The sequence below is a fragment of the Quercus lobata genome, chromosome 2, assembly GCF_001633185.2.
Source record: "Quercus lobata isolate SW786 chromosome 2, ValleyOak3.0 Primary Assembly, whole genome shotgun sequence".
NCBI lineage: Eukaryota > Viridiplantae > Streptophyta > Magnoliopsida > Fagales > Fagaceae > Quercus > Quercus lobata.
In genome coordinates this window covers 81,302,903-81,374,991 of record NC_044905.1, presented here as the reverse complement: position 1 = coordinate 81,374,991, position 72,089 = coordinate 81,302,903, and the positions used below count along the sequence as shown (strand labels likewise).

Here is a 72,089-nt window from a genome sequence, read left to right as displayed (position 1 = left end):
TTTTTTTAAGTAATTGGTTTCCCCACAGGTTTGAGTCCGAGGACCATACAAGGCCTTAGTTCTGTCCAAAACTTGTATTTTTTTTTTTCTTTTAAGTAGTTGGTTTCTCCATAGGCTTGAGTCCGAGGACCATACAAGACCTTTGTTCTGTCCAAAACTTGTATTTTTTCTTTTAAGTAGTTGGTTTCCCCATAGGCTTGAATCCGAGGACCATACAAGGCCTTGGTTCTGTCCAAAACTTGTATTTTTTCTTTTAAGTAGTTGGCTTCCCCATAGGCTTGAGTCCGAGGACCATACAAGGCCTCTGTCGAAAACTTGTATTTTTTCTTTTAAGTAGTTGGCTTCCCCATAGGCTTGAGTCCGAGGACCATACAAGGCCTTGGTTCTCTCCAAAACTTGTATTTTTTCTTTCTTCTTAAGTAGTTGGTTTCCCCATAGGCTTGAGTCCGAGGACCATACAAGGCCTTAGTTCTGTCCAAAACTTGTATTTTTTCTTTTAAGTAGTTGGCTTCCCCATAGGCTTGAGTCCGAAGACCATACAAGGCCTTGATTCTGTCCAAAACTTGTATTTTTTCTTTTAAGTAGTTGGCTTCCCCATAGGCTTGAGTCCGAGGACCATACAAGGCCTTGGTTCTGTCCAAAACTTGTATTTTTTCTTTTAAGTAGTTGGTTTCCCCATAGGCTTGAGTCCGAGGACCATACAAGACCTTAGTTCTGTCCAAAACTTGTATTATTATTATTATTTTTTTTTAAGTAGTTGGTTTCCCCACAGGTTTGAGTCCGAGGACCATACAAGGCCTTAGTTCTGTCCAAAACTTGTATTTTTTTTTTCTTTTAAGTAGTTGGTTTCTCCATAGGCTTGAGTCTGAGGACCATACAAGACCTTTGTTTGTCCAAACTTGTATTTTTTTTAAGTAGTTGGTTTCCCCATAGGCTTGAATCCGAGGACCATACAAGGCCTTGGTTCCGTCCAAAACTTGTATTTTTTCTTTTAAGTAGTTGGCTTCCCCATAGGCTTGAGTCCGAGGACCATATAAGGCCTCTGTCGAAAACTTGTATTTTTTCTTTTAAGTAGTTGGCTTCCCCATAGGCTTGAGTCCGAGGACCATACAAGGCCTTAGTTCTGTCCAAAACTTGTATTTTTTCTTTTAAGTAGTTGGCTTCCCCATAGGTTTGAGTCTGAGGACCATACAAGGCCTTGGTTCTGTCCAAAACTTGTATTTTTTCTTTTAAGTAGTTGGCTTCCCCATAGGCTTGAGTCCAAGGACCATACAAGGCCTTGGTTCTGTCCAAAACTTGTATTTTTTCTTTTAAGTAGTTGGTTTCCCCACAGGTTTGAGTCCGAGGACCATACAAGGCCTTAGTTCTGTCCAAAACATGTATTTTTTTTTTCTTTTAAGTAGTTGGTTTCCCCATAGGCTTGAGTCCGAAGACCATACAAGGCCTTTGTTCTGTCCAAAACTTGTATTTTTTATATTTAAGTAGTTGGTTTCTCCATAGGCTTGAATCCGAGGACCATACAAGGCCTTAATTCTGTCCAAAACTTGTATTTTTTCTTTTAAGTAGTTGGTTTCCCCATAGGCTTGAGTCCGAGGACCATACAAGGCCTTGGTTCTGTCCAAAACTTGTATTTTTTCTTTTAAGTAGTTAGTTTCCCCATAGGCTTGAGTCCGAGGATCATACAAGGCCTTAGTTCTGTCCAAAACTTGTATTTTTTTTTTCTTTTAAGTAGTTGGTTTCCCCATAGGCTTGATTCCGAGGACCATACAAGGCCTTGGTTCTGTCCAAAACTTGTATTTTTTCTTTTTAAGTAGTTGGCTTCCCCATAGGTTTGAGTCCGAGGACCATACAAGGCCTTGGTTCTGTCCAAAACTTGTATTTTTTCTTTTAAGTAGTTAGTTTCCCCATAGGCTTGAGTCCGAGGACCATACAAGACCTTGGTTCTGTCCAAAACTTGTATTATTATTATTATTATTTTTTTTAAGTAATTGGTTTCCCCACAGGTTTGAGTCCGAGGACCATACAAGGCCTTAGTTCTGTCCAAAACTTGTATTTTTTTTTTCTTTTAAGTAGTTGGTTTCTCCATAGGCTTGAGTCCGAGGACCATACAAGACCTTTGTTCTGTCCAAAACTTGTATTTTTTCTTTTAAATAGTTGGTTTCCCCATAGGCTTGAATCCGAGGACCATACAAGGCCTTGGTTCTGTCCAAAACTTGTATTTTTTCTTTTAAGTAGTTGGCTTCCCCATAGGCTTGAGTCCGAGGACCATATAAGGCCTCTGTCGAAAACTTGTATTTTTTCTTTTAAGTAGTTGGCTTCCCCATAGGCTTGAGTCCGAGGACCATACAAGGCCTTGGTTCTCTCCAAAACTTGTATTTTTTCTTTTAAGTAGTTGGCTTCCCCATAGGCTTGAGTCTGAGGACCATACAAGGCCTTGGTTCTGTCCAAAACTTGTATTTTTTCTTTTAAGTAGTTGGCTTCCCCATAGGCTTGAGTCCGAGGACCATACAAGGCCTTGGTTCTGTCCAAAACTTGAATTTTTCTTTTAAGTAGTTGGTTTCCCCACAGGTTTAAGTCCGAGGACCATATAAGGCCCTAGTTCTGTCCAAAACTTGTATTTTTTTTTTCTTTTAAGTAGTTGGTTTCCCCATAGGCTTGAGTCCGAAGACCATACAAGGCCTTTGTTCTGTCCAAAACTTGTATTTTTTATATTTAAGTAGTTGGTTTCTCCATAGGCTTGAGTCCGAGGACCATACAAGGCCTTGGTTCTGTCCAAAACTTGTATTTTTTCTTTTAAGTAGTTGGTTTCCCCATAGGCTTGAGTCCGAGGACCATACAAGGCCTTGGTTCTGTCCAAAACTTGTATTTTTTCTTTTAAGTAGTTGGTTTCCCCATAGGCTTGAGTCCGAGGACCATACAAGGCCTTGGTTCTGTCCAAAACTTGTATTTTTTCTTTTAAGTAGTTGGTTTCCCCATAGGCTTGAGTCCGAGGACCATACAAGGCCTTGGTTCTGTCCAAAACTTGTATTTTTTCTTTTAAGTAGTTGGTTTCCCCATAGGCTTGAGTCCGAGGACCATACAAGGTCTTGGTTCTGTCCAAAACTTGTATTTTTTCTTTTAAGTAGTTGGTTTCCCCATAGACTTGAGTCCGAGGACCATACAAGGTCTTGGTTCTGTCCAAAACTTGTATTTTTTCTTTTAAGTAGTTGGTTTCTCCATAGGCTTGAGTCCGAGGACCATACAAGGCCTTAGTTCTGTCCAAAACTTGTATTTTTTCTTTTAAATAGTTGGTTTCCCCATAGGTTTGAGGCCGTGGACCATACAAGGCCTTGGTTCTGTCCAAAACTTGTATTTTTTCTTTTAAGTAGTTGGTTTCCTCATAGGCTTGAGTCTGAGGACCATACAAGGCCTTGTTTCTGTCCAAAACTTGTGTTGATTTATTTATTTATTTACTTCTGGAAGGTTAGCCCCTCGACCAAAGTGGGGAGAGTTAACTTGATGTTGGAAGCCCCTAGATCTGCCCGTGCCATCGGCACTGCGAGGCGTAGCCCCTAGCGAAAATTTTTTTCGGAGCAACAACTGCATGTCGCTGGAAATGGAGGAACCTTCGCAGACCTCTGCTTGACTGAGGCTTGACTCCATCGCCACCTGCGCCAACGTGCAAGCCTTCCCACAGACGGCACCAATTGTAGGGACATGATTTTTAACGACCCAAGAATGACATTGGGCTCACATGCAAAGGGCCTGAACAATATAATTCACAGAGAATGGGCGAGAAAGGCTGGGCCTTGGTCGTTGGACAGCGGTCTAGTCGTGATTTTTATGGAAGCTCATACGGAGGTAGGTTTGGCTTGAATAGCTAAGCCTTACATCAATGTAGCTTGAAGGGTTTGAGTCCTCGGATTTAGTCTGAGGAGCATCACATTCTTCCCATTCTTCTTTTTGTAGGATTTTTTGTCCCCCCCCCCCTGGCTCTCTTTCCCTTTTATACCAGTGTTTACTTCCCGTTTTGCATCTACGTGTTAGTTTTACCTTTTTGGGGTATTGAATCGTCCTATCAATCCATACATCAGAGTGGTTGGGGGTGGTTGGAAAAAGTTGAATAGCATGGTCTGGAGTATGGGCTTGTCAGATGCAGGGCTCCACATTACGGTGTTGGCAGCTTTCTCCCTTGTACTGCCCTTGTACTGAGTTTGTCTTTTTCTTTAGGTGTTTTGTGAGGTGTTGAGCATGAGGTCGTCCTCGGCCACATCCTTGGGCTTTTTTGGGGATTTCATCATGCGTCCTCGGCAATTAGGCTCTTCAGCCTGGGTCTTGGGCCCTGAATGTAAAGTGGGCTGGGACCTCAAATTTTCCAGCCCCACAGTTATATTTTATGCATAATTTTAAATTACAAAAATTTGCAATTTAAACAATTTGTTGATGACATAACTATTGGTATTTAATTTTCTAGAAATTTTGCAAGCATAGAAAATATAAAAAGAATATGTTATCCAATGGTGGATTTGTCAAAATTCACGTCTAATAAAAAGATATTGAGTAAGTTTGTAACTTACAATCAATTTTGTATCTAAACTTTGTCCTTTTTAGAACCCATATCTCCAATTTTTTCTACCTATGTTATTTATATTTTTTAGCCCAAAACTAAAAAGTTTGGTCTAAATAGAATAAATTTTCATAATTTTCAACCCAATAATTAAGAAATAAAAAATAAAAATTTTGACCCAAAAATTGAAATAGGCAACTTACAAAAAAAAGTATCAATTTAAGGCTTAATTAGTCCAAAATGGACTGAAATAGAAAGAATGAATCAAATTGGACCAAAATAGATTGAAATAACAGAAATGGACCGAAAAAGACTGAATTGGACCGAAATGGAATGAACCAAATTAGACTAAATGAACTAAAGTGGACCAAATGCACCGAAGTTGACTAAAATAGACCGAATTGGACCACATGGACTGAATTGGACTGAAATGGACTTAAGTTGACTAAAATGGACCGAAATGTGCTTCAAAAAGAGCATAATAACAATAAACACTACACTTCAACTTTTATATATAACTAGTTGCATACCCACGCGATGCAGGAGAATATACAATTATTTTATAATGTGGTATAATGTATAATTTATTCTCTAAAACATACCAGTGATATTATTTCTAAAATTATTTTTCATCTCTCTATCTCTACAAATATATCATTATATTATTTTGAGTTTTTTTTTTTTTTTTTTGGGGAAAAACTTAGGTGCATTTGATTGATATTGTGGGGGCAAGTGATTTGAGGACATTTAAGGTCCATGGGCCCTGCCCGGGGGTGAACGAAGGCCCATTCATGTGTCAACCCAAGTCAGGCACATGGGCTAGGATCGAGGAAGGAAGACATCAAGACCACTCAGAACCAGACTAAATTTAGAAAAAGAGGTTCGAGAAGAAGAGGCCAACAGGCCCATTGTCCGAAGAGCCTGAGGAGTAAATGCACCTCGGAAGAGCCGTACTTAGCTCCTTGCACCAAAGAGTGAAGCACTATGGAAGAGGTTAAAGTCGTGCAAGTAACAGAAAAGGGAAATATCTAGGAAGGTGACCATCACCTCCGCATTCAATACTTTGCACCAACTGAGCTAGTCGCATTTATGAGAAAAAGACACCTGAATAGTGACTCAATAGCTCACAACTCTTTTTACCACCTCTAGAAGGGTCTTGATGGAACAAACATCTAAATTATCCCCCTAAGATGTACAGATGGAGGGCTGAGATGTAATGGGAAAGGCTATATAAGGAAAGGAACACGTCTAGAAAAAGGGATGAACATTCTACAAACGAAGTGAGAGAGAAAACTAAAATTGACTGTAAAAGAATCAACTTTGACTGTTAATGAACAACCTCTCCTCGGACTTGCCCAAGGAATAATTTAGGCTGAATTTGCATCTCTTTCATTCATATTAATTGTGTTAGTCCTATTGTCCTCCAGCTTGCAATTACTTGGCATTGCAATTGACTAAACGAACCCATCTCTTACAAATTTATTGTATTGCGCTTAAAGTATTGGGTTCCACTGTTCTAACTAAGTGAGCTTGGGCCACTTTTCTAGTCGCTACATATATTATTCCATTATTTTTTTTGAGATAAAAGATAGAAATACAATTCTTTTTTCAAGTGATCTATATTATTCAAAATTTTGTATAGTGTGTTATGATTTTTTTTTTCTACAGCTAAAATTTTTAAGTTCCAAAATTAATTACTCGAATTTTCATTCTCTTAAGAAGATTATCATGAAAATTAAACCTCATCACAAATTTACAATTGATATTACTCAAATAATTTATAGAGACATTCAAATACATAATCATCTTACTTCTAAAATATCTAAAAATTAACTCAAACCAAAACTATACAAGGAATAGAGAGTACATATAATAAATAACTCAAAAAACACACCACCAAAGTATATCATCCAAAAGTAGAGACACTAAAAACAAAAAAAAAAACAAAAATCATCTATCTAAAACAGAGTTGCAAGAAATAATTAATGTGAGAGAGAGAGAGAGAGAGAGAGAGAGAGAGAGAGAGAGAGAGAGAGAGAGCAATCACCTTCTTTGGAAGAGAATGTGAGACAAAAAACAAAATTATATAAAAGAAGATGAGTAGAAGAATATTCAAAAGAAAATATATAATTATAAACACCAAATTATTCAAGTTATGTTATGCAATAGAATAACATTAAATCATTCTGTAATTTCATAGGATAACATGTAACCAACAAAGAAAATAAAATAAAAAGATAAAAAAAATTAAAATATAACCAAATCATATGAACTTAAAGTAGAGTTAAATATAAAAATTCATCAATCTAAAGAATTAAATATCCACAGAAAGAGGAGAGAGAGAGAGAGAGAGAGAGAGTATTCTCCTTCTTGTGTGAGCAAAATATGGATTGAATGGAAGAGAAAATAAAAAAAAATTTATGGTAAAAGAAATGGGGAGAAGAATAGTCAAAATAAAAGGAAGATGAAAGGATGGAGAAATTGTAAGGTTAAGGTATAAAATAGTGGGGGGGATTAAAAGGTAAAAGTAAGTCAATGTTGGAAAATGTGTAATTGTAAAGTGGCAAATTAATAAGGAAAAAAATAATTAAAAAGGAGAGAAAAAAACACTGAAAATATGTTGATGATGTGGTGTTGATATGGCTCAACAAAATGCAACAACATTAAACTTTACTCTCCAGCTTTTAGATATATATATAAATTTAAAATTGAAATGTAGTAAAATTTGTACCAACTAAAGTATCACTAAAAAATAATTAGGAATTTTTATTATTATGTTGTTGGTGTGAAACTAACCAATTATGTCACTTTGTAAATTCTTTAGTTAGTAAACAATATCCTTTAAATATCTTTTTATACTAAAATTTTAAATGAACACATTCATAAGATGAATTATTTAAAATATCTTTATTGTTTGATTTATATTAATTTAAAAAACACATAAATAACTTCATATACTAATAAATTTAGAGAAAATAATTAAATTAACTTATTTACTCATTTACTAATAGATCTTACAATTGAAATGGATCAAAGTGATCTAAATAAACCGAAATGCCATACCAATATGGCTCAACATAAGTATAATAACAATAAATGACACACTTCAGCATTTGATATTATAAAGAATATAGATATTTTTTTTCTTTGAGGGAAAAGAATATAGATTATAGAAGAAAGAAAACCCACTTTTTTAAAAAGTTAAAATTCCTCACCTCATAAGTTGATAATGGGAAGTGGGATGGAAGTAAGATATTTCGCAAGAAAATGTCTTGAATTAGGGGTCATTTGGACCCTGTGCTCTCAAGAAGAAGCCTTACAGAGAGAAGTCAACTTGAAGACATGGGTAAGGCCCGTAAGGTTATTGTGCAGACGGCTCACGATAGACTTCAATCTGAACTTCTGGCCCAAATCAACATTGTATGACTTATTATATTAGGCCCAGTTTGGCAAAAGCTTCACTAATAATATTTCTTTTGATATTTATTTAAATAATTGACGAAAATCACTTGTTTCGAAACGAATTGATATAAATTTAAGAATTTCATTGTGGAGTTATCCTAAAAACTTTAGAAGTTCCAAATCCCAACAATAAAATTGAGCAAGCGATTGTATTGTCACCCCAAAAAAAAAAAAAAAATTTAATTCAAAATTTTCGTCCTAAAACTGAGGTAGTTTACAAATCAACAATGTAACTGAAATGAGCATTTAATTTACATCACTTTTAGTAACATGATTTATTTAATAATTATTTGACTTTTTAAGTGACTAATCATTTGAATCAACATGTAAATGTAATTGGTTGGAAGAGATCCTTTCAACTTGATTTAGAGGAAATTTTGTCCTTTACAAATTGTATGCATTATTGCATTAGTGACAAAACAAAACAAAGGCAACACTCTTCTTTAAATGCCTTTTTTGTGGCTCAAGAAAGGTGGACTCAAATTTGAAAAAAGATGGATTAAAACTTTAGGCTTATAAAAATGTGGTTTGAAATTTAAAGGTTATATATATGAGAATTAAATAATTGAAGGGGGTTTAGGTTTGAAAATTCTCATATATATTTTAGAATAGCTCAAAATTGATGGAAGACATTCTGGTCCATTTCCTACAAATTGTTACAAGCCTTATTGGTCTGATACTCTGTGGACAAAAAACTTTTAAGGGAAAAAAAAATTTAAAAGCTGTTTCAATAAAGGCATCTCAGTTTTGATTTGATAATACTACGTGAGTGTAGGGTCACTGGGTCAGAAGGAAGAAAAAAAAAAGTTGAAGTGGAGGTCCAAGCAGTGACCACTGACCACAACATTGAAATGGTGGGGTTTGGGTTATTTGTAATGAGCATATATAGCCAGGGCTGAGCATGTAGAATCTTCGGAAACCATTCGAACCAGCCCACGAGAATAAGTTCTTCAGCTCAGCTTGAACTAGAAAAGGGGCTGGACAAAATGTCGTCTTTCTGTCAATTTTTTTTTTCATCTTCACTTGTGCGTGTGCCTTTTAGCAATGACGGTAAATGAATTAAGCTACTCGGGAACAGAATTTGAGAAAAAGTTTGTTTATGGTCGTTTGTTTAAAAAATAAGTCAAATTTGAACACAAGTTTAAACTAACTATTAAACAAGTCAAGTTCAAACATAATAATATATTTGTAAATAAACTCATGAATATGCAGGTTTGATTTTAACTATGTATAATCTTATATTTTTATATGTATATTTGTCGAAAAACATATTTATATAGACTTGTGAATGGATTGTATAAGTTTGTAACTAAGTTCAAATAATATTAAATTCATATTTATATTTGATATTTTATTGGTAATATGCACATGCAATTCATTCATAGTAAATTTCATAGATTATACTTCAAGATGCTTTAGGAATCCTTTTTCTTCACATGGTTTACTATTCCACTTGTAAATTGGTTTTGTGTGAGCTATAAAGAACCAAAAAAGCTTCATCTAAGTCAACAACGTTCTTTCTTAAAGATTAGTCTTATCTTTGTTTCATCCAAAAAAAAAAAAGTCTGATCTTTTGGACATTCTTACTCTGATTCCTTGGTTCTCCCTTGTCAAAAGATAAAATATTCTTGAAACTATTTGTTCGATGTTTATTAAACCTTCTTTCAAGAGGCTCAACAATCTCTAGTGAAAGGAGAATACTCCCCTACCCAAGACCATTTAAACCTTTTACCCTATCCTTATCATTTGTAGTTAGCTTGACATCTCCACATTCTTTATTAGACATTGCTCCCCATTTGTAGCACTGTTAAATAGAGAAAATTTATGCTATTAGTGTCTGTTTGGCATGATTAATTTTACCAACTTATTTTACTATTTAGCTTATTTTTGCTATTATTCATAGTTTCCACTGCACTTTTTTGTACTATTCATGGGTTTCACTGTACTATTTCAGCTAACTTTTACTTTTATTTACAGTACTTATAGCAAAAAAATTTCAGTTTCAGTAAAATAAACAGATCCCAAACAGACCTTTAGTAGACACATTATTAACCTCAAAATCTTTTTTTTTTATAAGATAGAATTTCTACTCTAGCATAATCTAAGTGTATATGTGTGTAAAATTATCTCCTGGAAACTTGAATCCCGACCTTTGCCCCCCATACTCCACAAGCACTTATACTCAAAATCTTAATTCTAAACTCTTTGAAAATCTTTGAGTGCATTAAACCCTTTCTTAGTACTCTTGTACCTATCGCAACAAGCATTCCCCCTACAATAACCAAAAATCTTCTGTAAATTTCCATTTTTCATTGCCAAAGATCTTTTGTAATTCCAATTATATTTAGCCAAAAAAAAAAAAAAACCAATTATTCTCAACAACCTTATAACCCACTTAATTCATAACACATAGAAAAAAAATTTAAGTATAAATCTAAAATATGTCACGTATCCATTAACATAATTGTGTAGTCAACTTTGGTTTTGATGCATACAAAACCAGTTAACACAATATAATTTATAACAAATTTCATAATTGCTTGTGGTGCTAAGTTGTTAATGGTGGTTAATAAAGTAGTATATATAAGTGATATGATAAAATGAGAATCAATAATAACTTATCAAATGTTAATTACTTGATAGTTATAAAATTTATTATGAAAATTGTTGTGTCAATAACATTACTTTGTTAATAAAAGGCTTGCAGTTGCTCTACACATTTTTTTTTTTTTTTTTTAATAACAAACCAAGTGCCTCTTATTTTCTTCACGTGGTTTACTAAGCCACTAACTTATAAACTTGTATTATGTGGTTTGGATTTTGTGTAGGTGCTCCTTGCAGTAGAGTTACTAAATAAGATGTTAGTTATTTAGGAACGTGACAAAATTATCATTACATATTATCCTGTTAGGCTGTTTCTAATAAAAACATTATACCAAAAATAGTATATGTACGGATATTGTAGAATTTTTCTTTCATATATGAAATAAAAGAGGTCCCTCAAAAAAAAAAAAAAAGTAATAAAAGAAATTAAAACGAAACAATTTTAGACCACGGAAGTATGTATTGTGAATGATTAATCATTTTGTAGTGGATTTCAATTGATTCAAACTAGTAAAGTTTTTGTCGTAAAAATTTGGAATTTAAATCTCGTTTACAAAAAGAAATTGATTAGTGTCTTAACTTATTGATAAAGAATAATTATCATGAAATAGACACTATAAATTTCATTATATCTAAAAAGAAAAAAAGAAAAATCCTTTCTATATGTAGTTCCTTCCTCCGTGGAGTACTATACCTTATTGGGTTCAAACTCAATTATATGCCCTGGGATTTAATTGTAGGACTCAAAGAAGCATAGAATACTTCTTGACCACAGAAAGAATTTACTGTTCACATAGAGACATATTTCTATATGGGCCGGATATTTCTTTGGAATTAAGGAAGTAGGAACCGTGGAAGTTTTGTTTCTTTGTATTGTTTATTAGTAAGCACTAATTAATAAGGACAATCCTCATATCAGTGAAAAATAAATATTTTTTTCATCCCCCAAAAAAAAAAAAAAATCAATTCATAAAAGGGCAAAAAAAAAAAAAAAAAAAAAAAAGAGAGAGAAGAAAACAAGATCGAGACGTAAATGAGACACTACTGGTTTTATCATGTGGGGGTGAATCTTAATTGTTGTTGCAGCTTGCATAATCCAATTCTGACATTTCTTTGTATCTAATTAAGGTACGACTAGTTATTATTTATGGAGTATATATGGAGGCAGTTTTCAATTTGCCACTTTGTATCACATAGTTGATAGTACCTAAACTCTTCACCTTATTTTTTGTTCAATAATATGGTTATAAATTGGGAAAATATCTTCATAAGTGCATTTTAGAAAGAAAGTAGAAACAAACAGTTCTGGGAAGTTCAAACTATACACTGTTACTAATGACAGAGTTTAAACTCATGCTAATTAAGAAGATACAGTGCTGAATCTCATCCAATAGTAGATGTTTAGCCCATAATGATGTCGATATCCCAGCACTCTTGTACAATAACTTGTTTTTGTAAACATTAATGCATGTCACTAGTTCTCCAACCAACTTTATGCACATTAAAATTTTGGGTTTTATTTTGAATCCCTTTTCAAAGTGCCTACAAACTCTACAACTATGATTAGGGGGAAAAGTCGGTAGATTAGCTAGTGAACAAGATATTTGGTGGATTATTTATGGCCCACATAGATGCTTATCCAATGATGTGCCTTGTATTTCATTGGTTACAAGGACATAATTAGTATTGCTTGAAATCCCTAAGAAAAATACCTAGGATAGCTAGCTGAATCAACTCATTGGTCTATAAAGGAAAAGGAAAAGCAATAAGTCCCATATATTAACAAGTTGATAAGGTGTAACAAAACTAGCTAACATGAACATTGTAGAACAGAAGAACCACTTGATATTAAAGAAGTCTAGCTAGCAAAAACATGTATAACAATAAAGAACTATATGTTTTAGATGATCCCCAAAAGAGAGAGAGAGAGAGAGAGAGAGAGGGAGAAGGATAAAGCAAAGGCACATGGGAACAGGAGGGCATGTGGAGAAGATTCAGAGCACTTAGTTTAATTAAAATTTTGAGGTGATGAGCAACAAGGAATAACATGGATCCACCCTATTCCAAAGGGTACCCCTCTAAACTTCTAATAAAGGCATGTGGGGAGCTTTGTTGTGGACAGGCTAAGCTTAAGGCAGTACATTGTAGGACCACACCTTAAAACATCTCATCACACACCTTCTCCACCACAAATATATATATATGTGAATCAGTGAATAGGGGAAGGTGGGTCTCTTAGTTCCCTCAGATACACTTAGCACTAGAAAAGTGATAGCAACAAATGATTTCTCCATCAATGGATAAATGACACACACCCATCCCATACTTATTCCCACATAAGGGCCAATCTGCTACTCTATCAAAAGGTGAAAGGAAAGGACATTGTAAGGAATTGGGAGAAAGATGCCACCCTATTTTGATAGACTTGGAATCTCATCATGTTTTGCAATTCACCACTCAATTATATATCCTTGCACATTATTTGGGATGATTGGCTAATGGCTTGGATAAACATGATCAATGAATTGTAACTAACAAATATATTTTAATTTTAAATTTGATCATAATAAGGTCTTAAAAAAAATCAATATTAGATCACAAAAAACAAAACAAAACAAACAATTTTATGCCTTTTCTTTCTAATGGTACGCCTACACCTAGGAGGACATGTTGGTTTTCATTCATGAAAATGATATTTAGTTTATTGTCCTTGCCATGCTCTCCAATCCCTGACAATGATTTTTTTTTTTTTTTTTCAAAACACAAGGTGACACACAGAATAGGTATATTGTGAATAGAAAATTAACATAATTCTACAGCCAGTTCCAGACTCAAGATTATGATTAATTGATAATACAAGGTCTACCATGCAGAGATGTAATTTTCTAGAAAGAATATGAGAAATCTAAAGCAATTGTTTATTATATTTTCTCCTTGGATTCTGGATATTCATGTTCCCAAGTTTCCTCGTCACACATGGCCTTTGATTGTGGAAACACTTGATGGGCGTTTTAGGATTGTTGGAAAGGATTTCTTTCCTAGTAGTCTTCTATATCATTATTTTACTCCTTTTTTTTTTCTTTTTTTTTTTCTTTTTCTCCTTTAATCTTTTACAATTTTACCAGGGAGTCAGGAGTCAGTTTCTCCACCCCAAAAAAAAAAATTGAGATTAATTAAGACAGTTTACCATTATAGGAAAACTTTTCTTTTTTTACAGTTTTACTGGAGATGGTTTTCAACTGGAGCTTAGAGCATTTTTCTCGAGGTTTTTTTTTTTTTTTTTTGGATAACCCTAGTGGCATTCATTTCTGCTCTGGTGGTGGCCACTGGCCAGGAAAACTTAATTTGTTGGCTGCAGGCTCATTGATGGAGACGAATGTCTTATGTGAAAGGACTACTTACGAGACAGCCAGCATGAGCAGGATGTTCCTGTACAAGAATAAATAAAATCACTGTTTCCTATTGGTTAATTTTTTTAAATGATTATTTACTTATGGTCGAGGCTACAATTTAATGTACCTCAATCACATCTGTTTTTAATAGTCAATTTAAACATTATTTTTTTAGTTTCATTTAAAAGAAACAAATTCTGCACAAATGTCTCTTTGTTTCAGTGGAATGAAAACACTTTCTATTTTTCGCATCTTTTGCTATTTGGTAAAATGAAAAATGAATCAAAGATTAAAAGTAGAAAACGTTTTTTTTTTTTTTTTACTGTGCCCTCACACCCTCCATTTCTTTGTGGTGCCACTATTATTTTTGCCATCACTACAGTCCTCACCATCACCTCACATGCCTTTTTAGTCATCGCCACCATCGTCACCATCTCTAATGCCATCACCAAATTCACCACACAACTCTAGAGTTACCACTTGAGACCTCTATTGCTGCCGCGACCACCACCTGCATCAAGTTTGTGCCTATATGCAATATTAGTGATTTTGTTTGGATTCAAAAGCATAAAATGCTTTTGAAGAGCATTTTTGTAGTTGCAATAAATTTTAAAGTGTCATCTTTTCAGAGATTGTTTTCATAGACAAACGGAGTGAAAATATATATATATATATATATATATATAAAGGATAAATTAGTGACAGAGGACAGAATAGAACAATGGAATAATAATTTTTTTTATAAAAAATTCTATATCTATTTTGAGTACTACACTTTAAATCCCATTACCACTAAAAAAATTGCAAATTAACACATTATTTTTCTCTTTTCTTATCAAGTAAGCAAAGTTTAAAATGAAAAAAAATGACACATAATATATTGTAATTGGTGAATATGAAGTGGAAAACTAAAATTAGAATAGAGAAATTTTATTCAAGGAACATAAATATATAGTAGGCTGTAATTAATTTGCTGAAGATCTATAGCCAGCCTGAAAGAAGACAATCTTATCAATTTCACTTGAAATAGAAAGAGTCCATTTCATAATTATGATTTTTTTTTCTTGAATCTAATAATTCCCATAAAGTCACATCATATAACTTGGATATACTATTTGTAAATATTTGATTTTGAAGCATAAAATAGAAATGTTTTAAATAAATGGGATTATTTTCCAAGCTTTGAGGATGAAGCTTAGTTATTGTTGGTGTCATCCCATAACTACCGTGTAAGTCACTAAATCATCAAATTCATTATTATTTTTCTTATTAATGCTAGGGATACTAAATATTTTAGAATATAACATTTTGTAAACTAATGTGACACCATCGGGGCAGGTTATTGCATAGAAAGTCCGTCTCCCACAGTCTTCAGATGAGGTGGAAGCCTTGGCAACTCTCAAAGCCATTTCCTTTGCTTTGGAGTTGGGTCTTCATTCAGTCATTATTGAAGGGGACTCCAAAGTCACATAAAAGTCTTGAAGAGTGAAGAGGTCTCCTTTGCTACCTTTGGTTATCGGATTTCAGTGGCTAAACTTTCTCTGGTTGCTTTTAGCTCAGTCTCTTTTCTCATACTCATAGATTAGGTAATTATGTATCTCATAACGTAGTTAAACATACGATACATGTTAGTAATTATTTTATATAAATGAAAGATGTTCTTTCACATTTAACTAATGTCTTCTAAGTTGATTTTGACTAATTTTTCTTATAAATTAATGTCAACTTTCTTTATTTTCAAAAAAAAAAAAAATACAAACAAATAATTATGACTTTTATTTATTATATTTTTAACATCAAATAATCACATTCATTAGCATGTTAATTTTTAAAGATTATCTTAGAGGTTCATAGAATTTTTGATGAAATTTCTGAGGCCATCAATTGAAATTTCTAACCATTAACTTTGATTTTCTGGCTAGAAGTAAAACTTCAGGTCATTTAACCTAAAGCCTATATCCTTCATGCTAGTCATATGAGAGAGAGAGAGAGAGTCCCAAATCACTATCAGAGGATGGGTCCACGAAAGCTCACTTCTGTGATATACTATTTCACAATTTGGACCTCTCGTTCACAGTTCACACTGCTCTTTCTCTCTCTCAACCTAAATATCGCTGTCCAATTCAGTCTCCGCACCCATCACCTCATCTTTCTAAAGACCTGTCATAACCATGAGAGTAAGAGCCAGACCATAACCCACACCCCCATAAATTGGTGCAAAAGGATCCTCAAACCCAAAATGCATGCATGATACAATTTTTACAACTCCAAAACCATGGCCTTCCCATCTTCTCATGGTTTCATGTTCCAAACTCATGAAGATCAAGATCACCTCCCTTCCTCTAACACCTTTCCTTCATGTCCTCCTCAACACTACCATGGTCTCTCTCTCTCTCTCTCTCTCTCTCTCTCTCTTATGCTTAATAAGTTGATGGTTTATTAAATTTAATTATTTACAATTATTTTTTATTAATTGATTTATTTTGGGGTGCTATTGTTTCAGGTGCTGTGCCATTCTTGATGAAGAGATCTATGTCATTTTCAGGTGTAGACAATAATAAGTGTGAAGAAGTAGTGCATGGAGATGATGAGCTTTCTGATGACGGATCACAGCTTGGAGAGAAGAAGAAGAGGCTGAATTTAGAACAAGTGAAGGCACTTGAGAAGAGCTTTGAGATTGGAAACAAGCTTGAGCCTGAGAGGAAAATGCAACTGGCTAAGGCTTTGGGGCTGCAACCAAGACAGATTGCCATTTGGTTCCAAAACAGGAGGGCAAGGTGGAAGACCAAGCAATTGGAGAAAGACTATGAGGTCTTGAAGAAACAGTTTGAAGCACTCAAGGCTGACAATGATAGCCTTCAGTCCCAGAACAAGAAACTTACTGCTGAGGTAATAGTTTCAATCCCCACTGGACCAAATGGATTTAGTTTAGCTAGCTTGTTCATATATTTGGTTTTGTATATGAAAGAGAAATAAACTTGGAAATTCATGGTCTGGGCATGTTTAATTTTTGCAAATATATAGCTTTTTGGGTTCTCAAAAGAATTAAATAAGGAAATTTATGATCTTGGCATGTTTAGATTTTGCATATATATAGCTTTTCGGTTCTTGTTCCTCTTTATCTTGACTTTCCAATTTTGTGTTATTCTACAGTTGAGAGTCTACAAGTAATAAATGAAAGTGGAAAACTTGCTCCTCCTTGTATGCTTCTTAGGCACCAGTATATATGTTTGTCTTCTAAGAATGAAGTTGAAGAAGTCTAGGTAGATAGAATTTTGGAGCATCGTTTATCAAGGAGAACGCCTTAATTTTATTGCCTGGTTCTTGATCTACCATTAACAATGACTTCTAAAAGTGAACGACTCCTTTTTCTTAACACTATTTCTTGATTATTAGTTGATCATCACTATTCTTAAGTGTCAGTGTCAGAACTGTGCATCTTAGGAACAAAAATTATATTAATCACAAATCACAATGGTACCTTTCAAGTAGCCCTAGTTGCAATTAAGTATTTTATATGTTTGATTTAGAACAGGATGTTAATTAAGTATTCTCATTCTGACTTACTATTGCTTCGTCTTGATTTAATTGCTTTTATTGTAATGCTGCAGTTGTTGGCTCTAAAAAATAGAGACAAAAATGAAGTTGGGGTTAAATGCATCAAGAAAGAAGCTGAGGGTTCTTGGAGCAATGGAAGTGAGAATAGTTGTGATATCAATTTGGATATTTCAAGAACACCAGTAATGAACAGTCCAGTATCTTCACAGTTAAGCAGTCACCACCTATTCCCTTCATCCCTTAGGCCTACAAGCATGACCCAACTCCTCCAAGGCTCATCAAGACCAGATCTCCAATCCTTAAAAATTGACCACATGGCTCAAGATGAAAGCTTCTGCAACATGTTTACTGGCATTGAAGAACAACATAACTTTTGGCCATGGCCCTAGAAAGCTAGTAGCACTATTTCCATTGAAGTAAAATTCAATTCTCAAACAAAGTAATACACAATTTACTTGTTCATCTATGAGTTGGGTGTTTGAATTCATATTTTGGCACAGTAAATTGGTGTATAGATTTAAACATATCTAGCTAGCTGCTCAGTTGGGCTAGAAATCAGTATGGGAAATTGATTATACTGTGGAAATTACATACTTTCTTGCCCATCAGTCGGTGAAATGTGATATATATGCTAGGCTGAATCATACTCTCTTTTGTTTAATTATTAATTCTTAGTTAAGGAACATGTGCTACTGAGTGGGTTTCCAGCTCTGGCATGTAACATGGGCTATGAAATAAAATTGGATTCTCTCTTTGCAATTTCCAATTTTTTAATAGTTTGGTGCTTTGGAATCATGACCTTGCAGATTGTACTACAAAAAGAAAAAAATTGAATAAAAATGCTTTGGAGAAAGAACCAAAGATGAGGAAGGGGGTGACCTCATGCATCAGTCATTGCGGATTAAAAGGATGAAACAAAATCTAGGTGGGAGTTAATGAAAGAACTTGTACAGAAATGGGGTGGTCAGATTTTATGCACTCATTCCAAGAGGAAAGAAGCGAATGAGATATGTGCAGAAAACAACAAGGGAAGGGTTTAGCAGGGGGTGGTCTTTGTTTGGTTTGATTAGTTTTGAAGGGGGTGTTTGTAATTTTCATCTGACAAGTATCTGTGTGTACTCCTCCTGTAGAGGATCCATGTGACCTACTGCCACCATTTCCTTATCATTCAACAAAATAGCAGACTTCTCTCTCTCTCTCTCTCTCTCTCTCTCTCTCAGGCACACAGACTCACAGAGTTCTTGCTATCCAGTTCCAGCAGAAAAATAAAGATTATTATATGCAGGAGCAGAGTGGACTTTCAATTAAACAAGCATTATTGGAGAGGAGTGCTAATTATAATAACCTCTCAAGTAAAAGATCAAATTTACTAACAAGTTTGTTTTGGAGCAACATCTCCTTCATTTTACTTAAAAGGAATGCAGAGAATCTATTTTGTGATTAAGATTCTATTTCTACCTGATCATAAATTAATACAGTACAAAACTTTACCAGTCAACTACTAACCCAATTAATGAGTCAAGCATATGAACAATGAGCATATTTTAGAAGGTATGATTCAGGAAAAGTACTTGAGCCCATGTCCACATTCCCAAATGGATATGTAAGCTTTTGCCTCACCAATTTTGGACAGAAGAATCTGATCCCAATGCATAAGGATAGATTAATTTAAAGCACCCCCTAAAAATTTTTGAGATTAAAATATAGGTATATATGGAAAGGACATGAATGGTAATAAGAAGAACGCAGTTGGTAGCATGTTTACAACAAACTCTCTTTTACAAGCTACCAGCCTTCTTTGTTGCCTTAGTGGTTGCATGTGTTGTTATCCCAAGGTATAAGATTAAAAGGCTGGTAGAGAGAAGAAGAATATATAACAAAAACAGCTCTCTTGCAGGCTTTTATGCCATTGTACAAGCGTTTTACATAAACTACTGCAAAGCTACGTGCGCAGAGTTTGTTTTGCTGTAAAATGTATCTTTCGTTTGTTTGGTTGTAAAATTTAGCGTCGGTTTGGATTGGGCGTATTGCTCAATCTATGTATTTTGTGTTTTTTTAGTGGATCTTATGGATATTATTCACGGGCCATCAAAAATTGAAAAACGTGAATATCCATGCATTTTTTAGTCTCACAACACTATTTATTCTTCTAAAAATTATTTTACAATAGTATTTTTTTCAGCAAAAAAACAGTATTCAAATAGACCCTTAGCATCCGTTTGGATACCAATGAAAAATGAAAATTATTTCACTATTCAACTTATTTTTACTACTATTCATGAACCTTACTACACTTTTTGGTACTATTCATAAGCTCCACTGTATTATTTCAGTTAACTTTTACCTTTATTTACAGTACTTTCAGGAATAAATTTTTAGTTTTAGTAAAATAAGTGGTATCCAAACAGATCCTTAGTCAAATTAAAAAAAAAAAAAATTTTGTTTTGTTGTCAAATTTAATTAAATTTGAAAATAATTTTTAACTGTAAAATTGTTTGTAAAATGTTTTCACATTAAAAACTTGGTAAAACATTTTATAAAAACACACCATGGCTCTCTCCCTTCCAACTTATGGTGGGGTCGCTGCTTAGGCGGGTTGGGGTGCCATGTAGTTAGAGCCTCCAGTTTTGATAGTTTGTGCTTAAAAATTATTACATATTACACTAAACACCTAAAAATATTTTATTAAAAATAATTTCAAATAACAAAATAGAAAAGTTTAGTTGTTTCACAAGGCAGCGTGGTGACGGTGGGATTAATCAACGGCAATGAGGTAACAACAGTGGCTTCGAGGATATATGATCAACGGTGCTGGAGACACTCTGTTGCAGTGCCTGTTATGAGTAACGAGATGAAGGTTGTTGTTGTGGCAGATTCATTTTGGAATTTCTCTCTTTTTTTTTTCTTTTTTTTGGGGGAACGGATTTGGTGGGGCTGAATAGATATGACATGTAAGTTTTGGGGCCAAGAATATTTAGCTATGATACCGTGTTAAAGTAGTGTGATTGTGTGTAATTGAACAATAAACAAAAACATGAAAGAAAAAGTAAATACGAAGGTTTACGAGGTTTAACTTAAAAAGCCATTGGTGTTTGCATATGTCTATTAAGCTACTGGGCTACAAATTACTAGCCCGTTTGGTTCCACTTTTTCAGCCCAAAACGGGCGTTTTCAAAAAACCTAAGCCTAGATCTGCGTTTGGTAAGTTCAAAACGCAACTTTTTTATAAAAGTTGCGTTTTGAACTTTTAGAAAAACTGAAGACAAAACGCGCAACGAAAATGGACCCTCAGCGGTCCATAAATCAAAACGCGCTGTGCGCGTTTTGTTATATTACCGTTGCAATCATTGAAAGACCAAAATACCCACACGTTTGACGCCCCTCATCTCTCATCTCTGCTCTCCCTTCGCATTTGACGCCTCCATCCGTTCTCTCTGCCTTGCTCTGCCTTCGTAAGTCTCTCTACTCTCTGTCTTTTTTCTTTTCCTTTTCTTCTTCCGCTTCGTCTTCCTCTTCTTCTTCTTTCTTTCTTTCTTTCTGGTTCTTCCTCTCCGTAAGTCTTTCTGTAGTTTTGGGGTACAAAGATCTAATCATGTGTGTTCTTCCTCTCCGTTGCAAATGATTTTTCTGTGTTCTTTGGGTTGATTTGTCATGGGTATGGGTTGTTTTGATTTGGACCGAACCGGGGTTGATTCTCATGGGTCTGATTTGGGTTTTTTTGGTTTTGATTTCTCTGTTCTTTGGTTGATTTCTCATGGATCTGGGTTTGATTTCTCTGTTCTTTGGTTGATTTCTCACTTTTGGTGTGTGGGTTTTGATTTCTCAGGTACCAAAAACACTGATCTGATACAATGAACTTAGTGTATGTATTATATACTGGGGAATGTTTGATTAATCCTAAGCTAATCATAAAATAACCTAATATTAATTTGTTTGTTCTATAATTAGATGAGTCTACAATTGGTTTGGGTCATTTGGCCCTAATATAACTCACACAATTTGTGTTTGACAGCATAGATTTCCTAATGAGAAGCAGGAAATGTCTAACTAGATTTCACACCAGAAGCCTAGTGTGCTGCACTTCACTCACTATATTTACAATGAGGCATATGATATGTTTTATCTACCAAATAAAATCTCAACTGATGTTACATGATTGCATCAATCCTGTGGAGCGGTCAATCTGAAGTATTTTATCATTGTATTGACTTATAAAAATTTAAGGGAAATGTTAAAATATTATAAATTTTACTAAATAAAACACTTATATACTTATGTGAATGTAATCGTGCCATTTCTACAAAATATAAATGTCTAAATTACCTTCTTGAGACTGATAATACATAGTAAAATTTATCATATTTTTCCCATTACTCAAAATTTAAATTAACATGCATTCCCGCCATCTTTGTGATTATATGGTATTATAACAATACCATGAGAGGCAGATATTCGAGATTATCATAAATACAATGTTTTAGATTTTCTTTAGCGGAAGATTAAGGCAGAGCACATGCTTTTGAGATTTGTCAACTGTAAAAATTATTAAAGAAAAACAAAAGCTTGTACCATCTTGATTAATCAATTGGCACTGTCTGATGGGGAATCTCTTTGTTTCCACATTCATAACTAAGAATATACACATTTCCATGTCATTACAATTCTTTTTCCTGAATTTGTCCTACAATTTAAAATTAGTTTTCTTAAATTTAAAAATACTAATAAAAAAAAATTCACAACCCTTTGTGTTCTACAATTACAATTTTAAATGGCAACCCTTTGTATTTCATGGTTACAATTTTAAATAGCAACCATTTGTGTTCCACGGTTACAATCTCAAACGGCAACCCTTCAGCTTCCTAATGCCAGACTTTGGCTTTCTAAATCCTTCATCTCTTCCTTTACTCACACTTTATTAATACTAAAAAGCTGGATGATTCAGTTTAGGTATCTCTAAATTCTAGTTGCTCTTGACCTCTATTCTTCTAGCTGTCTGCATAATAGTTCAATGTAAGGATTAGATTAATAATATTGTTCTTTTTTATTGCTGTTTTTTTCTTTTTTTTTCTTTTTTTTTTTTTTACTACCTATTTTGTATTGTGGGTGATATATGAGTTTTTATGTATTTAGGTTGGGTATTTGTATTGATATATGATTGTTTGTTTCTATGTTTAAAATTGATGTTACAGAAGTCTAAAGAAAGCACACGCGATGCTCTCTTGATGGAACAAAAACTAAACTGTTAATTCCTGGTAGTAAACCTCGAATCCACGAGGGTTTTCCCTGAATCCACAAGGAAAATAAAACTGAAATCCACTAGAAGAAAATTTGACAAAACGTCTGTGTTTATTGATAATGGTCTATTTGCCACTGACGGCTACAAAACATATAAATACTAAGAAAAACATCTAAAAACCCTAATTCGCACTAATTACGCGATTAGGTCACAAAAATACTGAATTTTACCAAAAATGGCAAAATTGAGTTAAATGCTAAATCATAAACTACTGACCTTAAGGGTCATCCCAAAACAGACGAGACCTTATTCTAACTTTTAAGCTAAAAGTTATTAAGGAAAAACAAATATTACTATAAATAGCAAAAACACTGTTTTCGAGGCCTTAATGAAGGAATTTGCCTAAATTTTGGCGACGTTTATGAATCTAGATCAGAACACCGTTTCCCTTCAAACTGTTAAATTTCATACAATTCTGACACTGTTACCCCGATGGCCCTTACTGGCACCCCCCTTTGATCTTGCGTTGTGACTTCTTATGCCCCTACTGCTCCATGAAGGCATGTGCTGTCTGTTCTACATCAAAAATTGATTTTTTTATTTTTTTATTTTTATGTTTTAGACGGTAACATTATTGGTTTATATTGTGTAATCCATGAGATAGAGTTTTAGTGGTTAGAAAATTGAATGATAGAGTTTTAGTAGTATCCGTGCCTACAGAAATTCAATTGAATGATATAATCTGTGCTTGCAAAAATTCAATTTGTTAAGATATTTTAGTAGTTAACAAATTGAATTATAGAGTTTAAAATTCAATACTACACTCAAAACATGATACTTCTCTTTTTTTCTTGGTCTCCTCATTTAAGTGAATCCCTCCTTCATCATTGAAATTGATTTATAATTCATTCTATTAGCTTTGATTGTACTCTTGGCTATATATAAAAAAAGACTGTTTTTTGATATAATCTTTTTATGGTAATTATTGTCATTTTTGTTGTAGATCTGCATAATTATGCTAGATTTGCATAATTAGTAGTTGTTGCATCTTCATCATTATCACGAGTTTAAGATAGAGATTTCCCTCATCAATAGCTGCTACGTCTTCTTCATTGCCAAACTTGATCATCTTGACAAACCTTTTATTTATCTCATCAATAGCTGCTGTGTCTTCTTCATTGCCAAACTTGATCATCTTGACAAACCTTTTATTTATCTAATTGTACCACATGTATTTATTTACTTATGGATTCTATTTAATTGTAAGATTTTTATGTCTTTTGATAAAAATTAACTAGTTGGTATGCTAGCCAAACCGCTTGCTTCTTTAGTTTTTTAATCTTTTACTTTGCCTCCAACACTATCGTAATTGGTTGTCTCTTTAATGGCATGTTCTGTCTCCATCACTATATATATATATATATATATATATATATATATATTGTTTTGTAGGATCCAAGCAAGAAAGAGATTAAGATGCTTGTTATGTTATTCTCTCAATTTTTTTATAGCATGAACAACTTGCAGTATTAAAGTAATTGCTGAATATTTTATATCAATAGTTATTTGTTAGTAGGTGCTTGACAACTTTAGAATATGAAAAGTTTTAGGTTAAATGGGTAACAACTTTAATTTTGTTAATTTTTGTTTTCTAAATTACTAATAGTGATTTATCATGTAAAATTGGTCGTTTATTTGTATATTAATCAGCTACAATGTTGTAATGTTATTTATTTTTTCTTTTTAGTTTGTGAGGTTTAATTCAAATAATTTTGAATAAATCCTTTGAAATCAAATTCAATACAAAAGAAATTTTGTTAGTGACTCTATAAGGCTAAGGGGAGCTTGAAGATAACATAAGTTTTGGCCTCATATAATATACTTATATTGTGAGCTTCAGTTGCTACAAGTAGTATTGTAGTAACTTAGATATGAAACTCTAGATGTAACACAAAAAGCTAAGGATAACGACATTCACTAATATTTGTTTTTTAATTTAAATGGTATTTTGCATAATTGCTTTGCATTCATTAGATTTCATTTTCAGTAATTTTCCCGTGCATTGCACGATTTAGCGACTAGTGAATAAAAATGCAAAAATTTTATTTGTAACAATGCTTGTTGGGTACCCAAAAAAAAAAAAGGCTTGCAGTTGCCTTTCACTAGAGTTTTTCTAACTCTCAAATTGATCACATTTGGCTACTTTGAAGTTTGAATACTTTATTTCATACTAACATGAATGCCCCTCACACCCTTTTTAGGGAATTATTCTTTCACATTGGGTAATTATTCTTCCACGTTTTAAGACGTAAAATGTTTTACATAATATCTACACTTTCATATTAGATATTCACGTTTTACACGCAATATGAAGGAACGTAAACATAATATAAAAGAGTGTGAACATTTTTAAATGTAAAACATTCAAATCTTTTTTAATAGCTGGATATGAACTCTAAATACAGAGAATAGTTGTCTGTAATACCCTTAAGTGAATTAACCATGGTAAATTTGTGACAAATCATTATTACAAACTTTGAAAAAGAATTTTACAATTAACAGAAAACATTTTCAGGTTTGATTAAATTTTACAATGAAACAAACATAATAAAATGCTGAAAATATTTTTCGTAAAACATTTTAAGGCGAAACAAATGGAATATAAAATACAAAGATGATATTCGTAAAATTCTCTTAAATTTAATTCGAATAGAAAATTTTCTTCGGAGGTCATGAAGTGGCTGCCTGGCCAAAAGACAATATTATTATAAGAACTTTGCCAATTTCAGAGAGTCGGTGCTGACATCAAATTTAAGTGGCAGAAGAAAAGGGGGAAAAATAAGCAGAAGAATATGAAGAAAGAGAAGCAGTCTCTAATTCAATCTATATTGGGACGACTCCAAAGCAAGACGTGGGGCCATGAGCCCGTGGATTTTTAATTCTTAAGAATATTATATATATATATATATATATATATATAATATAATATAATTTTTACATTAAAATATAAAATAATTATACTTGCTTGCTTCCCCTAAAAAGTAATAGTTTGTATTTGAACTTCAAAACATATTTGTTAATTATTTACCTTTCTGAAATTCAATTGACTTATATTAATTATGTTATTTGACTTTGGTTGTTTGTTTTTTAGACCCCAAGACAGTTAAAAATTTGGTTTTTTTCCTCCGCTTTTTCTTGGTAACATTGATTAGTTTTTTATTTTTTGTTTCAAAAATTACTTGGCATATAATTAGATGATAAATATGATTTTTATTTAATTTGTAATTTTGGGAAACTTAGCAACAATATTTTATTTTTTTAAAATGAAATTGCAAATAATTCGAAAATAAATATTTTTTCTTCTCTTCTATTAATTGGTCAAAGGAATTTATCTAGAATTATGACACTAGTACAAATTTTATTATATAGGACATACAAATTAATGCATCATTTCTGAAAAACAAAAAAAAAGGTAATTACAATTGTGGGGCCCAAGTGATTTATGGGCCAGGCCCATTCACCCATGGGGAATCCAAAGGTCCAAGCCGAGGAGGGCTATGGCCCAAGCTCGATAATATAGAACACAAGGTAGCCTTGGAATACAACCGAGGACAATTCAGCCCTCGGCAGACTCAAAATCCCACCGGAGAGAAGGGGTAAAAACGGTATAGGACTAAAACTTGAAAGAAAAATCTAAGAAATATCCAGGGAAAACTGCCCTTACTGCCATTCAATACTCTGAACCTGACAGAGCCGTATTTTATGGCTTTTACAACCACCCCCAACGACTTTGGGTATGGGTTGATGGGACAAGTATCGGTCTTGGAAAGGTTGACCCTATACGTGGACGAAGGACAATGAACGCAGGTGGATATAAAAGGAAAAATAAATAACCTAGAGAAAGGGCTGGGAAAAATTGCCAAAAACCAGAACCTCCCAGCCCACCTTCAGGAGAAAGACTCCAGGGGTGAAGAAAACCGAACCATGTATGAACACCACGAAAAACCCACCGTTTGGTGACCAAGGCCTAGCCTTTCAAACCCACGCTCTACAAATGATATTGTCTGGGTCTTTTTACGTGCGAACCCAACACTGTTACGGTTCGTTACGAATCGAGTCCTTACAACAATTTTTATTTATCATTTTGTTGAGGTGGTGTTAATCATATTTATTATTACATAAATTTGTCTCTTTTTTTATATATAAAAAACTGATAATTGGTATGGCATATTTTTTTTATTTATTGTTAAGTATTGATGTGGCACTAATCAAATTCATTGTTGCATCAAATTCTAAAATCAATTTTTTAGTAAAATTATACTTTGGGCCTTGTAATTTAAAATTCTAGTTTTTCCGTTGTATAAATACCAAGGAAAAATAAAATCCATTTCTATTCAACTTTACATGATCATTCTTTCTCAAAAAAGAATAAAAAACTTTACATGACCATTTATGTCAAATAGTTATTGTTTCATACTTTTGGATGTGAAATACTTCACACAATTTATGTCAAATAGTTATTGTTTCATACTTTTGGATGTGAAATACTTCACACAATGTCTACTTTTTAATAATAGATGTCCTATATTTTATGTACCCAAGATATGAAAATAAAAAAAATGTGAATGTAGTGTGAGATGGTGTGAAGCGTGAACACTATTATATGTGAAATAATCATATATCTCATTTATGCCACCACAGTCAGCAGCCCTTAAACCTTTAATTTTGAAAATTAATTTTCACAGTTGTAATTAAGGATTTTGTTCATGGACGTCCTGTATTTGTTTAGAAACTTTTTATGGAAAAAGAAAAAAATAATTAATTTTTTTTAATAAATTTTTATATTTTTCATAAAAATAATATTAATACTTTTTTTTAAATAGTTCATTAACTAATAGTCCGGCCTACGATGACAAATTATGGAATCCGTTTGTATCCAATTAGCTTTTCCCATTTGCTGGACGACTCCTCTTTCTCTCGTGAACTTGGTCGTTTTATGGGCCATGCCTATGGGTTGAATTATGTGGGCCTAACTTAGACCAATTTGAAGTGTTAATTTGGTTAGTCATGCGGATAGAATCCATGGGTTGTGGACTATATTAACGGGCCTTGGTCTGACTTCATGGGTTCAAGTTTAGCCGATTTTGCTTGCCGACTTGAAGCTCTGTGTGGGCCAAGTTTATGGGCTATGGGCTTAAACAATTACTGTGGTTTGGGATTCCATACATACAAATCTTGGTATTCACAATTGAAAACCCAGTTACTATTTTTTTTTGAGAAAAAAGTCATCTATAGTATTATTTGTGTGCTAAGAAATTAGCAGAAACTATATTATCCATATTAGGTGGAACAGACTCCTTCTAAACAAATAAAGTAAAATAAATTTTTGCTCTCAAATTTAAGGCACGTGCAATCGCATTTTCTTGCCTCAAAACAACTATGTTGTGGTGGCGAAAATCTCAGATACCTATTAACCCACCCAAAAAAAAATCCAATCCCCACACCGACTTTATAGCTTCACATTCCCATAAAGCATGCATGACATCTTCAGCTAGACAGCCACAGAGATGGCATGTAGGGTCCGAGAGTATTTTTCTTTTGAGCAAGTTTATTTTTTGTTGGCAAACTATTAGTACATGTACATGCCTTCCACAGGAAATGCTTAACTTTGCCTGGAAAACCCAGTTACTTTTGATGCAATATTGATGACCAAAAAACAAAGGAGAAAGTAATAACTTTTTCTTTAAATAACATAGTTACAAGCCAATAAGTTTAGCCTAATGTCAGTGCATGTGATTATGCGAAAGTGTTGAGTTTCACATAAAGTAAAGAAATTAAATAATTGATATACATAATTGAATCTAAACTTAAACTGATAAACCTTTTTCTTTTTATAAGAAAACTGACAAACCTTTGAATCAGAATAGAATCCCATGTGGAGATCAATGGGCTGTTGGTGAACTTCTTGAGCTTGAGCTTATGAATTGATCCACAGCACAAGTCCTTACCGTTTTAGACCATCCTTAATTGGCTATGGGCTTCGACGGTTTTGTTAGTTCTAAACTTCTAATAGTTACAAGTTCCCTTTGGGCCCAAATGGACTCTCTCTCTCTCTCTCTCTCTCTCTCTCTCTCTCTTATTTTCCAGAACAATTGCAAAACACACAAATTTTAGTATTTTACAACAATTGAGTTGGTAGGCTTTATTGATTCTCAGTTAGGTCTACCACTAATTACTTTTTTATCTATCACTAATAATCTATCATATCAGTAGTTGTGAAATTTTTGTCTGTAAACTTTTTAAAAAAGTTTAAGTACCTTGAATCATTGGAAGTACTATATAAGAATGTGACAAATGTTTTTTCTTTGCACCCAAAAAAAAAAAAAAAAAAAACAATTATCTAAGAGAAAAATTTTTCCTTAAGAACAAAAAATAACTATTAATTTTTTGTCAAATGGACCATGAGTGTGTTAGGAGATTAACATCTTAAAAGAGTTTCCAATTGAGACCACGACATAACGTATAAGAATTCTATTTAACTCAAAATTTTAAACTTATGAGTTTTGGTCTAGTTATGCTATATTAATTTTTATTTATTTATTTTTAAACATTTTTTCTATGTGGAACTTTTTCTTATATGTAAAATGTAAGAACTCAATTTGTAACGATCCAAAATGATGCTGGGTTTGCACGTAAAAATACCCAAACAATATCATTTGTAGAGCGTGGGTTTGAAAGGCTGGGCCTCGGTCACCGGACAGTGGTTAGTCGAGGTGTTTATACAGAATTAAACCGTGTTCGCTCGAGAAGTCTTTCTCCTCGAGGCGGTCTGGGAGGCTCTGGTTCTTGGCCTTTTTTCCCAGCCCCCTTTTTTTTGGCGCATCAACCTTCACATTATATAGCCCTTCTTGGTTGATCTTAGCCCTCCATTTGTTGATCAGACAGATGCCTACTTCAGTACCCATCCCATCAGCTGCCTCCCCTTACTTTTTGTTGGTTGTGATGATCGAAGTCACCCTGTTCAGGTGTCTTTTCTCATTAATATGGTTAGGACGTTGGCGGGTGCATTTAATGTGGAGGGGACATATTTACTTTGAGCCAGTTTTGCACCGTACCCCCACGTGGGTCCTATTCTACTCGCCTTTTCTTCAGGGGGCTTTTTGGGGGCAGCCTTTCAATGAGATGTTGCTCTTCCCTTTGAAGTCTTGGAGTGCCGAGGACAGAGTCATCCTTGGCTGTGCCCCCGGCACTTCGGCCTTTCCCTATTCGTCCTCGGCAAATACCGTTCTCAGCACGGGCCCTGGGCCCTAGTAGAGCGTGGGTCGGATCATAAGTTCCCTGGCCCCACAATAGCCCCTCAAAATCCTGCTATTTGGCTCCTCGGACGGATAGGAGGGTTTTGATAACATCAGACATCTGTCAATGTCTGTCAATCCTTATCACCTATCAGTTCCCGAGACTTTTCGTCTGCCCGAGACACGTTCCTGGAGACTTTGGAAGGTGAAACGTGGCCTCATTAAATGTAGGCGGCTCTGTGTTTCCCACGTTCTACGGCATGATGGAGATCTAACGGTGGGGCTTCTTTGGCCTTTATGGACGGGAAAATTCGTGCAGTTACTCTCAATAGGAAGCATAAATGATTTTTGGAACAGATTTGTCTCTTTAGTTTTGCACTTAAGAGTTCTAGCGCGTATACCTTGGGTTCATCTGAACTTTTGTCCAAACTCAAGTCTATCTCCAGCACAAAATGCCTGTCCGAAGCGTCTTTCCTCTTTTCTGTAAGTTCCCTGCCTCCATTAACTCGTGCTTTTTCTTTTCTGGATTTATTTTTCTCTGGTTCCCTTTCTTCTCCCGTCACTGGTTGAGTTTGTTTAGTAACTCATAGAGATGGTTAAATTGAGACTGAGGAAATTAGTTGATACTGAGGAGACGATGGAAATGTTCATCGCCGATTACAGGATTCCTCCCAACGTAAGTCTGAGGCATTGTAAGATGGGGGAGTGGTACTACCTGAGGGGAACGGGCGAGGTGGTAATTCCTGTCCTCGCCTTCGTAGAGGGGGGTATGAGAATCCCCATGGGGTCGGTAACGAAGGGTTACCTCAGGCATTTCCGACTAGCCCCCACCTAGTGCACCGACAACATGTTTAGGATTCTGGGTTGTATGGATGCCTTAAACGAAAAGATGTGGCTAAGATTGACCCACCACGACGTGAATTGGTACTATAATCTCCAAAATTTGAAGGGGAAATCCTACTATATGAAGACGAGAGATGAGAGGGTTCGACTAATTCAATGCCTCCCTGATTCCAACAAGGGATTAAACAAGGATTTCCTTATCGTTTCCGGTGAATGGCATGATGGCGATCCGTGCCCCACGATAGAAGGAGAACCAGGTGGGGTATAGGGAATGGAAGGGCGCCGACCCTTTGTGCCATTCTAATTTGATGTGGTTCAGTAACTAACCATGCACATGTTTTCTTTTTTGCAGATCCACACGCTTTTCACCGGCACTTTCACCTAGTTAACCGGGTGGACTTGGAGACTGTTCTTCAAGCGGCAGTTTTCGTAAATGACAGAGAGGGTCAAGTCCAAGCCGCTCACAAAATCTTAGGGTACGTTCCCCTTCAGAAGTCATTTGCCGACCCCAGGCACGTGATCAGCGCCAGCCGTCCTCAGCTCCCAAAAATCACCGTGGTCGAATCAGGATTTTTAATTTCCGAAGGATCATCTGCCCTAGAGGGCATCCCATTGGTGGACCTCTCCTCCTCTCACCCAGCAGCGGAGGACGAAGGCGAGTTAGATCGATCCGAGGAGGGATTTGGGGTATTTGACCTAGCCGACCAATCCGAGGATCCTTCTGGTGATATAGGTGACCCGGCCTTATCTAAGGCGGAATTGTCATTAGTAGGCACATCTTCCCAAACCGAGATGGGACTTAAGAGAAAGCCTCCGACCAGCTTATTTGACCTCCTCGAGGGTCAACCGGGGAAGGATGCGCAAGGAACACCACAGTCCAGCACTCCGTCTCCACCACCTCAGCCCCAGACCATCCAGACTAGGTCATCCTCCACAAAGTCGTAGCCATAATCTCCCAGCCTTAAACTTCCTGCTCCTCCCCAACCAGTTCTACCTCCTCGGCCGGGGCCCACTGACTCAAAGAGAAAGAGGAGTCCCAAGGGTAAGGAAGCCATGGATGGGGGAAAATCCCAATCTTCCAAGGAGAGGGATGAAGCCCCGCGTGTGAAACAATTGAAGATTGGGATCCAAAGCAAGGGTAAAGAGACTAAAGCCCAATCCGCCCAAAGCAAGGGAAAGGGGATCGAAGCCCAATCCTTGCCAAGCGCTTGGCTTCCCGCCCCAATGCTCCACAGGGGGTCACTGCTGGAAACCGCGTCCATGAGGGACCTTGGAGATGGCAAAGGGGGTTATGTGGCCGACGCATTAGGAAGAACTATGCTGCTTTCCAATGACATGGATGAGTTGAAGAAAATGAGGATGCAGAAGGTTTTCCTCAGTACGAAGAGGTACTTGGGAATGGTAAGGCTCTTGAAACCTAAAACTTTATTAACTCTTGCTCCCTGTTTTGTCATTCACAATGTATTTTCCTCACTTAAAAGGCTTTCCAGGCCATATATAGAATGGAGGAGGAAGTTAACAAGCAGAGTAAGACCGTCGAGAATGAACCCTCCAAACGCCTAGACGCCTCACGGACTCTCAAAGCTTCCGAGGACGACCTCGCAAAGGCTAAGGACGCCTTAAAGGAGGCTATCCGAGAAAGAGATAGTGCCTCGGCGGGTTTAGATGGTGCTCAAAAACAGGCCGAGGAACAGACAAAACGTCTACTCGAAACCGAGGATCAGTTGCGAATAGCCAAAGAGCAGATCAGTGATTTAAAGAAGAGACTGATCTTGGCAGAGAATGATAAAGGCGTGGCGGAGTATGCCCGGGACGAAGTCATAAGGGCTAAGCGGGAGGTTGAGTTTGCCAGAAACGAGGCTAAGGCTGCCAAGGAAACGGCTGAGGATGAGGGTTACAACGCGGGGGTAGCTGAAACCCAAGCTTCCCTTAAAGCCCAAATTTCCAGAGTATGCAGGCTATACTGCTCCCAGGTTTGGGAAGAGGCCTTAAACCAAGCTGGGGTGGATGCTTCGTTTGACTTGTGGAAAGCGGAGAGCATATTTTACCCTATAGCCATCCGTGAGGCCGCCTCCACCAGCTCCGAGGCTGTGAGCGATCAACATGAGGGAGGGCTCACTCAGTCGGAAGCTGCACAGGTCGACGTCCCTCCTGGCGAGTCGCTTAAAGGGGGAGAGTTTCATGATGTAATAGAAGCACCTGAACATATGGATCCCGAGGTACCCAAAGAGGATGTTGAGCCTATGGTCAGCGCTCAGATCCCTGATATCGAAGAGCCAGCCATACTTGCCCAGCCCCTGCAGGCAATTCCCCTCGCTGTGGTCCCCAAGAGTACCAATACTGAACCTGCTCAGTCTTCCCCAGAAGGGACTATTCTCCAGGGCGTTGAAGCTGGTCCTATTCTGCCTTTCTAGGATGTGGCCGACACAGAATTGAAGAAGTAGAAACCCCGGCCAGCCTTCGTATTTGTTTCTAGTTTAATGATTAACTAGTTTTTTTTTTTTTTTTTTGAAAACTTTGTAGTCTGTTGGTAGTTTGAACCTGTTGAACACATATATGAAATTCTTTTCTTCCTCTCTCCTTTTAATTACTTGTTAGTTGCCCTCGTCAATACTTACTATTATTTATGATTTTTGAACTAATTATCTTAACATGTATGAATGATTGTACATGCGATATATTTAGAATCATATTTCGGAACGTTAGCTTACCCGCACCTATAGAGCTTTGAACTCATGTCTGAACCTCCTTCAATTGGGATGTAGGCATCATCCGAGACGTCCTGTGTATTGTTAGGTCCAACTTAGTGTCCAGATTTCCCTTAAGTAGTTGGTTTCCCCATAGGTTTGAGTCCGAGGACCATGCAATACCTTGGTTCTATCCAAAACTTGATTTTTAAGTAGTTGGTTTCCCCATAGGTTTGAGTCTGAGGACCATGCAATACATTAGTTCTGTCCAAAACTTGATTTTTAAGTAGTTGGTTTCCCTATAGGTTTGAGTCCGAGGACCATGCAATACCTTGGTTCTGTCCAAAACTTGATTTTTAAGTAGTTGGTTTCTCCATAGGTTTAAGTCCGAGGACCATGCAATACCTTGGTTTTGTCCAAAACTTGATTTTTAAGTAGTTGGTTTCCCCATAGGTTTAAGTCCGAGGACCATGCAATACCTTGGTTCTGTCGAAAACTTGATTTTTAAGTAGTTGGGGGAATTAACCCCTCGACTATGGCGTGGGACCTTGGTTTAGGGGGATGAGCTCCTCGACCAAGCCCCTAGAACCATCCGTGCTGCTGACACTATGAAGCGCAGCCCCTAGTGAAGAAACGTAGCCCCTAGTGGAACTTTACGCCCACCACCTGTGCCAACACACAAGCCTTTCCCACAGACGGTGCCAATTATAAGGACTCAATTTGTAACGACCCAAAATGATGTTGGGTTCGCATGTAAAAAGGCCCAAACAATATCATTTGTAGAGCGTGGGTTTGAAAGGCTAGATCTCGGTCACCGGACAGTGGTTAGTCGAGGTGTTTATACAGAATTAAACCGTGTTCGCTCGAGGAGTCTTTCTCCTCGAGGTGATCTGGAAGGCTTTGGTTCTTGGCCTTTTTTCCCAGCCCCCTTTTTTTTGGCGCATCAACCTTCACATTATATAGCCCTTCTTGGTTGATCTTAGCCCTCCATTTGTTGATCAGGCAGGTGTCTACTTCAGTACCCGTCCCATCAGCTGCCTCCCCTTACTTTTTGTTGGTTGCGATGATCGAAGTCACCCTGTTCAGGAGTCTTTTCTCATTAATATGGTTAGGACGTTGGCGGGTGCATTTAATGTGGAGGGGACGTATTTACTTTGAGCCAGTTTTGCACTGTACCCCCACGTGGGTCCCATTCTACTCGCCTCTTCTTCAGGGGGCTTTTTAGGGGCAGCCTTTCAATGAGATGTTGCTCTTCCCTTTGAAGTCTTGGATTGCCGAGGACAGGGTCATCCTCGGCTGTGCCCCCGGCATTTCGGCCTTTCCCTATTCGTCCTCGGCAAATACTCTTCTCGGCGCGGGCCCTGGGCCCTAGTAGAGCATGGGCCGGATCATAAGTTCGCTAGCCCCACATAAAATATACCCAATAATGTATATTGTATGTGTGAGTTATTACTTTTTTGTGGGCTAATAAACCTCATATTTTTCAGCCACAAATAAATCCTACTAACTTCTATTTGCCTATTGTGTTTTTTTCCTTAACCATGCATCATCCATAAACTTTCTAAACCATCCACAAGAATCATATGTCAATCTTGCTCACTCATCTATGAAAATCTTGCATGTCCATGTACATTGAATTTGGATGACGTGTCATTTTTCTTTGATCTAGTACCATGAGAAATACTACTTTGTTGAGCCTTTTTCCAATTTCATTTGTGTAGGTCGTATGAACTTGCTTTATATGACGCAAATCATATTATATATATATAGAGATGGGTTCAAGTTACACCTGATGTAACTCTTGTAAAGTTACACATTTTTTACATCATAGATTTTTAAGAGATCTAACGGTTAAAAAAGACATCATTAAATGTTATTACTTTCCACTTTTGTCTCTCTCCTTATTTATTGTTTTTTACTTGATAAAGGGCACTTGTCATTTTCAACAACCTATTCATCCTAAAAGAGAAATTAAATAGATATTTGATCCCATCAAAAAAAAAAAAGAAAAAAAAAAAAGAAAGATATTTGATGATAAAATTAAATTTTTTTAAATAAAATTTATACAATTATATATACAATTGAATTTAAAAGTAATCTGCTGCTTTTTATTTCAAAAAGAAAGATTTACAATTGAATTATATATACAATTGCTTCACACTCCATCGTTGTCTTCTTCTTCTATCTCTCTCTCTCATATGCTAGGACCTCCGTGAAGGCTCTTATTAGGTGTTCGATGAAAAGAAAAACTGAGAGCTTTACAATATGTGCTTTTGAGATTGAGTCTTGACATGAGTTGGTTGGAGACAACACACCTGTACAAGTGAATTGATGTAAGGTTTTTTATATACAAATTTTATTGAATAAAATTAGATGTCTTTTATAAGGATTTCCATGCCACTAGAAATTTAGGGGAAAGAAAATATTTTGAAAGACAAGTATAGTAAAAAGAGAAATACTGGGATGTTCAAGTCCAACTACAATTGCAATTAACATCCATAATCCATCCAAATAGTCACTTCCAGTCTGAGTTAATGGCTATGCAAATGGGCAGTCCTGTCTAGTGGCTTGTTGTGGATTCGAAGTTGTCTTCGTCTTCTTCTTCTGCAAATTTTTTTTCCTTGCTTTATCTCTCGCTATAATGGTTTAAAAGTTCTAAAATATCCAAACTTTTAATGAATAAAGGGAGAGAGAAAATAAAATGACAATATTAAATAAATGAGCTGACTTTTTCATAGCATTAAATATTTAATAATAACATAATTATTAGTGAATTTTTAACCGATAGATTTTTTTGTAAATCAATGGTTTAAAAAAAGGTGTAACTATTACAAAGTTACACTAGGGATAAGTTAAACTCATCTCATATATATATATATATATATAGAGAGAGAGAGGTGTAACTATTACAAAGTTACACTAGGGATAAGTTAAACTCATCTCATATATATATATATATATATATATATATATATATAGAGAGAGAGAGAGAGAGAGAGAGAGAGAGAGAGAGAGAGAGAGAGAGAGAGAGAGAGAGAGAGAGAGAGATTCAAATACATATACCTCGTCCCTGCTCTAACTACAAAAGGTACTTTGAAAACTTTGTCACTCCATTCTCACTTCAACTACAAGAGAGACCTTAATAACTTTGCCGCACACCATCATAACCTTTGATAACACTTGTTTGGGAGATGACACATTAAGAAAATTTGATTGAGCCTTGAGGCCATGAACTAACAATATTGACACCACTTAACCCAGCCACATACTGCCCGACGTTGCAGCTCTCCCAGTCCCAACACTACTCGTTGACATTAATGGTGAATCTGGTTCTTGGGGTACTGCATATGCATTTGGTATAAGTTTATCTTGGTTTTTTCTAATCGTTTTTTTTTAGTTGAAAATGTGCTAAGGTGTATTAGTAGTTTAAAAAAACAAGAAAAAATAAGGTTTAAAAAAATTGTACATAAAAGTTGATCGAATAAGTTGTAGGCAAATGGATGGGAAAGGAGTCCCTTGATGGGATCCTCTTCTTTCTTCTTTTCCTTTTCAGTCAAGCAATCATTGGTATTCAACTTTTCAATCCTAATTTGTACAGTTAATTATCAAATATGATGATGACAACGATAGCGAAAACCATGAAGCTGGAATGAGAGGGCATGACCCGCTTGATGATTTAGAATTCTTTTTGAAATAAAGTTCACTGAAGATCTTGGTGAACGAAGACTGTTCAATAGGTTTTACGGGTTTAATCTGATTCCATGATGCGAGTACCGTTAGTGGCTTCCACAAGCATCCCTAAATTTGGCTCTGTATTTTGTAGGATGCTTGAGAGACAACAGAAAATTTAATTTCAGTGTGGAACTATTTTATTTGCCATCTCCATTGTTCATCAATTTTCATCTTATATATGTTCAGTGTGGAAATATCTTAATCAATCTAAAAATTTATGTGTGCTATGTTACTCTGCGGACATATGACATGCTTACTTAAATTTACTGTGATTAATCGTATGGAATTTGTTGTGCCTTGTTTTATGTGATCGAATGAACATTACATCCATGTATGCTAGACTTTGCAACCGAGTTAAGAATCTGAATTTTGCTCAGTATTCTTACCTTCAATCAAATCTGGGTTATGCCAATAATTTGAAAAGGAAAAAAAAAAAAAACCCAAATATTTCCAGTGTTAACTTTCTTCTTTTTCTCTTTTATGGTTCACGTTAACTTAACAATGTTACAATAATTTGACTATAGGGTTTAGTTCGTTGTTTGGGGTTTAATTTGTTATTTTTAAATGTTTAGATTTTAATTTGTTACAACTAATGAAGTATAGAGATTAAAGTGAAATTTAACTTTACATCAATAATTAGTACAACACAAATAGATAATTAATACATAAAAAATATAATTAATACATAGAAATAAATACATTTCCGTTAAAAAAAAGGAAATGAATGCACATTTACCAAGTAGTGCATGACAATTAATTAATGCTATTACATATGTGCTTTGTTTGGAACGATAATTATGATGTGAGATGTCTTCTTTTACAAAATAATAGGTCACATTAAAAAGAAAAATGATATGTTCACAATATTTTTACAATAAATTCTAAGTGGCAGGTTATTACTGATTGCTATTGTTGGGGCAAAAAAGTAATCTTAGTGTTAGGTTCAAATTTGAACTAATAACAACTAACCAAATGTGATTTGTTGTAAAAATATTGTAAAAATGTTGTGGACGTAGCATCTCTTGGGAAATTATTGTGTACTCTCAAAGTATCATAAATGCATACTCCCTCCTTTTACATGAATGGTGGGTCCCACCAAGTGAGAGGGGAGACTTTGCATTTATAATACTTCAGAAGTATCTAATAATTTTCCAGTCACATTAATAAAATTCATAATAAGACCCACAATTCAATTAAGAAAAAGAATATTGCACCTTCAGTATTGAGTAAATTTCCTATTTTGGGTGAAATAAATGCATTTACTCCTTCCAAGATGGCAATGAATTAATTTTACATTTATTTTTAAAGAAGAATTAATTTCACATAAAATCAAAACTATGCTTAGGTGGAAGAATGAATGAAGAATATTCCTTTTTTTTGAAAAATTATTTAATACTCTAGTAATTATGTTCACTCCTCTTATATGAATAATGAGTTATACTATAAATTTAATTAATGAAACTCATTATTACGTGAGAGAAATGAACAATACTCTTGGAGTATTGAAAAATTACTCATTTTGTTTTTGGAAAATGGTTTAGTATTGTAGAAGTATAGGTACAACGTTGTGATATTGCCCCCCTTTTTTTGACATAAATAATGGATTCTAGTAATCATATGTAATATATTAAAGTCAAAGTATAATTGTAATTCAAATTAATTTTTAATTTTAGCATAATTTTGCTCCAAGTGTTCATTTTAATTTTAGTGCTAAATGACATATTTCATAATCCATAGTGCTTGACACGAAAACTAAAACAACTAATTTATTTACCTAGGTGAGATCATTTCATCATTGATATTGTTGAATGTTTCCGTACATAAACTCGACTTACAATTTAATTAAATTTATAATGAAACTTACTATTCATATGTAGCACATTGCACCTTTTTTAAGGGAAAAATAAAAGTTGAAATATACACCCCCTCCCTTAAAATTTGGCTTAAATTTCATTACTTTTTTTCAAATTTAAAAAGTAACAATTTGTTCTTTAAAATATTTAAAATGTATTGATTTCTTCTTCCATAGTTCTATTAAATTTATTCCTATGCCGCGTCAACTTTTTTATGTGTCACGCTAGCACTCTATACATGTGATAAATATAAATTTTTAATAACAGCCGGCTAGAACTCAAAATTGCAACATTCTTTATCATTATTATTTTTTAAAGATTAAATTGTATTTTTATAAGTAAAAAAAAATCGAATTTAAACTAATTTTGAGAATTCAAGATTATATTTTAATATATTAAAATTAAAATTTTTATACTTTTTAATATTTTCAATAAAGAAATGTTAATGATTCTAAATACTCTATAAATTATTAAAAAAGAATTTATTTTTGGTAAATTGTTTGAACACTGGCCATTGCTGTGTCTCTTGGGAATTGGGTCAGTTCGAGGAGCTGACCAGTAATCAAAGTCCAGCTGCCACTCTCACACACACGGTCACAGTCTTACTGCCTGTAGTTTTACACTTTCTCTTCTGTCTCACTCTCCAACAAACATACTTACCATGTATACCAATGCCACTTCACTCTCTTCCTCTCTCTCTCTCTCTCTCTCTCTCTCTCCTTTTCACGCAAAATGAGCGTTTCTCTATCTCTGTGCTCTTCCATTGCCTTTAAAAGCTTTTGTCTTGCTCTCCCTAGAAACCACAATCACAATGCTTGTTTTTGGTACTGGTAGCTTAGTCTTGCTGCTATTGTAGTATGTCTGTCTGTCCACTGTGGGAGTGAGTGAAGCATATGTGTGTGTGTCTGTTTGGTTTAGCTAAAATTTCGGAGTAAAAAAAGTACTACATTGTTTTGGTCTAAGCTGTTCAGCTTTTGTTTGTTCGATTTTTAAGGTTCTTAACAGCACTAAATTTTGAAACTTTCATCTCTGTTATAGCTACTGATTACTCAAGGTGATGCTTTTTTTTTCAGTTTGCATGTACATTTTTGTGATCTGGGTGTTGCCCATATGGAGCATTCAAGCATATTCCAAAACCCATTTGGGGTTGAGTGATTTTGGGTTTATATGATCAAGGGTTGGGTATGCACTAATGGGTGTTTTTGAATTTTGATTATTTAATCGGTTTTTGTGTTTCTGGGTTGTTTTATTTTTGTTTTGGTGGTTTTTGATTGCTAAGGTTATATGCTGCTGCATTTTGATGTTTTTGGGTTTGGGGAGGTTGTGTTAAAATAGACTGGAATGGTGGTGATTGCTGAAATGGGATGCTTTTGAGATATGAGAGTTAGTTTAGGGATTTGAGAGATGGGGTTAGGTCCTGATGCTTTTAATGTTGGGGCTTGGGATGTGGAAAAATCAAAGGGAAGGAAAAAGAAAGATGAAGAAAATGAGATGACAGGATGTTGGTTTAAGTTTAGGTTCATTGGAAGTTGCATGTCTTCAAAGTCCAAAGTGGATGGCTCTATGAGTGGCACTAGCACTCAATATGGTATACTTTTATTCTACTTTTAAACAAATGTTCTATGTCTACTTCGTTTCCTTAATATGATCAATCTTGTTATATGGTTTTATGTAGTTGTAGATATTGATTGATTCTTTGTGTTAGTCTGTTTATGATCATATTACATTTGTACCTGTTTGGTGCCTGTTGATATTGAAGTGTATGTTATATCTGACTTTGTTCTTTGCTTTGATGTGGATATTACTTACAGCACATTTTGGAATATTGATCTCCATTTTTACTGAATTTATTTCTTTTACATTGTGAATCTATTTTCTTTCTAAGATTTTCCATCAGTGCAGGTTATGGATATTGACTTTAATAAGTACTTAGTTAGTTCTGTCCATTAATAACGTTAGTCCGTTAATACTGTTAATTGACTACCGGTAATATAGTTGGTTCATAATTATTAGATTGCTCCTTTCTAGGAAATTACAAAATATGACCATGTGGCAATCTTCTCATTTATTTTTTTGGTCTCCCTGAGATATGATTTGTTGCCGGTTGTTAGTTTGTTGTTTCTTAATCAGAAAGGGTTAGGAACTTGCGAAGATGCAATACCTGCCAATAAGCTCTTGCTCAAATGGCACTTCCTCCTCCCACGTGGAGGCTGAGATTGTAGGTTTAGAACCCATTGAGTACGTGTGTAACTTGCCAATAATAATAAGACAAATTCAAATCACAGGGAGTTGTCCCTGTTTATAAATTTTATTGCAAAGTTGCAATCCCTTTTAGAAGGGAATAATTGGACATAATATAATGGCTTCCAGAAATGTTTGATAGGATCAATTAATGCAGTATAAGTTCCTTATATATAGGTCATTGGCTAACACTGCTGTGAAACATATTTCTAGATGCCCGAGCTTGCAATAGTATCCTGGCATGGTTAACCATGATTTCACGCTATAATCTTAGTTTAGGTTCAACTTCCACGTTATGGTGGTGGATGCTCCCTAGAAATACACACACACTGCAGCATGCTTGTTTTGAATATGCTTTATGGAAACTCTCTCTTGTTAAATTTTTGTCGAATGATTTTCAAGAGTTATTATGAGTAGTGAAGTAGAAGAGTGATGCCCTTGTAATGAATTGTAGATCGTGTTGATGAAGCATTAATTTATTTACATAATTAGACATTGAAGAAAGTAATGACTTTTTAACCAAACACGTATATCGTTCTTATGTATCCCCATATCAATGTGTACACGTTTCTAGTGTTGGCAAGTGCTCAACATGCTTCCGTGAAATTTAAAACTTTTAATGAATTATGTTATACACTCTTATGTATTGGCAGACCCATGTGGACTTTTTGAACCTAATATTTTTCATCATGTTACTAGTCATGCTTTGGAGCATTGTTTAGACTATAAATTGTTTCGTATTTCATCAGGTTACTAGTCATGCTAAATCACAGTTTCAGTTATTCTTTGGAGCTTCCTTTAGGCTTCAAGGATTTCTTATATCACAGCACAACATTGGTGCTTTACCTTAAATTCAATACATGTTCTATTTACAGTAACAAACTACCTATGTGTATGCATCTACATGCATTTAGAGGCTTGTCTGCTTGTACATGTATATTGTACGTCTTCCAGTCTATCTGAGCTCAGGATTAGCAGATTCTTTTATTTATAGCTTAGCTGGTTATGGTTGAATTAGATCCAAATGATTGTGTCATTTCTGTTTGTGAATCAGCGGAGAGTAAATCTACAAATGATACCAGCCAAGACCAGCCAGTTGCTCCTGTTGTGTCATCCTCGACAACTAGCATAGCAGAAAGTACTCCATCAACTCCCAACTTGGTTGAGGAATTGAAAGTTGCTTCACAACTTCGAAAATTCAGTTTTAATGAGCTTAAGTCATCAACGAGGAGTTTTAGACCTGAGAGTCTTCTTGGGGAGGGTGGGTTTGGTTGCGTATTCAAGGGTTGGATCAATGAGAATGGAACTGCTCCGGTGAAACCTGGAACAGGGGTTGCAGTTGCAGTAAAGACCCTCAACCATGATGGACTACAAGGTCATAAAGAATGGCTGGTAAGAGAATTCATTATCAACTTTTTTATTTCTTTTCTTTGCACTAATATCAGGTTGGAGATTTGGGTAGCTTGTTACCTTCACTTCTATGACTTAAAAGGTAATTTTGTTTCTTTTCCATATGGCAGGCTGAAGTTAATTATCTCGGTGACCTTCTCCACCCTAATTTGGTTAAATTAATTGGTTATTGCATTGAGGATGATCAGAGGCTACTTGTCTATGAGTTTATGCCTCGAGGAAGCTTGGAGAATCACCTTTTTCGAAGTATGAATTTGCACTCACTTTTCTCAAATTTCCTCTCCATCTTGCATGTGTTTAATATTGGGTTAGCCGTGAATCCTCAACAAATTATTCGGTGTTGGCTATGAAAGAGATATCCATGAATTTTATTCTATCATTTAAAATTGGCTAATTATTTAATGCTGCTCTCCTTAAAATAGGATATTTACTCTCCACTTATGTTCTTTCGGATCTTGTAATAACCTGATTTATTTATTTATTTATTTTTAACTTTTCCTTTTTCCCTTTTCATTGCTCCCTATTAAGTGGCCCTGGAGAGTTAATGTTGTTCAATGCTATCTCAACCCTTTTAATTTTTCCCAATTATCTTTTTTTGCTATAGGGTTTCCTTATAAAACTGGTTCTAATTATATTCATAAATAATATAAGTTGAAGAAAAGAAAATATTAGCTAAAGCTTCAGGTTTTACTGGCTTTTTGTGGGAAGAAAAAATTATTACAGATTTAAGTGCGTATGAAAGGCAATGAAGATTTGACGTATGCAATTTTAAGCCATAAACTACACACACGTACACACACAGAAATGTAATTTTAAGGCATATATTTGGTTTATGTGTGTGTCTGAGTTCTTTCTCTGAGAAATCCCTGGGATAGATTATTGTTGTTAAATTACCAATTATCCCAAAAGTTTAAGCTATTGAGATATGATAAATTTAATCATTTAACCACATATTTCAAACACCCCCCTCACGTGTGGGCTCTTTTTGGTCTTCAATGGGTTATGCCGCATGGTGTCTCTGATTTATTTTCGAGTTGGCAAGGTTCCTTCGGTGGGCATTGGAGCATTGATTTATGGAGGGCTGTCCCCTATTGTGTCCTATGGTGTATTTGGCGAGAGCGGAACTCAAGATGTTTTGAAGGGAAGGAGGGGTCTTCTTCAGATCTTAAATCTCTTCTTCTTCATACCTTGCTAGAGTGGAGTTCTTCCTTTAATCTTTTCCCTTGTTCTAATTTTTTAGAAATGCTTGATCTTTGTAATTTATGTGTTTGATGTACTGTTTTCCATGTTCACCCCCACTGTACCTGGGCTTCTTTTTAATACATTTCTGTTATTTATCAAAAAAAAAAAAAAAAATCATTTAACCACATATTTCTAACAATTGTTACCATTGATTTGTCTTCAAGGGTTCAACAAATGAACACTGATAAAAAAAGTACTCAACAAGTGACCATTTGGAAACAATACTATATTTTCTGTGCATTGTATTAGATTGCATTTCTTATGTAATGGCATGAAAAATTCTTTAGACCACCTAATTATTACGACTGAGTGGATAATGTCTTTTAGTACCAAATGAAAATGTTCTAGGAGGCAATTTAATTTGCTGTCTATGGTAATAATTATGTTACATGGAGCAGGGTCCCTGCCTCTTCCTTGGTCCATCAGAATGAAAGTTGCCCTTGGTGCTGCAAAGGGCCTTGCCTTTCTTCATGAGGAAGCTGAAAAGCCAGTTATATATCGAGATTTTAAAACATCTAATATCCTGTTGGATGCGGTGTGTAATTATTTTATTTTCTTTCCTTATTTAAGAAGTTCCATTTGTGATTCAAATTATGTGAACAACATCTATATTTGTCTTTGCTCATTGGGAAGAACTTTCTATTCCAGGATTACAATGCAAAACTTTCTGATTTTGGACTTGCCAAAGATGGTCCAGAAGATGGGAAAACTCATGTATCTACCCGAGTGATGGGAACTTATGGTTATGCTGCCCCGGAGTATGTGATGACAGGTTAGTGTGGTTGGACTGTTTGTATCATCATTCTGCATTATGTTTTATAGGTTTGTGTGTGTGTGTGTGTGTTTGTGTCTAATATAATTCAATGCTGCTATCAAATTAGCACTCCTTGATCCTGGTTTATTTTTTTAGCACTATCTGTTACTTCATAAAAATTGTTGTGTTTTCCTTGCACATATCTTCTTTTCGCACCATGTATGTTACCTTTACAAATACCAAAGCTGAAACTAAACCATGGCTCCAGCTTGCAACTGACATGGTCACCATCACTGATACCACTACCATCCTCACCTCTTTGATGTTGCTAGTTGCAACACCTTCATTGCTAAACTTATGCTATTGTGACCTCATCCCTCTTTATTTTCAGCTAACCTTCAAGTTGTTTCACGTGACTTCCTCTTCCACTAGTTGCACCTATAACCTTTGCTGGGGCAAATGGATGACATAGAGGATAGAAAGTATGTGAAGTATAGAAAGATTTGGTTCTCTTAAAAAAGAAAAAGTGAAACAATAAAATTTTTGCTAGCTAATGCTCAGTTGAGTGATCAACGTCTTTAATTTAACCTAAATAAGAGTTTAAGTGAGTTATCTGAATCATCTGTGGCTAATACTATCTATTGTCTGTCAGGACATCTTACATCGAAGAGCGATGTCTATAGCTTTGGGGTTGTTTTGCTTGAAATGGTGACTGGCCGAAGATCCATGGACAAAACCCGACCAAATGGGGAGCATAACTTGGTGGAATGGGCAAGGCCACATCTTGGAGAGAGGCGAAGGTTCTATCGACTTCTAGATCCTCGGCTCGAAGGCCGCTTCTCAGTCAAAGGTTCTCAAAAAGCGCTTCAGTTGGCTGCCCACTGCCTTAGTCCTGACCCTAAAGCCAGACCTCTGATGAGTGAAGTTGTTGAAGCACTAAAGCCTTTGCCCAACCTCAAGGACATGGCCTGCTCTTCATCATTCTTTCAGGCTATGCAAGCAGAGCGTTTGGGGTCCTACCCAAATGCTAGAAACTGCAGTAGAATCCAGACAGGGTTTTCTAGGAATGGACAACCAACAAGGAGCCTCTCCATACCAAATGGTCCGCATGCGTCTCCATATCACCATCACCATCTTCACCGCTCCCCAAAACCAAGTGTTTCAAAGCCATAACATTGAGAACCATATTATCTCTTCTGTACCCATTTTGTCTCCTTTTCTTTTTATGTCATCTTTTAAGGGATGTAGGAATCTTTCCCAACAGAAGAAAAAAAAAAATCTGGGGGTTGTTTTGAAAATCAATGTCGATGTTTTCTTTATGAGAGATGACAGTGTGGCTTGCTCTCTATGTTTTGGAGATTGGAGTTTTGTCTTTTTGATATGTAACTGGTGAAGTTGCCCTGGAGAGAATCATGAAGCTGCACTTATATGGTTTGTAATTGGTTTTGAGCATTATAGTTAATCCAAAATATTTCCCAGCCTTTCCTTTTTAGTATACATGCACAATAACTTATTGCTTATTGAATGTGAATTTGTTGCATATTCAAACTCTGAGACTGGTGGTGGGTAATTCTCTTTCTTAAGCACCCTTTTTTATTTTTTATTTTTATTTTATTTTTATTTTTTATGTAAAGAATATAGTTTGGGGTTTATATACAATTTTTTGGTAAATTAAGCTGTTTTTTTAAAATTTAATCTGCAAGCCTTCTAGTGCGGCTGGTTTTCCATGGTAAATTGATTTGTTACAGGTTTGAACAGATTTGCTAGTCATATTGAAAAGCATTTCTTTTCAGACCAGGAAGAATAAATGATTGTCATTTTCAATGAACAGCTGCATTAAGGACTGCTGTTTTTAATGATCTGTAGTGACTATCTGTTGTTTATAGTAGACGTAAACAATGAAACATTTTGGACAAACCAGGTGGTATAGAAAGATAGTTCTTTCATTTACAAATGAGGCACTTAATGAGTGGCAGTCCTGTTATCCCCTCAATGATCTCTATACCATAATGAGAAAATCTCTTACTTTTTATAGGAGAGGGATTGAAGGCAATAAATGGTGTGGAACATGCATTATTATATACTCTGCATCACAATTGCACCCATCTATTGTTTGGCCAAGGCATGATGTAAGAGAATTATTTGATATTTTAGGACTAATACTTTTATCCTCTTACATGAATTATGGGCATACCATGAAATTTACATGTGTGATCTGTTGTTATATGAAACTTACATGTGAGATCTTTTATGTGATAGGAGGGAGTATTAATCCAAGTTACTGTGTTCTGTTGAATTTTGAAGTGGAGATTTTCTATCCAACTTTGGCAGACTACTTGCTCTTGATTCATCACATCAGAACAGCAGATGCTTTTATATGATGCTTCAGGTGAACTATTCAACTATTCTTTAGATTTTGCCTTCTTGTTTCAATGCAATTTTTTTTTTTTGTGAAATTCCTTGTAGCTTCAAATATGTAATAATATGATATTCTCCCATCATAAGTCCTTGATGACACATCTACACCCCCTTTTTAATTAATTTATTTTTTTGTGCATAAATTGAATGTTCTCATCATTGCTTTTGAGAAGAAATGCATAACTGAGGAATGAGATTTCATAAATTAGTTATTGGAGGAGTGTGGTTGTGGTTGGTGGAAAGTAAGGAGATAAACCAAGTTCAACCCTTCGTTGCAATCAGTGCATATGATGGGTATAAATGTATAATATTCCTTGAAAATTAGTGGGATGTCAACCTTCCAAGTTGTAGTTTTAGATGAAAGTTATAAGCTACATACAAATTAATTCTAAGTGGAAGATCAAGCTACACTGAATCCCTTTATATTTAATTATTTGCTCATATAATTTTTAGTGACTACAAAAACTACCAACTTATGAACTTCATCCTATGGGCTAAGTGGGATGCGTTCAATTTGCAAAACTTGGGAAAGGAGTGATTTTACATCGATCTAGACACTATATCCATCATCCATTAGGTCTTTCTAAATTCAAATATATTCTTTCTGCCAAAGTTGTGATATTGAAATTTCACGGAAAGGTTTCACCAATGTTGCTTTGTGAGAAAGAAATTCCTGAGACACGCTTTCCATGGTTGGTCGGGACTTTGGGTTGGAATGTAAGCATGCAAATGCTATTGTTGCAACAAGGGCAATATCTTGCACATCCCGTTTATCTGTTGGAGGTGAGAGGCGTGGATCCAAGACATCCTTTAGCATTACATCTTGATTGGATGAAGATGGTGATAATGACGAGAGGAGCTCTCCTGGATGCATTCCTATTATTGTTTCTAGTGCCACTACCCCAAAGCGATAGGCATTACTTTTTTCTGTCATGACCATAGTATAGGCAAATTCTGCAAAAAAAAAGGGAAAAAAAAAAAAAAAAACGCCCTTAGTACATATTTGTTTTATATTTTCTTATTAGCATGTTATTCAAGTCTAAACGATAAAAGTGCCAGGAAGAAGTATGAAATATTAAAGTGATGAAGAGGTAGAAGAAGGCTTGAAGTGTTCACCTGGAGCAACATATCCATATGTGCCTGCAAGTATAGTTTCATGGGACGAATTGGGATTCAGAGGTCTTGCTGTACCAAAGTCAGAGACAAATGCCTCAAATTCCAAATTCAATAGGATGTTGCTGCTTGATATATCCCGGTGAACAATTGTTGGGTTGAAATTGTGATGCAAGTAAGATAAAGAATGTGCCACACTCTTAACAATGTTCACTCTCTTTGTCCAGTTCAACTCAACAGCTTCATCATCATTGCTTAGGACACAATATAAGCTTCCCCTTTCCATGTATTCATAAACCAAATACATACATTGCTTGTGTAAAAAAAATCCATGAAGCTTCAAAATGTTTCGATGGCTTATTTCTGATAATACTTTTACCTCAGTTTCAAAACTCTTGATGAGAGCTGCCTCCTTTGCTTCTAGTTGATGAAGTTTCTTCAAGGCAAAAATATTTCCACTGGGCAACTGTGCTTTGTAAACACTGCCATAACCTCCAGTTCCAATACAATATTTGATGTTGATGTCCTCGGTTGCTTTAATGATATCTTCATATGCAATTCTTCCATCATAATTCCATATTGAGAGTAAATCTCCATTATTGTTTACAGTTCTCTCGGATTCAACATTGTTATTTGTAGATAGAAATATATATAGATATCCAAAAATAGAAAGGTAGAATAATAGATATAGAATGACAGTGGAGAAGTGAAACCTATCCCTCTCTGGTTCTTCTTTCGAATCTGTGGTTGTAGATGTCAAGCAAGAAGGCATACCCTTGAATTCACTGCATAAACCCTTGTTGCCAATGATTGCTTGTGGTGGGTATCTATCTTTAAACTTGCACGTAATCTTACCCTCCAAATTATTATATGACAAGTCAATGGATGATATCTGGGTCATGGAGTTAAGGAAATCAGGTATGGTACCAGAGAGACTATTATGGGAGAGATTCAAGAATTCCAGGCTTGTCAATTCTCCCAGATGGTGAGCTATCTTTCCACTGATGACATTATGACTAATGTCAATATAAAGTAGTGAAAGGCTCCCAACCTGGGCTGGAATGCTTCCATTCAGACTATTGTTGTTCAATGACAAATGCTTTAGATTGTTGCAATTCCCAATATAAGTTGGGATATGGACACAAGCTTGTTATGGGAGAGGTCTAAATGTAGAAGATTGGAAAGCAAGTCTATTTTAGGAGGTATGCGGCCAGAAAGTGGGTTAGAGCACAGATTTAAGTACTCCAATTGGGTTAATTTGGTAAGTTCAATTGGTATGACACCAGACATCTTGTTATTAGACAAGTCCAGCGAACTCAAATGTTCTACATTCCTAATTTCCTGGTCTATGAACCTTCTATGAAATTTGAATGAAAGGACAAATAATTCAATCTGGTTAAATGATTAAGGGATGAGGGAATTGAACCATTAAGGTAATTAGAACTAAGATCCAGGTGAACTAGCTTTTTCAAATTTCCTACATCTGAAGGGATGGAACTGTTGATTTGGTTCAAACTGAGGCATAGAGATGTCAAGTTGGTCAAATGAACAAGGGATGAAGAGATTGGACCTATGAGCACGTTACCACTTAAGTTTATGGTAACCAGATTCTTCAGATTCCCCAGTTGCATGGGGATGGGACCCTTAAAATGGTTATTTGAAAGATCCAGCTCTACTAATTGGGTGAGATTTGCTAGCCAAGTAGTTAGCTCACCTGTCATATTATTTGAGGACAGGTTGAAGTACATGAGCTTTGAAAGAACACCAAAATGAGCAGTGATGCTTCCTTGGAGTCCGTTCCCACTAAGATCAAGCCGAACAAGGTTTGGGAAGGAAGAGAAGTTGAGTTTCACAAATTTGTCACCCACCATGAAGTTACGAGGTGGTTTAATCTCTGTCACACTTCCAGCTTTGTTACAAGCTATACCAGGCCACTTACAATGACTTGAGGTATTGTTTCTATTGGAACTCCACCAGCGCCACCAACCACTCTCCATCAGAGCCTCTGCTTCATGTTCAAGCAATGATGATGAGTCGCTCTCACTAGCAATATTGCACTATCTATAGTTGAAGAAAAGGAAAGAATGAAAATAACACATGCTACTATTGGTTTAGAGATCAATAGGAATGGTGCCATGATTAGGTATAACTAATGAATTAATCTGCAGCTGGTTAATTGCTAGGCTGATTTTGCCAGAGGACTTAAAAAGGAATCTAGGGAAAGTGATAGGCAGGGTACATTAGTTACTGGTCTTATGTTCTGTATAGAAAATATTTTGGTTCCTACATTCTACTTTGTAATTCCATGTCCTATCTTTTATCTGTCAAGAAAATTTGGTTATGCACGACTTGTAAGCGGAACCATCCATGCAAATTCATTGAGGGGCTAAATCATTGAGTCCCCAGCTTCAAAAGGGCTGTAAACGAGCCGAGTTTTGTCGAGTAGTGCATGTTCAAGCTTGGTTTGTTAGGAAAAATCAAAAGCTCGAGCTTGGCTTGAGCTTGTGACAAGCTTAAAAAAAGTGTTTGAGCTTGAGTTTGTGGGAAAGCCAAAAAGTTTGAGCTTGGCTTGGCTTGACTAATTAGTCAGTCAAACTCAAGCTTGATATCATGCTCAAACTTGAGCTCAGGTCAAGTTTTTGAGTTTGAGATCTAAAAAAATTACATTATTAAATACTTAAATCTCTAAAATTAAGAAAAAAGAAAAATAAAATAGTATACTTATTTTATCATGCATCTAGTCTTACTTATGATTAGCTACTATTCAAATTAATAATTTACATAATTAAATTCATTTATTCATCATTCATTGTCTACAGCTTTAGCAATTTTTTAAAATACAATTTTTACATTCACATTAGATGGTGAAGGATTAGAAAAATACATGTTTGTAGCTATTATGAATGAGAAAATACTAACATGTTCCATAACTTTAGATGATTGATAGGGAAGGATCACATGTGACCTACTTAATTATTTATTTATTTTTAAATGTAACTATAGTCTAAAGTGGTTCTTGATCAGTTTAAAGGGAAGGAAAAAATTAAGGTAATATAAGTAGTGGTCTCATGTTGGCCATGTCATTATTAAGATATGTATAATGAGTATATTTAGTTAACACATATAAACTTATAAATGAGTCTATACTTGAATTGTTGTGTATCAAGCTTAAGAGCTAATGAGCTTATTCGTGAACAAATTTTTTTGCTTGAGCTTGGCTTGTTTATTAAACGAGCCTAAAACTAAGGCTTAAGCTTGACTTATTTATAAATAAACAAACCTGAACAAGCTTTTTATCGAGCCGAGCCTGAATAGTTCATGATCGGCTTGGTTCATTTATAGCCTTACTAGTTTGGGTTATTAGCTCTTGACTATGAAAAATTGTGTCATTAATCTTAACCATAAATCAAGTATTGCATGATTGGACCTATCATTGTTTGTCATAGCGATACGACTAGCATAGCAAAGACTGAACCGTGTCAAAGAATGCATTAATACTCTTTATTTGTTAGTGTCACTGCTTAAGACTAACAAATGTAAAATATCTCTTTTGATTTTTTATTTTCAATTACAATATACTTGTTCTAATGTCAGGAAGTCATTTTGTTAGGTTTAAACTTAGGATTTCAGGCTTTTGATCTTGGCCCAAGAAGACTTTAGAAGAGTCAAGGTCTTTTGTATTCATTTCTATCTTATTAATTATTTGCTTATTAAATTTGCCTTTACTAATATGGATTCTATAACGAGGAAAACACAGTACCAGTCTTTCTTGCGGTAATGCATATGGATAAGCCTTTGCAATCTCCACAATGCCTATTAGGATGATAGTTGTGTGGTATTAGAAAAGTGGTAAGGATTTATATTTTATGATGCAAAATACAGGCTACAAATCATAAATAAAAGTAAATAAACCTGACAGAAATTACATGATTCATATATCATTGTATTGTCGTACACATTTTCATTCACATAAATTCATTAAACAATATGATACTCAACCTAATGCAAGTGCTTCATGATGGAGTTTCACTCTCCAATCATATAAATATAGGTTTTCTGGTTCTTCAACTGCCACAGTGAAACTGCATGTAATGGGTTGGGTATTGGTTTCTTATGAGAAAGAAATTCTTGGGACACACATTTCATTGTAGGCTGCGACTTTGGTGTGGTGCCTAAGCATGCCAATGCTATAGTTACAACAATAAAAATATCCTGTTCAACTAGTTGATTCGGAGGTGGCAAGCGTTGGTCTAATATTTCATTCAACATAAAATTTTGAGAAGATGGTGAAGATAATAAAGTCAAGAGATCTCCTGGATGTCTTCCCATTATTATTTCTTGTGCTACTACTCCAAAGCTATAGACGTCACATTTTCAGCCACCAACATGGTATACACTAGTTCTATATAGAAAAAAGAAAAGAAAAGAAAAGAAAAACAACGAAATCTATTAAAACAAATGTAATATCTTTCTCCTTTATTTTCTTTTTGAATTTTTATTTTTATATATTGTCTTGTTGAAGAGATTGGTCAAATGTTTTCATTACATAAAAATTCCATAGAAAGTGATTACTTGATACCCTGCATGATTCAATTCAGGTAACAAACAATAAGGTAAACTAGCGTGATCATTTGGAAGGCCCCACATGACTAACCTTTTAAACATAATAGGCAAAAAGGGGAAAACATATATGTATAGTACGAAAACAATAATTCACTTGGTGCAATATAACCCTAGGTCCCAACAACTAGGGTATTAGGATCAAGAAGTCCAGCTGTTCTAAAATCAGAGACAAAAGCCTCCAACTTAATGTTCAATAGAATATTATTGTTGGTTATATCTCAATGAACAATTACTGGGATGCATTCATGATGCATGTATGATATGTCATGTGCTATGCCTTTGATGATGTTCAATCTTTTTGTCCAATCCAATTCCATAGCCTTTGTATCGTTTCATAAGACATAAAATAGGCTTCCCCTTTCCATGTACTCATAGACCAAAAACATGCATTGTTTATGCAAACAATAGCCATGAAGTTTCACAATGTTTCAATGTTGGATTTTTGTTAACATTTTGACCTTGTTCTTGAAACTTTTGTCAAAAGTTGGGTCCTCGGCCTCTAGGCGACGAAGCTTTTTCATGCAACCACTTTGCCGCTAGGTAATTGTGCTTTTTAAACACTATCATAACCTTTTGCTCCAATACAATATCTAATGTCAAAGTTCTTTGTGACTCTCATGATGTCTTCATATGCAATTTTCCTATCATAAGTCCATATCGAGAACAAGTTCCCATTTTTTGTTACCCTTGACTCAGATTATGTTTTCAAAACTCGATTTCCAGAGTGGAAAAAATATCCAAGAAGTAAAATCACAATGAAAATAGTAAGGGGAACCAAAATTTTTATTTGGCACATGGTTTGGGAAGATGGAAGGCAAGGTGGGACACCTTTGATGTTACCACATAAATCCTTGTTGCCAATGAATGTGTCGAAACTATAATTTTGGAAATTATGCAACCTTTCAAGGAATTTTATGACAAGTTCAAATTTATGTTAACAAGATAAGGGGGAATGTTGCCTGTGAGATTATTGTAGCTGAGGTCAATCAAATGTAGCAAATAAAGGTCTCTAATTTGAGAGGGAATGGTTCCAATTAAGTAGTTGTGGCTTAAAGACAACATGCCCAACGAAGAGCAATTAGCTATATCTACTGGGATGGAACCACTGATTTGATTCCAACTAAGGTTCAAAGTTTCCATGTTAGTTAAATGACCTATTTTTGGAGGAATGGTACCATTGATTTGGTTTGAATCAAGAGACAATGCAACCAAATTGTTTAAATGACTTGAGACAAAGGGATTGTACCACTAAGCTTGTTATTGGTGAGGTATAGGTAACTCAAATTTTTCAATGTTGCCTATTTCTGGCAGAATGGAACCATTAATTTGGTTTGAATCTAGATACAAAGAGACCAATTTGGATTGGAACAGTGAGCTTGTTATCAAAGAGGGACAAGAAACTCAAATTCTTCATGTTGCCTATTTCTGGCAGAATGGAACCATTAATTTGGTTTGAATCAAGCAACAAATAGGCCAAGTTGGTTAGAACGAAAATAACACATACTACTATCGGTTTAGAGATCAATAGGAAGGGTGCCATGATTAGGTATAACTAATGAATTAATCTGCAGCTGGTTAATTGCTAGGCTGATTTTGCCAGAGAACTTAAAAAGGAACCTAGTGAAAGTGATAGGCAGGGTGCATTAGTTACTGGTCTTATGTTCTGTATAGAAAATATTTTGGTTTATACTTTCTAGTTTGTAATTCCATTGTCCTATCTTGTATCTCTCAAGAAAAGTTGGTTATGCACGACTTGTAAGCGGAACCATCCATGCAAATTCATTGAGGGGCTAAATCATCTGGTCCCCAGTTTGGTTTATTAGCTCTTGACTATGAAAAATTGTGTCGTTAGTCTTAACCATAAAGCAAGTATTGCATGGTTGAAGGAACTATCATTGTCATAGTGGCACGACTAGTATAGCAAAGCCTGAACCGTGTCAAAGAATGCATTAATACTCTTTATTTGTTAGTGTCACTGCTCAAGACTAACAAATGTAAAATATCTCTTTTTAATTTTTTATTTTCAATTACAATATACTTGTTCTAATGTCAGCAAGTCATTTTGTTAGGTTTAAACTTAGGACTTCATGCTTTTTGATCTTAGAAAAAATTTTGTCGAGAATGTCAAAAATCATATGACGAAGATTGGTGGAAATACTATGGAATATTTAATTGAAGTTAAATATGGTGACTCCATAAACCACAATTCCAGGATTCGATTGATTTATTTAAAATAACATCATTTTGAGCTAATGTGGTATTTAAGTGGAGGTGGTGATGGAAAAAGGGAACCAGTGGGTATGGAAGAATGGGACTGAAGGTGAAAGTCCGTGGAGTGGAAAGGAAAAAATACTCTCACGAAAAACAACATCTCTAGAAAGAAAAACAGACTTGGAGTCCAAATTATAGAGCTTGTAACCCTTGATTATAAACTTGGATTCCCTGATTGCAAACTCTGAAACCATTATTTGACCGCCACAATTGTTTGAAAGTTCTTGCCACGGCCTCCATTTGAAGAAAACGAGAGGTTAGGAATTTCGTAGCAATAACAAACTCACCCTTTCTATGATCTTTAGGAAGGATGAAAATAGTCTTATTCCTTTTCTGATAGAGATAGGTTACGCCAACTCATAGTCAATTGCTCCATTTTCAGATAAGGAAGATACACGTGTAAAACTAGAAGGAGAGTAGATCAAGAACTGTTTCCCAAGAGCCCCAACAATAAGATTACCACTAGCTCAATGAGTATACTTAATACTACTTTAGGACAAAAAACAAAGACAAACTCTTCGAAGAAGGGACAAAACTTCTACAGCCTAAGTGAAGCAGGGGACCCTACTTTCTTAGTGACTGAGAGACTTTGAGTGGCTCGGTTGAAAAAGATTGAATTGATTATGAAGAATGTCAAAAATCATATGACGAAGATTGGTGGAAATACTATGGAATATTTAATTGAAGTTAAATATGCTGACTCCATAAACCACAATTCCAGGATTCAATTAATTTATTTAATATAACATCATTTTGAGCTGATGTGGTATTTAAGGGTCACCTTATCCACGGTTCTGTTTTAGTAAATGAGTATTTTTCAGTGGTTGGCATTTTTACAACTCAAGTATGCTTGAAGCAATTCATTCATGCGGAAACAAATTCATATTGAACATTTTGGTACTAAAAAATCAAAATGTACTTTTTGTCAATATTTTAACGGACCACTGCATCAAAAATTGTCATTCAATTTTCTAGTTCCTAAACATATCTGTTGTTTAATTTGAGATATTTCTTGCTTTTTTTTAACCCCAAAAAGGAAACTAACATAGTCAAATATACTTTTTTTTTTTTTTATAGGTAAAAATAATTTTATTAAAAAGAGATTATAAGAAAACACAAAATAGCCTAAAGAATTACAATTGAGAAAAGTTATCTATATATGAAGTTTTTGTGAGACTCCATAAAAAAACTACTCTTGAATAGAACTAATGAAGGATTAAACTTTAATGAACCTGGCAAGACAAATGGTTCTCTCAAATAGGGGTGATCCTATTACACCATATCATTTTTCCGCAAACTAGCCCAAATATGGGTTCGCCCTTGACAATGAAAAGCTCTGTTATTGTTTGTAACCGTAAAACTAGTAGCACGACAAAATCATGTATGGGTCCCATCTGATATTAATATGAAAGAAAATATTATGATTTTAATATTTGCTTTATATATATATATATATATATATATATATATATAAAAGCAAATATTATAATTAAAACTTTCAAGGAACTAGAAGAGTCCATGGCCCGCCCTAATAGTTCCTTCATTGATGAGACACCTATATTTCATGATGCAAAATACGGGCCACAAATCATAAAGAAAATAGATAAACCTTACAAAATTACATCATTCTAATGGAATTTTCTTTTCTTACCAAAAAAAAAAAAAAAAAAAAAAAAAAAGAAAAAAGAAAAAGAAAAAGGAAATCATTCATACACAACAAATTCTTTTCTCATAAGTTCATCAAACCATATGGTACACAACCTAACAACATGCACTACGTGATTGAGTTTCACTCTCTCCCATCATATAAGTTTCTTGATTCCTTAACTGCCATAGCGAAATTGCATGCAAGGGGATGGCTAATGGTTTCTTACCTGAAAGACATTCTTGGGACACCCATTTCATCGTAGGTCGGGACTTTGGTTTGGTGCGTAAGCATGCAAAGGCTACAGAAGCAGCAAAGAAAATATCTTGTGCAATTGAACGATTTGGTGGTGGCAAACGTTGATCTAATATTTCGTTTAACATCAAATTTTGAGAAGATAATGTTGATAATGAACTCAAGAGTTCTCCTGGGTGGTTTCCCATTAATATTTCTAGTGCCACCATTCCAAAGCTGTAAACATCACATTTTTCAGTCACCACCATGGTATACGCCAGTTCTGCATAGGAAAATAAATGGAAGCTATTTAAAAATGTAATATATTTATCCAATATATATATTTTAAAATTTTCTACTTGAAAAGGTTGGTCAAAAGTAGTTATTGGATAAAAATTCCATAGTGAAAATGATTGCTTGCACCCTGCATGATTCAATTCATATAAGAAACAATAAGGTAAACGCTTGGTTGGAGGAATTAGGATATAGTTATAAAAATTGCCACATGGCTAACCTTTTAAAATAATAGGTGTTAAAGGGATAGGATATAGTTATTATAATTACACAAAAACTCACCAGGGGCAATATAACCATAGGTCGCAACAACTAAAGTTTGGTTGGAGGAATCAGGATCAAGAAGTCTAGCTGTGCCAAAGTCGGAGACAAAAGCCTCTAGCTTAGAGTTCAATAAAATATTGTTGCTTGATATATCACGATGAATAATTACTGGGTTGCATTCATGATGCATGTAAGATAAGGCATGTGCTATGCTTTTGATAATGTTCATCCTCTTAGGCCAATCTAATTCCAATGCTTCAACATCGTCACTTAGGATACAAAACAAGCTTCCCCTTTCCATGTATTGATAAACCAAAAACATGCATTGTTTATGCAAGCAATAGCCATGAAGTTTCACAATGTTTCGATGCCGAATTTCCGTTAGCATTTGTACCTCATTCTTGAAACTCTTGTCAAAACTTGGGTCCTCAGCCTCTAAGCGATGAAGTTTTTTTAGGACAACAACTTTACCGCTAGGCAATTGTGCTTTGTAGACACTTCCATAACCACCTGTTCCAATGCAATATCTAATGTCAAAGTCATTTGTTGCTTCAATGATATCTTCGTATGCAATTTTTCCATCAAAATTCCATATTGAGAACAAGTCCCCATTTTTTGTTCTACTTGGATTGGATTGTGTTTTCCCTATAACCCAACATCGAGAGTAGAAAAAACACCAAAGAAGTAAAAGCACAATGAAAATTGTGAGGGGAAGTGACATTTTTATTTTGCTCATGATTTGGGAAGATGAAAGGCAAGGAGAGAAACCTTTGAAGTCACCACATAAATCCTTATTGCCGATAAATGCATCGAAACTATGATTTTGGAGATTTTTTGGGATTTGACCCTCCAAAGAATTGTATGACAGGTTAAATTCCAAGTTAACAAGATAAGGGGGAATGTTGCCTGTGAGATTATTGTAGCTGAGGTCAATAAAACGTAAAGAAATAAGGTCACTGAATTGAGAGGGAATGCTTCTATTTAAGTAATTGTGACTTAAAGACAAGTTGGCTAGTGAAGAGCAGTTAGCTAATTCTATGGGGATGGAACCAACAATGTTGTTATTGCTGAGGTTCAAGTATGTAAGATTGGTTAAAAGGCCCAGAGTTGAAGGGATTGATCCTGTGAGTTTGTTAAAACCCAGATCTAATTCCTGAAGATTTTTTAAATATCCCAACTTGTCGGGGATGGAACCAGTGATATTATTGGAAGACAAATACAAATAGTTGAGATTGGTTAAATGGCCCATAGCTGAAGGGATTGATCCAGTGAGTTTGTTATAACTCAGACTTAAATATTGAAGATTTTTTAAATCTCCCAACTTGTCGGGGATGGAACCAGTGATATTATTAGAATCCAATAACAAATAGCTGAGATTGGTTAAAAGGCCCAGAGCTGAAGGAATTGATCCTGTGAGTTTGTTATAACTCAGATCTAAATATTGAAGATTTTTTAAATTTCCCAATTCTTCGGGAATGGGCCCACTAATTATATTTTGGTAAATGAACAAATATTCTAATTGAGTGAGGTTCGTGAGAAAAAGATGGAAGTGACCTGTAAGATTATTACTGGAAAGAGATAGGAAGGTGAGTTTTGAAAGAGTACCTATCTGTCGAGGGATGCTCCCTCGAAGTCCAGTATTCCGAAGACTAAGACGGACTAAATTTGGGAAGGAAGAGAAGTTGAATTTCCTAATAATATTATCTCCCAGATAGATGTCATCCATGAAAGTCCCTATAACGTTTCCACCATCATTGCATTCTATTTCATTCCACTTGCAATGATTTAAGGATGTTTCGTTGGACTGATGAGTCCACCACCCACTCTCCCGCAGAGCCTTCGCCTCTAGTGATGATTCAGATGCTGCCACCGAGGCAGCTGCAATAAACATATTTGTGGAATGCATGAAGACACAAAGGACCCATGATACTACCACAACGGAAATGGAAACTTTGGAAGCCATGTTGAAGTGTATGATTGACGAGTGTAATGGCAAACGGTCGATTTTTATATCCATGGCTCAACACACTTTAGTTAAGTAAGACACGGCCAGAGAGTGAATATATAGTGGGTATCTTAATTTTTTTTTGACTTCCAAAGAATACCAACGTGAATCATATTGAAGTGCAGAAAAGATACTCGAAATCAAACCGCTGGATTCCATGTATTCTTCCCGGAAATATCTTCATTATCATAGTACAACTATATTTCCACATTGTGATGTGATTGAATTAATGTATCTAACGGACTTTCTGAGAAGCTTGCATTTCCTAGTCTTGACTTTGTTATTTTTACCATAGGTCCACACGGTGCTTTAATCTTATAATTGCGACCCGACCAAATACTAATATTGGAATATGGGAAAGGCATGTAAATTTCACGTCAGGGACGAACTCACATGGTATGGGTAAGTGCCTGCATATAATCTAAAACAAAAACAATTTCCACTGAAAGAAGCCTTTTAAGTTATATATTCCTCTATGCATGGGTTGGATTCATGTTAGCCTCCATTTTAGCATTTTTATAGTTATCGGAGATTAAGCCTAGTTAATCTTGGTCATTAATGTTAGGAATTTTTTTAGTATGGGATCATAGCCATTGGCTAGGATATGCACAGACACTTTATTTAAGATTTGTACCTATGTCGTTGTAATGGTATCTTGTTTTCTGTATCATGTTATAATTTTATAAAAATTACTTGTGTCGTCGTATTGTACCCGTACCAGTACCAGTACCTATATCTGTGTCCACACATTCCTAGGCCATAGGTCATTGTCAAGTTTTTATGTATATTTATTTTTATACACTATGGGATAATTAAAAATTAAAATTCGCTTGAGAGTTAAAAATCTGATTAGTGACCTTGTAGATTAATTGGTGCTCTGATATAGCAAAAACTTCAGTTGCTACTTTCAGCTAGAAGTCGTACACAATTTATTACTGGCGACTTGTCAAAGAAGGGGAGCCAACCATGCAAATGCAATGAGGACGAAACTCATCTACCCCCAATCATGGGTTAGCTCTTTTTAACTTCAAGTCAAGATCCTGTTACTATCAAATAAAATTTTCTCTGAAAGATTTTTGGATTAATCATAGTGCCAGCCATCATTTCCCAGATCAAAGCAGCTAATTTTCTATCGCATGGGTCCCTTTGCATAGATTGACTCCAGTCAACACGGGCTTCTGAATTATTATTCAAAAAAAAAAAAAAAAAACACAAAAAGGATTTTAACCAAGGTTTATTACCATAACATTTTGCTCTCTCTCTCTCTCTCTCTCTCTCTCTCTCTCTCTCTCTCTCTCTCTCTCTCTCTCTCTATATATATATATATATATATCATATAAATACATGATAAATCATTCTATCTATTCAAACATGGATCAAAGTAAAACCATCAAAGGGAGCTGGATCTTTTATCGTGTTTTCACAATTTTTTAACCTACTGTTGAAAAACAAAAAGGAATTAGTTGGAAGATGCATGAAATAATTGCACTAAGGTAGGTGTTAATTGGGTGGTTAATTATATAATACTACATGAGTACCATAAATATGTATTCTCACATTTTACATAAATAGGAAAATCTACAATTCACAATCTATGTGTGAGGATGAAATATAACTTTACGGTACTTTTGAAATATTCTATAACTTTTTCAATTTAGTTTTGATACTTTTGATTTAAATAATTAATCCATATATAAAAAGTCAAAAGCTAGTTTTGTGACAAACTAAATATTTTTGTAAGTTGTTCAAAAATTCTCTTTCCTCTACCGCGTCTGTGTGATTTTACTACAAAAAAATGTTTTGCTCTTAATGTTAAATCTAATAGATACGATATTTTTGTAAGTTGTTCAAAAATTCTCTTTCCTCTACCCCGTGTGTGTGATTTTTAGATTTTATCATTAAAGCAGCCACTTTTCTATTGCATGGGTCCTTTTGCATAAACTGAATCCAGTCTGTCATCAGTCAATACAGGCTTCTCAATTATTAATCAAAAGAACCTTTAAAAAAAAGAAAGAAAAGAGGATGGTTAACCGAAGGTTTACCATAACATTTTGCTTTATATATATATATACACATTCAACCACAGATCAAGGTAGAACCACCAAGGGGAGCTGGATTTTTTTACTGGCTGGATTCATGCTAGCCTTCATTCTTGCATTTTTTTTTTTTTTTTTTTTTTTGTGATTATTGGAAATTACGTGCGGAATAAGTTGGTTCTTTCCTATTGAATTTGAACTGTTGTTTTTAATAAGTGGGAAATAATACGAAATTGTTAATTTTTGACTTGAAGTTTATAATAGCTAACCCAGGATTGGAGCAAGGTGTGTTTGATCAATATTGAACTGATTGAGAGAGATATCGAAAATCATATGATCAAGATTGTTGGAAATACTACGAAAGATTTAATTAATGTTATATATGATTGATGGTGACTCCATAAACCATAATTCCAACATTCAATTGATTTATTTAAAACAACATTGTTTTCAACTAATGTGGCATATTTAACGCGTGATCCCTTTCTCCCTTCCATTCCTTATCTTTGACTCTTAAGGATTACACACCTCTCTAATACTGTAATTATTTAGTCAAAATCCTTTTTAATCTAGGTTCTCAAAAAACCATCTCTAATTTCTAAGAATAGGTTCTCATACTGTATTTATACGAAGTGATTGCTAGGAATGGCAACGGGCCGGATTTTTGCATACTTGGACCCGACTCGCGACCCAGACTTGGCCTGATTATTTAACGGATTTTTTTATGGGGTCCAAACCTGTCCCGTCGGGCCCGCGGGCCTCATTTTTTGAAACAAGCTCCAAATTCAACATCAAACCCATGGCCAAACAACCAATCCCAAAAATCCCTTCTTTTCAAATCTCCACAGCCACACCCAAATAAAAAAAAAAAAAAAAAAAAATCCCATTTTTCAATCCTCAAACCCAGGAATAACCAAACCAACAGAGGAGATTTCGGATCAATCAAAAAATAAATATAAAGAAGAAGACAAAAATAGAAATGGAGAGAGAAGAGAGTCTTGGCCCTGAGTTGGAGATTAGAGAGAGAGAGAGCTTGGGGTCTTCGGCCTTGGGTTTTAGATCTAGAGATAGAGGGAAGAGTGCTTAGGTTCAGCCATGGAGGCTCAACTTAGGACTGGCTATTGAATTTCCTGACCTTCTCCCCAAGATAGACCCCGCCCATGGAAATCCCTATGACGCTTCCACCAGCGTTGCATTCTATTTCATCCCAGTTGCAATAATTTAAGGAGGTATAGTTGAAGTGACCACTCCACCACCCACTCTCCCGCAGTGCCTTCGCCTCTAGTTGTAGCGTTGATGATTCAGATGCTGCCACAGAGACAGCTACAGCAAACATATTTGTGGAATGCATGAAGACACAAAGGACCCATGATACTACCAGAACGGAAATGGAAACTTTGGAAGCCATGTTCAAGTGTATGATTGATGAGTGTAATGGCGAACAATCGATTTTTATATCCATGGCTCAACACACTTTAGTAAGTGAGACACAGCCAGAGAGTGAATAGTGGGTATCTTCATTTTTTTTGACTTCCAAAGAATACCAACGTGAATCATATTGAAGTGCAGAAAAGATACTAGAAATCAAACATCTGGATTCCATGTATTCTTCCCGGAAATTTCTTCATTATCATAGTACAACTATATTTCCACATTGTGATGTGATTGAATTAATGTATCTAACGGACTTTCTGAGAAGCTTGCATTTCCTAGTCTTGACTTCGTTACTTTTACCATAGGTCCACACGGGTGCTTTAATCTTATAATTGCGACCCAACCAAATACTAATATTGGAATATGGGAAAGGCATGTAAATTTCACGTCAGGGACGAACTCACATGGTATGGGTAAGTGCCTGCATATAATCTAAAACAAAAACAAATTCCACTAAAAGAAGCCTTTTAAGTTCTATATTCCTCTATGCATGGGTTGGATTCATGTTAGCCTCCATTTTAGCATTTTTATGGTTATCAGAGATTAAGCCTAGTTAAACTTGGTCATTAATGTTAGGAATTTTTTTAGTATGGGATCTTAGCCATTGGCTAGGCTGCACTGACACTTTATTTGGGGTGTTGTACCTAATTCATATCTGTGTTGTATTCGTGTTGTAACGGTGTCTTATTTTCCGTATCATGTTATAATTTTTCAAAAATTGCTCGTATCGCCGTATTGTACCCATACCCATACCTGTGTCCGTGTTTGCACATTCCTAAGCCATAGACATTGTCAAGTTTTTATGTATATTTATTTTTATACATTATAGGATAATTGAAAATTAAAATTTGCTTGAGAGTTAAAAATCTGATTAGTGACCGAGTAGATTAATTGGTGCTCTGATATAGCAAAAACTTCAGTTGCTACTTTCATATAGAAGTCGAGTCGTACACAATTTATTACTGGCGACTTGTCAAAGAAGGGGAACCACCCATGCAAATGCAATGAGGACCAAACTCATCTACCCCCAATCCTGGGTTAGCTCTTAATAACTTCAAGTTAGGATCTTGTTAATGTCAAATAAATTTTTCTCTGAAAGATTTTTGGATTAATCATAGTGCCATCATTTCCCAGATCGAAGCAGCTAATTTTCTATTGCATGGGTCCCTTTGCATAGATTGACTCCAGTCAATACGGGCTTCTGAATTATTATTCAAAAAAAAAAAAAACAAAAAACAAAAAGGATTTTAACCAAGGTTTACCATAACATTTTGCTCTCTCTCTCTCTCTCTCTCTCTCTCTCTCTCTCTCTCTCTCTCTCTCTCTCTCTCTCTCTCTCTCATATAAATACATGATAAATCATTCTATCTATTCAAACACGGATCAAAGTAAAACCATCAAAGGGAGCTCGATCTTTTATCGCGTCTTCACAATTTTTTAAGCTACTATCGAAAAACAAAAAGGAATTAGTAATTGCACTAAGGTAGGTGTTAATTGGGTGGTTAATTATATAATACTACAAGAGTACCATAAATTTGTATTCTCACATCTCCCGTGAATTTGGAAATCTATAATTCACAATTTCTGTTAGAGGATGAAATATAAATTTATAGTACTTTTGGAATATTCTATAATTTTCTCAATTTAGTTTTGATACTTTTGATTTAAATAATTAATCCATAAAAAGTTAAAAACTAATTTTGTGACAACCTAAATATTTTTGTAAGTTGTTCAAAAATTCTCTTTCCTCTACCCAGTGTGTGTGATTTTATTACAAAAAAATATTTTGCTCTTAATTTTGAACCTAATAGATACAATATTTTTGTAAGTTGTTCAAAAATTTTCTTTCCTCTACTATATCCCGTGTGTGTGATTTTTAGATTATATCATTAAAGCAGCCACTTTTCTATTGCATGGGCCCCTTTGCATAAACTGAATCCAGTCTGTCAGTCAGTCAATATAGGCTTCTGAATTATTAATCAAAAGAACCTTTAAAATAAAAGAAAGAAAAGAGGATGGTTAACCCAAGGTACACACACATTCAACCACAGATCAAGGTAGAACCATCAAGGGGAGCTGGATTTTTTTACTGGCTGGATTCATTTTTTTTTTTATTTATTTTTTTTTTTTATAGCCAACTGGCTGGATTCATGCTGGCCTTCGTTCTTGCATTTTTTGTGATTATTGGAACTTACGTGCGGAATAAGTTGGTTCTTTCCTATTGAAATTGAACTGTGGCTTCTAATAAGTGGGAAATAATACGAAAATGTTAATTTTTGACTTGAAGTTTATAATAGCTAACACAGGATTGGGGCAAGGTGTGTTTGATCAAGATTGAATTGATTGAGAGAGATGTTGAAAATCATATGATCAAGATTGTTGGAAATACAACGAAAGATTTAATTAATGTTATATATGATCGATGGTGACTCTGTAAACCATAATTCCAACAGTCAATTGATTTATTTAAAACCACATTGTTTTCAGCTAATGTGGCATTATATATAACGTGTAATCCCTTTCTCCCTTCCATTCCTTATCTTTGACTCTAAGGATTACACACCTCTCTAATGCCATAATTATTTAGTCAAAATCCTTTTTAATCTAGGTTCTCAAAATACCATCTCTTATATCTAAAAATAGGTTCTCATACTGTAATTATACGAAGTGATTGCTTGCTACCATGCGTGATGATTCAGTTCATTATAACAGACAACAGGGTAACCAATCTAAAATGATTATACGGAATGCCCCATATAGCTAACTTTTTAAAATAATATGTTGGAGAATGGAGATATATCAGATATAGCATGAAAAAAACAATTTACCGGGAGCAATATAACCACAAGTCCTAGCAACTAAAGTTTGATTGAAGGAGTCAGGATCAAGAAGTCTAGCTTTTACCAAAATCAGAGACAAGTGCCTCCTCCTTAGAGTTCAATAAAATATTGTTGCCGCTTATATATCTCGATGAACAAGTATTGTGATGCAATCATGATGAATGTAAGATATTGCATGTGCAATGCCTTTGCTCTCAATACATGTTAAATCTAATAGAAACAATAATATTATGTGCACATGATACTTATCTAAAAAAAAAAAAAATTATATCTACAACATTTTCAAAATAAATTTTAAATTGTAAGTTGTTATTGGTTTTAATTTAAACTCATCATTAAAATTATATTTTTACCCACAACTTACAAGGTATATCAACGTGAATCTTATGGAAGCACACAAAAGATGCTTGAAATAAAACGGCTGTATTAATTCCATGAATTCATACGGGAAATTTCTACGATATCATGATGCAAATATTTTCACATTGTGATGTGGTTGAATGTATCTAACGGACTTTCTGAGAAGCTTGCATTTCCAAGTCTTGATTCGTTACGAAGAAATTTGAACACTCGTAGTCCAACATTAATTTGATCACTTTATTAAAGGTTTAATATGAGGACGTGGTTTCTCTCAAAAAAAAAAAAGGAGCTAGTGGTAGTGTGGTACGATTATTATAAGACAACCATTGGTCCACTCGGTGTTTTAATCTCAATGAAAGGCATGTGAATTTCACATCAGGGAAAAAGTCGCATGGGAATTGGGATGGGTAAGTGCGTGCATGTACGTAATTGAGAACAAAACCAAATTCCATTATAAGAATATTCCGTCTCTCTTTTTCACTCCTCTTTCTCGCCATTGAATCCTTGACTAAAACCCAGGTCTAATGCCTGAAGATTTTTTAAGCCTCCCAACTTGTCGTTAATTTTATTTTTTGGACTGAACTTTTATGTAATTCAAAAATAATCATAGATTCTAAGTTTAATAAAAACAATACTTAAGAATAACTTGGTAAAAATATATCTCCTATTCCACGTAAAATGCTTACAAAATTAGACACTCATCTATTAATGACTGTCTTCAAAACAAACTTATCCAAAAGTTAAAATTAAAAAAAAAAAAAAAAAATTCTCAGTTCACTTTATATTTCCCTCAGTACCAGGTTCCAACTTTTTTTTTTTTTTTTTAATATACTTTATCATGACTTTCCGGTTTTTTTATTTTATTTTTTTTTTTTTTTTTTTTTTTTTTTAATTTACGGTTTCTTTAATTCCTAATCTCACGTATAGTAGACCAAAAATAAAAAATAGTCAATATTTTAGGGGCTGTTTGTTAGTGTTATTTGAACAACATTTTTTGTTATTTAAATAACATAACACGTATTTTTATAATACTTTTTTACTCACATGTATTTCTTTAACACTTAAACAACATTACTAAACAGGTTCTTATCTATTCAAAACCAGATCAAAGTAAAACCATCAAAGGGAGCTGGATCTTTTGTTGTGCTTTCATAATTTTGTAACTGTACGTTAAAAAAAAATGGAATTAATTGGATTTGCTCCAGTCAAGTTACTATACAAGATGGATTCATCATTCATGGCAGCCTCCGTTGCATTTTTTTGATTATTGGCAATTACGTGCGGAATAAGTTGGTTCTTTCCTATTGGAAATTGAAAGCTGGTTTGAAATAAGTGGGAAAGATTACGGAATTCATTATTTTCTACTTGAAGTTTATAATACCCAACCCTCGTTTGGGGCAAGGTCTGTTTGATGAAGATTATTATTATTAATTTTGTTTTTTGAAAAAAAAAGTATAGGGTGGATAATTCTCTCTCGTCTTAATCCCTCACTTTTCCTAAAAAATCCAACAACTTATTACTTGATTCATTTGCCAAAGAGATGAAAATTAAAATATTAAAAATCAGAATATTTTACTCCTTGTTTGTGTTGAAAATTCATGCTTAATTTTTTGTACTTCATTATTAGGGTGCCATCGCATTGTTGAAAGTGAAAAATAAAAATTATGAGGTTCCAAGAAGGATGTTGGTTTTATTTTATTTAGTCAGCTAGTTTTCTGAGTTTTTATTTCTCACACGTTACCTGTGTACTAGATATGCTTCTAGGCCGGATGGGATTACAGTAAAATGTAAAAGATCTCTTTCCATTTATAACATAAACTTAATTATTAATTTAACATTTCAAAAGATGCGGAAAATTAAATGTTTGATTAATAACTAGCCTCATAACACGCGCTCAATATTAAATCTAATAGATACAAATATACAATAATATTATGTGCACATAATACTTATCTAAAGATAAAAAAGAAATATTATATCTATAATATTTTCAAAATAAATTTTTAATTTTGAATGATAAATTGTTATTAGTTTTAATTTAAACTCATCATTAAAATTACTTTTTTATCCACAACTTCCAAGAAATACCAACATAAATCTTATGGAAGTACACAGAAGATGCTTGAAATCAAACTGCTGTATTAATTCTGTGAATTCATACGGGAAATTTCTTCGATATCATAATGCAAATATTTTCACATTGTGATGTGGTTGAATGTTTCTAACGGACTTTCTGAGTCTTATAAAAAAGAAAAAGAAAAAAGAAAAAAGGACTTTCTGAGAAGCTTGCATTTCCAAGTCTTCGACTCATTACAAAGAAATTTGAACACTCGGAGTCCAACATTTAATTTGAACACTTTATTAAAGGTATAATATGAGGTCGTGGTTTCTCTAAAAAAAAAAAGAGGTAGTGTTAGTGTGGTACGATTATAAGACAACCATAGGACCACACAACGGTGTTTTAATCTCAAAAAAAGTTATGTGAATTTCACATCAGGGCAAAGTCGCGTGGGAATTGGGATGGGTAAGTGCGTGCATGTAATTGAGAACAAAAGCAAATTCCACTCAAAAGAATATTCCATCTTTCTTTTCCACTAATTCCCTAAATTCTCTTTCTCGGCATTGAATCATTGACCAGAATAGTAACGCGTACATATCGTATCCGTCCAATGTATTGGGACTTTGGATGAAAGCTTTGCCCTCCTCTAGGCCGGTTCCCTCAGTGTGTACTTTGATCATAACTTTGGAGTATATCTAGAATTACAAGCCTACGAAAAATTTTGTTGGATTTGTATCAGCCCATTTATAATATGCATGGGTCCTGATTAATGTTAGTTAGCCTCCAGTTTAGCATTGGTATAGTTATTAGAGATCAATCCTTGTTATATATATATATATATATAAGATTAATCCTTGTTAAAATTGGTTCTTGCTAGCTGATATTGATGCCAAACAGTACCGGAAATAAGGCCACAATCATTGTGAAAGTTGCAAGGAGTAGGGATATTAAGGACTGATGATACGAGTCAGAAATTGAAGAAGATTAGTTAATTGGTCTACGGACTTATGACTTTTGAGCTTGAAATAAAGCAGAAAGTTAATCACATAGTGAACAATGAGGAATGAATTTTACATCGATCACTTGGGTGGATTTACGAAGAAATTAAATTAACATGATCAGTTAACCAATTATAAATTCAAATTAAAAAACATTTTGATCTTTATATTATGTTAAATCTAATAGATTCAATAATATGATGTGCATATGATATTTATCCAAAAATAAAAAAGAAGTGTCATATCCAAAACATTTTCACAATAAATCCTTGGAGGTAAGTTGTTATTGGTTCTACTTGAATTCATCACTAAAATTACTTCTTCTTTTTTTTTTTTTTTGCCTCCAACTTCTAATGAATACCAAAGTGAATCCTATGAAAGTGTAGAAAAGCTGCTTGATATCAAACTGCTGTATTCCATGAATTCATATGGGAAATCTCTATGTTATTATAATGCAAATATTTTCACATTGTGATGTGGTTTAATCATTAATGTATCTAATGAACTTTCAGAGTAACTTGCACTACAAAGTCTTGACTTGTTACGAAGAATCTTACTAGCGGGAGTGTTTTCACTTTAATGGTTAGTGCTACATTTAATTTGAACACTTTATTAAAGGTTCAATATGAGGCCGTAGTTTGTCTCCAAAAAAAAAAAAAAAAAGTATATATATATATATATATATAGAAAAAGGGAGAGGTATGTGAATTTCGACACAACTACTATATTGCATGCCAAAGGCATGTGAATTTCACATCAGGGACGAAGTCACATGGGATTGGTAAGTGCATGTAATTGAGAACAAAAGCATTGTTATAGTTATTAGAGATTAATTCTTGTTATGTATATATAAAGAGATTAATCCTTGTTAAAATTGGTTCTTGTTAGCTGAAATTAATGGCAAACAGTAAATAAAATATGCCCGAACCGGAACTAAGGCGACAATCATTGTGAAAGTTGCAAGGAGAAAGCATATTAAGGTCTGATACGTGTGAAAAACTGAAGAAGATTAGTTAATTGGTCTACGGACTAATGGATTTTGAGCTTGAAATAAAGCAGAAAATTAGTCAGATAGTGAAAGTTGAGGATTCAGTTCATCTGGGTGAATTTACAACGAAATTAAATTAACATGTTCAATTAACCAATTGTAAATTCAAATTGATTTTCAGGTCAATTAATACGGACTTAGCATTCACCAAATAAAGCATTAAACAGGGGTTAACCACCAACCCTATGAGAAATTCCACCATTAGAAAAAAAAAAAAAGAGTTTTTATTCTCAAAAAAAAAAAAAAAAGAAAAAAGAAAAAGAAAAAGAAAAAGAAATGTTTACAGTTGAAACATATCATTTTTAATTGCAAGAATATGGCTTGTCATGCCCAGAGTACATTACATAAGATTAATCTGGACCAAACTTCACTTATAAGGCCACATCCTCTAAATAGAAAGCAAACCTATGGAGACATACTTATATATAGCTATTGGACATGAGCCAATGTTCACTTCGCAATATTAGTCTTAATTACTGTTGAAATTATTTGCCAATCAACCAAATGATATGAAAAAAAGAAATTGCTTAATTAGTATGCAAATATTTCTACACATACGCTGAATAAAAATTTGTGCATAAAACCTGCAAATATATTATTTGGTAAAAGAAAAAAAAAATTGCAAAAAGTATTTCATGGTTTGCTTTTCTAACATGCAAGATATAAGAGTGCTTAATAGTTAATACATATAACTTAAAAAAAAAAAATATATATATATATATATATAAAATTTTGTAAGGTCAATTAGAATGAAGGATTCATGAAGCTAAATCATGAATAAAATTATAAAAACCTTCAATTTAATCGGGATGAAATATATATGATTAGTCAAGAATTCCTTGCCTTGATCATGAGTATAGCAGCAGGCATGAAAGATGAAGGCAGAGAGATTAAGACTGTCAAAAGTTGGAAGATAGAAGATGCTATAGTGAATAGTGTAGTCACGCCTTACCATCACTTCCAAAGTCTCCGTCACCAACGTTCACGTGGAAGTCCTTGTGGTCAAGTATATGGATGAGCCTTTGCAATCTCCACAATGTGTATGAGGATTATAGATGTGTTGCATTAGATGAGTGGTAAGGACATACATTTTATGATGAAAAATACAAGCTAGAATTGTAAAGAACAGATAAACCATACAGAATTACATGATTTTTTTACAGCTTATTTTAGTACACAACATTTTCTTTTCATATAAGTTCTATAAGCAATTTGATACTAAACTTAGCAATAATGAATAAGCACTTCATGATTGAGTTTCAAAGATGCCTAGTCCCAATTCAATTGTTGACCAGATGCTTGCTCATAGGTTTCTAGAACATGCTCCAAGCTAGAACAATCTTCCCTTGTGGCTCGGCAAAAAATAAGGCTATCATCTGTGAAGAACAAATGTGATATTTCAAGCCCCCTCGAGAAAGCTGCTGCTCCTTTCATCAAGCCATTATCCACATTTTTCTTTAAGAGAGCGGATAGAATCTTTGCACAAATCAAAAATAAGTAGGGAGAGACAGGATCCCCTTGGCGTAAACCTTGTGTAGGAGTAATATGGCCTTGAGGTCTCTCGTTAATTTTGATTGTCCAAGCAATCACAT

The 72,089-nt window shown here is 34.6% G+C and overlaps 3 protein-coding genes and 2 pseudogenes across 6 annotated transcripts; 2 read left to right on the top strand and 3 right to left on the bottom strand.

Annotated features, from left to right (window-relative positions):
* Positions 1-16,094: 16,094 nt before the first annotated feature.
* LOC115976845 (homeobox-leucine zipper protein HAT7-like) lies at positions 16,095-18,328 on the top strand. Its single transcript, XM_031098354.1, has 3 exons — positions 16,095-16,385; positions 16,508-16,893; positions 17,616-18,328. The coding sequence occupies exons 1-3, from the start codon at positions 16,280-16,282 to the stop codon at positions 17,949-17,951; spliced, it is 828 nt and encodes a 275-aa protein (XP_030954214.1). The 5' UTR covers positions 16,095-16,279; the 3' UTR covers positions 17,952-18,328.
* A 21,468-nt stretch (positions 18,329-39,796) lies between these two features.
* On the top strand, positions 39,797-48,400 carry LOC115976844 (probable serine/threonine-protein kinase PIX7). 3 transcript variants are annotated; one of them, XM_031098352.1, is made up of 8 exons: positions 39,797-40,796; positions 42,504-42,841; positions 42,970-43,105; positions 44,500-44,636; positions 44,750-44,873; positions 45,508-46,286; positions 47,115-47,244; positions 48,333-48,400. In XM_031098352.1, exons 1-6 carry the CDS (start codon positions 40,613-40,615, stop codon positions 46,026-46,028), a joined length of 1,440 nt encoding a protein of 479 aa, XP_030954212.1. In that variant the 5' UTR covers positions 39,797-40,612; the 3' UTR covers positions 46,029-46,286; positions 47,115-47,244; positions 48,333-48,400. The 3 variants fall into 3 exon arrangements, with proteins under 3 accessions (XP_030954212.1, XP_030954213.1, XP_030954211.1); XM_031098353.1 differs by lacking the exon at positions 48,333-48,400 and having other exon boundaries at positions 47,160-47,374; XM_031098351.1 differs by lacking the exon at positions 48,333-48,400 and having other exon boundaries at positions 47,115-47,374.
* On the bottom strand, positions 47,476-53,033 carry LOC115972212 (annotated as a pseudogene). Its single transcript, XR_004087450.1, has 2 exons — positions 52,959-53,033; positions 47,476-50,443 (listed from the first exon to the last, which is right to left on the bottom strand). The product of XR_004087450.1 is annotated as an MDIS1-interacting receptor like kinase 2-like (transcript).
* Positions 53,034-53,119: 86 nt separating this feature from the next.
* LOC115972205 lies at positions 53,120-55,474 on the bottom strand (annotated as a pseudogene).
* Positions 55,475-56,954: 1,480 nt separating this feature from the next.
* On the bottom strand, positions 56,955-63,321 carry LOC115976840 (probable leucine-rich repeat receptor-like protein kinase At1g35710). Its single transcript, XM_031098350.1, has 3 exons — positions 62,889-63,321; positions 57,736-59,408; positions 56,955-57,442 (listed from the first exon to the last, which is right to left on the bottom strand). The coding sequence occupies exons 1-3, from the start codon at positions 63,218-63,220 to the stop codon at positions 57,042-57,044; spliced, it is 2,406 nt and encodes an 801-aa protein (XP_030954210.1). The 5' UTR covers positions 63,221-63,321; the 3' UTR covers positions 56,955-57,041.
* Positions 63,322-72,089: the final 8,768 nt, after the last annotated feature.

Bases quoted from the DNA above. Each gene is read 5' to 3' on its own strand.
- LOC115976840 (XM_031098350.1), bottom strand. From the start codon at position 63,220: ATGGATATAAAAATCGATTGTTCGCCATTACACTCATCAATCATACAC. The intron at 59,409-62,888 runs GAAATTCAATAG...TAATATTATTAG, and splicing joins TATCTTGGGGAGAAGGTCAG to GAAATTCAACTTCTCTTCCT. The intron at 57,443-57,735 runs GTGAGTTTTTGT...TTTCCTATGCAG, and splicing joins CTATGGTTATATTGCCCCTG to AACTGGCGTATACCATGGTG.
- LOC115976844 (XM_031098352.1), top strand. From the start codon at position 40,613: ATGGGGTTAGGTCCTGATGCTTTTAATGTTGGGGCTTGGGATGTGGAA. The intron at 40,797-42,503 runs GTATACTTTTAT...TTTGTGAATCAG, and splicing joins TGGCACTAGCACTCAATATG to CGGAGAGTAAATCTACAAAT. The intron at 44,637-44,749 runs GTGTGTAATTAT...TTTCTATTCCAG, and splicing joins CTAATATCCTGTTGGATGCG to GATTACAATGCAAAACTTTC.
- LOC115976845 (XM_031098354.1), top strand. From the start codon at position 16,280: ATGGCCTTCCCATCTTCTCATGGTTTCATGTTCCAAACTCATGAAGAT. The intron at 16,386-16,507 runs GTCTCTCTCTCT...CTATTGTTTCAG, and splicing joins TCCTCCTCAACACTACCATG to GTGCTGTGCCATTCTTGATG. The intron at 16,894-17,615 runs GTAATAGTTTCA...GTAATGCTGCAG, and splicing joins ACAAGAAACTTACTGCTGAG to TTGTTGGCTCTAAAAAATAG.